This window comes from Magnolia sinica, chromosome 3 (genome assembly GCF_029962835.1).
Source record: "Magnolia sinica isolate HGM2019 chromosome 3, MsV1, whole genome shotgun sequence".
Classification (NCBI taxonomy): Eukaryota; Viridiplantae; Streptophyta; class Magnoliopsida; order Magnoliales; family Magnoliaceae; genus Magnolia; species Magnolia sinica.
Window position 1 is genome coordinate 85,408,810 of NC_080575.1, and position 72,089 is coordinate 85,480,898.

The 72,089-nt window shown below is 39.0% G+C and overlaps 3 protein-coding genes and 1 long non-coding RNA gene across 4 annotated transcripts in view; 1 reads left to right on the top strand and 3 right to left on the bottom strand.

Annotated features, from left to right (window-relative positions):
- Positions 1-32,616: 32,616 nt before the first annotated feature.
- On the bottom strand, positions 32,617-36,636 carry LOC131238606 (ABC transporter B family member 10-like). Its single transcript, XM_058236255.1, has 3 exons — positions 34,968-36,636; positions 34,120-34,320; positions 32,617-32,892 (listed from the first exon to the last, which is right to left on the bottom strand). Exons 1-3 carry the CDS (start codon positions 34,986-34,988, stop codon positions 32,650-32,652), a joined length of 465 nt encoding a protein of 154 aa, XP_058092238.1. The 5' UTR covers positions 34,989-36,636; the 3' UTR covers positions 32,617-32,649.
- A 1,805-nt stretch (positions 36,637-38,441) lies between these two features.
- LOC131238607 (uncharacterized) lies at positions 38,442-40,771 on the bottom strand. The gene is made up of 4 exons (XM_058236256.1): positions 40,613-40,771; positions 40,139-40,207; positions 39,298-39,420; positions 38,442-38,663 (listed from the first exon to the last, which is right to left on the bottom strand). The coding sequence occupies exons 1-4, from the start codon at positions 40,754-40,756 to the stop codon at positions 38,457-38,459; spliced, it is 543 nt and encodes a 180-aa protein (XP_058092239.1). The 5' UTR covers positions 40,757-40,771; the 3' UTR covers positions 38,442-38,456.
- A 1,315-nt stretch (positions 40,772-42,086) lies between these two features.
- LOC131238608 (agamous-like MADS-box protein AGL61) lies at positions 42,087-44,800 on the bottom strand. Its single transcript, XM_058236257.1, has 2 exons — positions 43,838-44,800; positions 42,087-42,303 (listed from the first exon to the last, which is right to left on the bottom strand). Exon 1 carries the CDS (start codon positions 44,747-44,749, stop codon positions 43,850-43,852), a length of 900 nt encoding a protein of 299 aa, XP_058092240.1. The 5' UTR covers positions 44,750-44,800; the 3' UTR covers positions 42,087-42,303; positions 43,838-43,849.
- Positions 44,801-69,652: 24,852 nt separating this feature from the next.
- The window catches only part of LOC131240113 (uncharacterized), an 11,178-nt gene continuing 8,741 nt past the window's right edge, over positions 69,653-72,089 (top strand). The window contains exon 1 of the long non-coding RNA XR_009168624.1: positions 69,653-70,536. This is a non-coding gene — a long non-coding RNA (uncharacterized LOC131240113). The remainder of the gene's footprint in view (positions 70,537-72,089) is intronic.

Sequence of the window (72,089 nt, forward strand, 5' to 3'; positions counted from 1 at the left end):
TTGCTGTGACTCAGTGCTTGAGATTGGCCGGCTCATTCTCATGCTTGACCCGCTCATTTTCATGCTTGCCCCGCTCATTTTCATGCTTGCCTCGCTGATTTTCTAGTTTGCCCCGCTGATGTTCATGTTTCCCCCGCTGATTTTCATGTTTCCCCCGCTCATTTTCATGTTTTCCCCGCTGATTTTTCTGTTTGCCCCGCTGATTTTCTAGTTTGCCCCGCTGGTTTTACAGTTTCCCCGCTGATTTTGTTGTTTGCCCCGCTGTTTTTGTAGTGTCCCCCGCTGATATTCTAGCTTGCCCCGCTGATTTTAGGGCCCGTTTGGCCGGATGGTTTGGAAGGGATTGAACGGTATTACGGTGGATGGCATGGATTTCTAGGTAATGATGGTGTTGGCAGTTGATTGTCTTAAGATCCATGGGATTGCTATATCCCTGGATTGCTACATCCAGTCTGTTTGGCACGCCCGGCCAATCCTGGGATTAATCCTTCCCATCCCTTCCAATCCCTCGAACCAAGCACGTCCCTGGAAAATTTTAACGGATTAGGATGGATTGGATGGGATTTAAAGGCAATGATGATGTTGTCAGTGGATTGTCTTAAGATCGATGGGATTGGGATCAGATCACCGACTCTGTTTGGCACGCCCGGCCAATCCCAGGATTTAACTTCCAATCCCTTCCAATCCGACTGGCCAAACGGGATTTAACTTCCAATCCCTTCCAATACCATCCAGTCCCTTCCAATTCGACTGGCCAAATGGGCCCTTATAGTTGCCCCGCTGATTTTAGGGCCCGTTTGGCCGGGTGGTTTGGAAGGGATTGAATGGTATTACGATGGATGGCATGGATTTCTAGGTAATGATGGTGTTGGCAGTGGATTGTCTTGAGACCCATGGGATTGCTATATCCCTGGATTGCTACATCCAGTCTATTTGGCACGCCCGGCCAATCCCGGGATTAAACCTTCCCATCCCTTCCAATCCCTCGAACCAAACCCCAGGTTGAAGCATTTAATCGGGTTTTCTCTTTCCAAATATCTGTAAAAATACTATACATATGTTATATTTGAGGGTTATAAAAATATGCAGTACATCACGAGAGTGCCAGGCTAGCACATCACGAGATTGCTGTTTCAAATGATAAAGAAGGATTTTTAACTTCTGAACAAGGTTTTAAATAATGCTGTAACTGTATCAGCCAGTCCCTAAAATGATACGATACTAGGCGTATCAGACTATAGGATCCATATCGGCCGAAATTGTCTCTTTACACACACACACATCAAATTAGCACCATGGATCTCCGATTTGGGAGATTTTTGAGCAATTCGGTCCCAGATTGTACTAATCAGATTAGCACCATGGGTCACCAAACAATGGGGCCCATTTGTACAGACTTGTACATCAGGAAACAAGGTTCACGTCATGATGCATTAAGCCCCCATATGCATCTTTAACATTAGCCATTTGTATCATATATCCACTTAATAAAAAAAAAATTCACATCTTGAAGTACCTTTATTTCTTAACATGGTAACTTACTGATGAAGCTGAACATGAAATTATGAGCAATGGGCTGAGCAAACGTTGGTGCAACCCCAACCATGAACTAGAAAACCAAGCTAATACATTCAACGTTATAGGCAATGTTGTCAGATCGCAGAAGTGATTATGTGCACTCCATCATGTGTGATTGCATAATCGGCAAATGTGATCTCACATCTTCTAATTTTTTTTTTAATTATAAAAATAAAAAATTGAAATAAAGGGAAAAATCTGTAAATGTTGTAGAAAAGACTATAACCTCCAAATTGGTACAGCCATCTTACTGTATTTCTACACCCACCAAAACTGTATTTCTGTGTGTAGGGCCCATTAAAATTATCAAATGTTGTAAGAAATGTGGGACCCACTAAAATTTTTACAAAAAAAAGAGAGGGGGGCGGGCGACACTACCGCTTGGACCTCCAGACAGCGGCGGCACTACCGCCGGTCCGGCGGTAGTGGACCGACGGTAGTGCCGCCTGTCCCCTTTTTTAAAAAAATTTTAAGTGGGTCCCACATGACATGATGTATTTAACTCCCCACACGCCCAAACCCTCCCATTCCATACCCCTTTCCTCAAATTCCTTCACACAAACCCTCTCTTCTTCTTAATATCTCAACTTCTCTAAACCTTTCTTCATCTCCATTCCCCTTTCTTCATCTTCCTTCACCCTCCTTTTTTTTTTCAATCCTTCTACCATCTCTTCAAGTTCCAAACTCCCTCTTCACATCTTCCACAATCTCCATTTCCATCATTCAAACTCTCTCAACTTCCAAACCCATTATCCACACCTTCCACAATCTCCATTTCCATCTTTCAAACCTTAAACCTTTCTTCATCTCCACTCCCTTTCTTTATCTTCCTTCACTTTTTTTTTTCTAATCCTTTTACCATCTCCTCAATTTCAAAACCCCATTTCCACATCTTCCACAATCATCTCTTCATCTTTCTAACACCTTTCTAAACCCATCATTCTCATGGGGAAGAAGAGAGTTGTTCAAGCAAGTCCATCATCTCCGTCTCAACAAAGAAGCACAAGGCGAGCTCCTGCGGCTGTTGCGACTCCATCATCACCACCTAAGAGTGGAAATGTAGGGACGGTCAATGTTGGTGCAACGAGTTCTGGACCGGCTCATCGTGAAAGGAGGTCAAAGAGGGGCCATGACCGAAACTTCCGGACATTGGATGCGGGCCACTATCACGATAGGGAAGTGGTTTTTGAAATCACGGTGGGGGACCGACTGTTTGCCGAAAATGACGTGCTAGATCGGCTCTTGCATCAAGGTTGGGGACCTATTTTTGAAGGTAATTTTTCAGCCAATGAGCATGATGTACGGTTTTTCTATTCTCGAATTATTAATGCAAGTGTCAACCCACTCGGATTTGACATTTCATTTGGAGACGTGCTGATTCCGATCAGGGTAGAAAATATCGCGAACACACTTGGCGTGTCACTGGGGACGGTTCATCTCCCTATAGACACTAGGAACTTGAACACATCGCAGCACAGGAGTGAGCTGAGTAGGAGATTGTGTGGCCACCTCGTAGAGTGGAGAAGAGATAGTAGCTTCAGAAACAAAGAAATGATTCCAATTTACAGACTATTGCACTACATCTTCACATATAATTTATATCCGAGAAAGGGAAACAGTACGGAGGTTTCTGTCTACCATGTAGAAATAATGTACCAGATAGGGCGTGGGGAGAATGTGTGCCTGCCCTCCATTATCCTTTACCATATAGTGAAGTCTGTGAAGAGTAAAAGATGTAATCTCTCCCTCCCATTTGGCCACCTAATTTGCAAGCTAGCCCGAGGAAATGGGTTTAGGGCATCCATCGGCCCTTCACATCCAGAAAGAGTGATAACCGAAGACACCTTAAATCGCATGCAATGTGGCCCTAAACAAGAGGCAAGGCAGTTGGAAGAAATGGGTGACGAGATAGCTGAAGATGAAGAAGAAGATGAAGAAGGTAGCGAAGAGGATGAGGCTGAAGAAGAAGGAGAGGGTGATGATACAGGTAAAGTGCCCAATGCATGTCAAGGTTTAGATGAGCGTGTAGGGGCGATCGAGGCGAAACTATCTGAGATTAAGAAGGACCAGGACTATCTGAAGCGTAAGATGAAGAGTATGCAGCGAACGATAAAGGCGGTGTTGTGTTGTGTACAAAAGGAGGGAGTGCCCCCTCCCTCGCCGAACTCGGTATCACAGTAGGGAGTTGTGATGCATATGGACTCCTTCACTTCTGTTTAGCCGTGTTAGTAGTTATGTGCTTTGTGTTTAATGTGTAGTAAGAAGTGGATCATTTCCACCTAGTACTGTAATAGTTAGTAGTTGGCATCATTTACGTTTTTTTCATGGATAGTTATGTATGGGAACATTGTACTAACTCAGATTATATATGAAAGTGTTTCCGCTTTGGTTTATGATGTGCAGTAGTGTATGGATGTTCTCATTTTATTACTCTCAATCTCCTTCATCATGCATCTCAGATTGATTCTGTCATTTCTCATCCCAAGCATGAAATTGAGTTAGGCAAACATGAAAATGAGCGGGGCAAACTAGAAAATTTGCCCGGCAAACTGAAATATGAGATGGGCAAACTAAAAAATCAGCGGGGGAAACTAGAAAATAAGCAGGGTGATCTAGAAAATCAGCGGAGCAAACTGAAATACGAGCGGGGCAAACTACAAAATCAGCGGGGCAAACTGAAATACGAGATAGACAAACTACAAAATCAGCTGAGGATACTAGAAAATAAGTGGGGCGAACTAGAAAATCAGCGGGGCAAACTAGAATATCAGTGGGACAAACTGAAATATGAGCAGGCCAAACTAGAAAAACGGCGGGGCAAAATAAAATGCAATATGAGCAGGGCAAACTAAATTTTGAGCAGGGCAAACTAGAAAAACAACGGGGTAAATTAACATATGAGCGAGGCAAACATGAAAATGAGTGGGCCAAGGGATTTCCCTTCTATGCCTGTGAAGTTCTTGTCTATCAGGCATGTTTTTACTTTTACTCATTCTAGTATCTGCGCAATTGCCTTGCAATGATTTCCATGAGCATTTTCCTTTTTGACAAGCATAGCGGGACAAACTGAAAACACTGTGGGACAAGGTAGAGAGTTTATTCAACATCCACCAAGTTTACAAAGTATGTTATACATCAAAACACTATAAAAATTACAGAGTATACTATTTTTCGGGTATGGGAAACTTGCACTTCCGACGATTATGCCCAGTTTGTTTGCATCGCCCACACTTTATTGTTTTCGATTACTCTCCAAGCGATGGAATTCTCAGCTTTTTAAGTCTTCCAACTGACCTTCTTTGTCCTGGAGGTTTGATTTGTGCACAGTACTCCTTAAAGCCCACCGAAATTTCTTCCCACTCACTCTTGTCACGTACTGGGTAGACCAATTCACTATACGTAGCTATGTAATTTTGCACCGTGTAGAATGGGGAGCAATATGAGTAATGAGGGAGATTGTAGTTTATACATGCTGACAGGACATGTATACAAGGGTACCCCTTCACGCCAAACTCGCGACATGTACACGAAAACTCACTGAGCTTGACTGTATCATTATAATCTCCCACAACATAGTACTCATCTCGAGAAATAGGATGACAGCGAACATCTCGCGCCTTCTGCACAAGATCCTTTAACTGCTGCTCCGCCCATGCTGTCAATGGCCCTATAAACGATGCCGCAGATTCTCTTCTCTTATAAAACAATTCTTGTATCTTCAATCTAACCCCTTCTATCAATTTCGTAATGGGGTATTCGCGTGCTTCTTTGAAGAGGGCATTGACACACTTGGAAATGTTTGTAGTAACCAAGTTGAATCTTTTTCCTGAAAAGTGTGAAGATGCCCATCTCTCGTATCCGATTTCTGTCAGCCATGCATGTACTGCGTGGTTGGCCATTTCGATATCATGCATTAATTTTTCAAATTTAGCCACCCTACATGTCTTCACTGCCCGCCAAAAGTACATCTCCAATGACTTGTCTTTAAAGGTGTCCACCAAGTTTCTGTAGATATGATATGCGCAGTAGCCATGAATTGCACGTGGGAAGACATGGGGTACCTCTTTCAGTAAACCTTTATGTCTATCGGATATAATCACAAGATCATCCAGAGACCCTATCGCATCGCTAAGGTAAGTAAGGAACCAATTCCAACTGCTACCGTTCTCCGATTCCCCGATGCCAAACGCAACTGGAAATATATGATTATCCCCATCTAAGGCCGTGGCGATGAATAGAACACCCTTGTATTTTCCCTTTAAGTGTGTCCCGTCAATGGCTAATACCCTCCGCAATGATTTTTGAAAATTTCTAACGCATTGTCCAAGCGCAACAAAACATCTTTCGAACTTGAAAGTCTCTTTGTTAACATGTAGGGCAGTCACTGTCCCTGGGTTGACCGTCCTCAATTCATGTAAATATAAGGGGAGTTGATTGTAGGAGTCTTCATAAGACCCCATCACCTGATTGATTGCAAGTTCCTTAGCTACCCATGCCTTCCTATAACTGATAACAATATTATACCTCTCTTGCATGGCGAAGATAATATCACGTGGCCTCAACCCTAGGCGTTGCTCTATGCGGCTAACAACCAAATCACATGCTAACTTACTGCTTGCTTGCCGGTGATCGCTCCTCATCCATGACATGCCACACGTGTGATTTGGCCTATAAGTCCGTATCTTGAAAATTCCTGAATCACCCACGCGTGATGCATGAACCCTCCATTTGCATCTTTCTTCGAAGCATACAACCGTAAATCTCCTAGAATTTGAGTACAGTACCCTGTACTGAAATTTATTTTGAAGGGCAAATTGGCTCAAAACATGCTGGCACCGACACTTGTCCTTAAATGTTTGCTCAACGGCTATCTCGATCGATTCACTCAACGAATCCGTATATTCCAGCATTGCTGCATTAGTGAATGCAGCATCATCAAACGGCACAGGAACTTGACGGGTGTTGAAGTTTGATATTTCAGGAAGGTCTGGATGCGGGATGTTGCTTTCAAGATTGATGTATCTTTGGGCTGTGGATGATGATGGCAGATCTGCTGTTATTGCTAGAGGCGGTGCCATGTAATCACAAATGAGGTCAAGGTCACGTGCACCGCAGACTTGGTTACTCACAAATTTTGATGTTTGGGGCGGCTCGGACAGTTGATCATTTGTTCCTACTACTTGTAATGGATTTAGCTTATATTCAAATTCCACACCATGCTCTTCTACCACACTGTCAACGTGTGTTGTCATATTAATGTGTTGGATTGTCTCGATGACTAAAGGGATGAACTTTTTCGAATGCTCCAACTGTGTTGCCAGGAACACTTTGACATCATCGTCGTCCTCAAGAACGGTAGGAGGGATTGATTTATTAGAGCAGGGATACAAAACTTTCATCTGAATATCACAATCTATTCGTGTTCTCTTAATAATCCTGTACATTCTGGATAGAAGTTCCTCATACGTAGTATCTACATCTAGCGAAATAGTTTTCGTACTTCCACTCGTGTACGTCCATTGCTTGTTTTCACATTCTAACTCCCCGCCGTAGCAACAAATGATTCTCGTAGCCACTATCTATAAAATTCAATATAATGACAAATTATCAATAAATCGTTAAACAACGGAAGCTTCCCATAAGGCAAAACTCAATTAAATAATAGAAGACCGAAAACTCGCTTTCCCTTGTAGATGAGAATGATACAAAGATTAAGGAAATAAAGAGTAAGCAACACGTTAAATTTTCACATAAACAACCAGAGCTTATATGGATTAGGCCTTCTACGAATGATTTCGTATCCTATTTTATTAAATTGAGTAAGGCAATCTAACATGACATTGAGCGGGACAAACTAGAAAAATGAGCGAGACAACGTACAAATTTAGCAGGGCAAATATGAAATTCAGCGAGGGGGGTAAGCATGAGATTCAGCAGGGCAAACATGAAATTGAGCGAAATGGAATTCAACGAGCATAGCATGGAATTAAGTGGGGCAAACTATAAATTAAGCCATGCAAGCAAACATTAAATCGAGTGTATGTAATCCCCATCAACACATAAAATTCAATAAGCCTAACGCATGAAATTGATTAAGCCTATCACATGCGCATCAACTTGGATTAAATTGACCATAGCTAGCATCAAATAAGTCCATCAATAAATTCATTGACCTAGCATCAAATAAACAACCAGAGCTCATACATTGAGAATATGAGCGGAGCAAACTAGAAATTGATCTGGGAAAACATGGAATTGAGCAGGGCAAACATGAAACTCAACGGGGTAAACTAGAAAATCAGCAGGGCAAACATGAAAATTGAGCAGGACAAACTAGAAATTGAGTGGGGCAAACTACAAAATTCAACAGGAAAATCCAAAAAATCAGCCGAGCAAACTAGAAATTGAACAGGGCAAACAAAAATTTGAGCGGGACAAACTATAAATTCAGCTATGCAAGCAAACATTAAATCGAGGGAGCATAGTATGAATAAATGGTCAAATGATATTTCCAATGAGCATAGCATGATATTGAGCATGATATTGAGCTGGGCAAACACTAAATCGAGCGAGCATAGTATGATATTCAGTGGGGCAAACATTAAATCGAGTGAGCATAACATCATATTCAGCGGGGCAAACATTAAATCGAGCCGGCATAGCATGATATTGAGTGGGGCAAAAATTAAATCGAGCGAGCATAGCATGATATTGAGCTAGGCAAACATTAAATTGAGCAATCCTAGCATGAAATTTACCGAGGCAAACATTAAATTGACCTTATCTATCATGAAATTGAGCTGGGCAAATATTAAATTGAGCGATGCTAGCATGAAATTTATCGAGGCAAACATTAAATTGAACTTATCTTATCTACCATGAAATTAAGCTGGGCAAACATTAAATTGAGTGATCCTGGCATGAAATTTATCGAGGCAAACATTAAATTGACCTTATCTTATCTACCATGAAATTAAGTTGGGCAAACATTAAATTGAGCGATCCTAGCATGAAATTCAGCAGGGTAAACATAAAATTCAGCGAGCATAGCATGAGATCGAGTGAGCTCTAACATGGAATTGAGTGAGCTTCAAATGGAATTGAGTGAGTTCCACATGGATTGGACCGATCAACACATAAAATTAACTAAGCCTAACACATGAAATTGAGTAAGCCTAATTCATGGAATTGACCGAACTTCGCATGCAATGCAATTGTACGAGCCAAGCATTTTTTAAAAACATCTGTACCACCGACTACCGTAATACAGGTCAAATGTAAGTTGAAGAGAGGTGCTTTGGAGTGAGGAAATATTTTCAACCTTTTCAAGGATTGCAAATGTAGCCACTTTGTGGGATTTCACGTAACCTTAGCCAAGAAAGAAAATGGCAAATGTAGAATGATGATATCTACATGATTCACTAAGATTCGATGAGGAAAATGAGAAGAATAACCTCCGTGCATCGGTTTATCGTTGAAAAGGAGTGAAAGACTGTTATTTTGAGAAGGGAGTGAAAGCGACAGGTGTGAAAGAATGGAGTAAGATATTAAGGAAAGGAAACGAATTGGCTACTCACCCTGCCACCACCCAATGGCTGTGGTCGGTGGTCTGTGAGCCCCACCATGATGTATGTGTTTCATCCATTCTGTTCATCCATTTTTTCAGTTCATTTTAGTCTTTCTTCCAAAAAATGAGAGGGATATAAATCTCAGGTGAACCACACAACAAGAAGATAATATTGATTGGATATTGACAATTAAATTTCTCCTAAGGAACAATAAACTGTTTAATTGACATCTAATCTGTTGATTAGTTCAGACAGAAATACATGAAGGAAAAAAAAAAAATCAAGTTCATACAAAATTTTTATTGCCCTCTAATGGTTTCTAGTGGTTGACGCTCATTCAACACTGTTTCCTGTAACGTGGTACACTTGAGATTTGGATGTACCTCATTTTTGGTCTCATACCATAAAATGATGTGGAAAAATATATGGACGGCATGGATGAAAAGCATACATCATGGTGGGGCTCACGGAACACCGACCGTACGCCATTCGCTGGCGGCAGCGGGAGTACCGAATCCGTTTCCGTAAGGAGGGGTATTTTCGTCCCGATATTCCGACTCCGTACGAGGAGGTCCAACTGCGTATTCTATTGCTTCAGAAAAACCGCTGGATAAAAGGTGGGGTCCACAGTCGTTAATTTCTCAAAAGGTAATTAAGCTCGTCCCATGGTAGCAAGGAACAGTCCCTGCCATGGGTAATAATGATGTTTTTTGAATCCCATCCCACCCATTACTGTGGGATCGGTCCGGCCAAACACGCCCTTAGAGAACCACTGAATGGAGTTGGTTGAGGAAGATACGGTAACTGAGACTTATGTGATGGGTTATACATGAATCGCGGTGTTACGGAAGGAGTGCCAGATTTTTCGAACGTGGGAGAAGTTGTAACCATGACGAGTTACGAACCGGATCTGAAATGGAACTTAGGTGGGCTCCACCATGAAGTCTGATGGGAATCAAAGTCGTTCGTGAGGTTTGCAACATCTCGATATAATGTGCTCAAAAGTGAGGCAAATCCGTTGATCAGGTGGATCGCACCAGAGGTTTTGGAGAAAAGGATTGAAACATATGGAGTTTTATGGGATTCCGATTTGAATGGACGGTCCAGATTTAGAAGGTGGGCCCATATGATGGATGGTCCTGGACTCAAATGGGTGTGGGGTGTCTCTGTGTGAAACCGAATAGGAGAAAGAAGAGGGAAAAAAAAAAGTCAGGGCAGTTGCCTCGAGTGGTGACGTGTCGAGGCACGTCACTTAACTCACAAAATCCTGCTGTAAAGCACTCTAAGGCTCTGTGGGGCCACAGGTTGTATGGGTAAAAACCATTCCGTTAGTCAGGTTTTATCGTTGAGACTATGGGCATGGGTTACCGACCATAGGTTTTTACGTGGTTGGAGATTGTTTTATTTTTATTTTTAAATCTGGCTGATCTTCTACACCTACGGTTCTAATAGGGTTTCACACCTGATGGACGGAGTGGATTTACACATACAGGACAGTGGGCCGGATAGAGCTCGGGTATCTGTAACTGCTGCGTAAAACAGGCGTTGTAGAATATCCCCGTTCAGATCAAGGTGGCAGACTCATCAAATGACTTTGGACTGCCGTACTTCTTTGTCAGGAGCAGATTGCCTTTGGCACCACGTGGCCCAAGTTCTGTGGGACTCGGCTTGATGTATTCGTTTTATCCAGGCCGTCCATCCATTTTTCCTCATTTAAGGTCTTGAGCCTAAAAATGATGTAGATTCAAAGCTCAAGTGGACCACTAACAAAGTTTTTTTAATGATTATTTTACCAATAAATAAGTATCCACCTATCAGAGTTTACGATTATTTCACCAGTCTAATTTTTGGGTCAGAATTTAGTGGCAGTAATTTTTACAATTTAGTTGGTTTACATTACATTAATACATGCAAATTATAACATCTCTAAGTACCTGTGCATCAAGCATCAAGTGCCGCCAGAGTATCAAATAACTCTCTTCATGTTTCCCATGCCAGGTCAGCATAGCTATGTTGAAGCCAGTACGACTGCCCAGATTCATAAAGAGTCCACGGTGGATCCCAACAAATAGATGGATCGTATCTTTTATTGTAAGGTAGATATCATGCACGTGCACATTGATTCACAACGTATATATTCCAATTCCATTGGCGATAAAGGAGAATTGATTTTCAACTTGAAAATTTCAAGAAGATTTTATTATATATTCATAATGATAATTAAATAAAATGAAAAAATAAAACGAAAAAAAAATAAAAAATCCCCAACGTAAAAAATTCTTCGTCTCCTATCCAAATGCTCTTCTCGGCACGTGAAATCCCTGCATCCTTTTCAGTGTTTCTTCGTCCAACGGCCTACTTGGAAAAAGAATTTTGATACTCAGTCATAGTGATGGATGATACACAGGCGCTTAAAATTTATAGTTGGAATACAAGTAATTAAGGTAGAACCGTACAAATCATGTTTACTAGCTTATATTTATGGTTAACCAAATTAATCTTAAATTACGGTTCTAGACATCAATCACACTCCCTATATTTTTTTAGACTGTCCATTTAATGACTATCAGATGGGAGGACATTATTGGAAGGTCAAAAATGAAAATATCCAGTGGTATTATTTCAATAAACAAGTGTCCATGAATCAGAGGGTAGAATTGTTCGACCAATATGATTTTAGGGACAGAATTTAGCGGCAGTGCTTTTCACAGGTACTTGGAATTTCTAAGTACGTGTGTATGAAGCATCATACGCAGCCAGACTATTAAATAACTGGAATCCGATTGCCTGGTGTACCACACACCACCGAACTGGCTGGTGTGTTCGTCACCAAATTCTGTGGGCCCCACCACGAGGAATGTGTTATATCCAAACCATTGAAACCCTTATGGTTGGTATCCAGACATTCATATAAACGGGTCCATAATGAATGGACGATGCGTGGAAAATTTTACTAATTTGATGATTAATAAACACCGACTCACCAAAACTAATATTTACCTTTAACAAAGATGGAAAAATCATATGAACGGTCTGGATCACCAGATATGGGCCTCAATTGTACAAAAAAATTTGATGATGTGTCAAGTGAGTATTCATGGTTTGATGCATCCGTACCATATAATGCCTAATATCCTCCATAATTTCACTCGTTATATTAGTTTTCACCGTCCATTTAATGGACAAATACTCTATGAATAAAACAATCAATCGGTTGGATTTATTTTACCAATAGGTGGCGTTTGCTAGGGATTATAAAATGGACGGTTGGGATCAACTATAACATTCACCTTAGACATCAAACGCACGAGAAAGAGTGACCTGCTAGAGTGAATATCAACGCAACACGTGGTCATCACTTTTAAAGAACGAAGAGCAGACCTGCCAAAGGACGCGGATGCAAGGCTGTGATGTTTGTGAGAAATCCACACCGTCCGTCTATTTTGCCAGTTGATTTTAGGACATTCCACAAAAACATGGCCCCCACTTTGGCTGTTTTGCTTTCTCTCACAAGGTAGATATCAAGCACAAGCAGGCGAATCCAGTCCATTCATATTACAAATTCATTAGATGGAAGGAGAATCGATTTGAATTTTTCAAGAGCGTTTGATTAGATATTAGCAGTAATAACAAAACAATAAATCAAAGTAATGAAATTAATGCACCTTTAAATAAAAAATTAAAAAAATAAAATTAAAAATTAAAAAAATAAAATAGGAAAATTGCCATCGCATGTTTTACACCAAAAAAATCTTTCTCCGATCTTAATGTTATTCCCAGACTTCTCTTCCAAACACAGCTTACGCCAAAACCCAACCTCCTCTTCCAAATGCATCCAATCCGTCCATATAACAAATTCGTGGCTGAAAAGAGAATTGATTTGAACTTTCAATTCACAGTTATAATAAAATAATAAAACAAAAATTAGGAAATTAAATAATTCACTTGTACATTAAAAAAATAAAAGAAGAAAATCGTCGTTGGACGTTTTACACCAAAAAATCTTCATCTCCGATTCGAATGATTTTCTCGACACCGGAAAACACAGCCTCATCTTTGAGACGCTGCTTACCCCAAAACCCAACTTCCTCCTCCAACCGCATCTTACTCGAGAACCCAACCTCCTCTTCTAATCCTTGCTTACGTGAAGAAGACTTCATGTAACGTGAAACTACTTCCCAAAGTCCAACCTCCTTCTTCTCCAAACCTTCATCACGCGAAGAAGCCTCCATCGCACGTGACACAACAACCTCCCTGAATTTCTCTAATTCTAACAGATACATCTCTAGCTGGCCCACATCAAGACCCCTCAATATCCAAATCCCACCATCCATGGCTAGGGTTTCCTCCTTTCAGTGGACGATTCTTCTCCACTGTTTCGTCAAGCTGATTCTAGACGTCGAAAAGTCGTTGATTCAGATTGTCAAGATGGACAACAGATTGGGATGATTCAATGGTTGAGAAGGAAGAAGGAGATGGAATGTTGTTGTTGCTACTGCTCCATTGTCCGACGTACTGATCGATGACGGAATCGAAGGACGGATGGCTGAAGGAGAAGGGTTTAACTAGTAGGAAAGAAAATTCTTAAAAAGCCCCTATCGTCGTTTTGAGAAAGAAACTAAAAGCGACGATTTATTTGCGATTTTTTTAATTGGAATTTTCCTTCTCTCTCTCTCTCTCTCTCTCTCTCTCTCTCTCTCTCTCTCTCTCTCTCGTCTGTTTAAGGGTTTTCTGATTTTGTTGAAAGTAAGTGAAGAGTGGGAGGAGTGAAGAAGTTTCCATTTTATCTAACACGGCCTTGCTTAAACGCTTCGGTAATTCTGTAGAACGCGGATTGCGTACTGTGTAAGTCACTACGCTCTAGTGTACTGAGTATACTCCGTGGGGTCCTCCATGGTGTATGTATCTTATCCATGCCGTCCATCCGTTTTCCTAGATCATTTTATGTCATGATCTTAAATTTGAGCGTATCCAAATCTCAAATGGACCACACCACAGGAAACCACGAGAATTGAAGGCTTACCGTTGAAAACTTCTTGAGGGTTAAGAAAGTTTTAGATCAAGCTGGTATTTGTATTTTCATTCATCCATGTCTGTGTGACATTATGAACATGTTAGATGACATGCAAATAAGAATTACCCTAGGCCCTAGCTGGGAAAACGGATGGACAGCGTAGATAAGACAATTAGTAGGCTATAGCGTACCGACTATCGAAATGTAGAAAAAATTAGCACCATAGACGCCTACCTTTTATGTGTAAATTTTTTTTGAACGGTCAACAACTTATGAAAGTAGATTTTTTAAGTATGGAAATATGGTTTTGGACAAAAATACTCTTAATTTTCAGGTAAAAGCAGCTAAAAAAGTAAGAGTATTTTCGTTTTTATTGGTTTGTTTGTACGGATAAAAGTCTAGATTAGTAAGTTAGGTTTATTTGGATGAAAAAAATAAAAGTGGATGGAAGGTCGCAGGTATAGTTAAAAAATTACCCCGAAATGTATTGCGATCAAACGTGCGCATTGCCAGCTATCCTCGCTGTTTGTCAGGTGGTGCTCACCGTATACTGAAAATGAAATGGCGGGGACCCTTGCAACCCCATTCTACGCAGGGGGTAAAACACTCAAGCTCTGTGGGGCCCACCTTAGTGTATGTATTTTATCCCACCGTCCATCCATTTTGCTAGTTCATTGTAAGTCATGCATATCCAAAGCTCAAGTGGACCACTAATTGGAGTTTATGTTTATGATTATTTCACCAATAAACAAGTATCCACCAATCAGAATTTCTGATTTATTATTTCACTAATCTGATTTTTAGAGTAGAATTTAGTGACAGCAATTTTTACAATTTAGATGGTTTACATTAAGTTAATATATGCAAATTATATTATCTCTTAGTTCTTATGCATCAAGCATCATATGTCGTCAGAGTATCATATAAGTCTCCTCATGTTTCTCACACCATATCAGCATAGCCCTGGTTCACCCCCATCATCATCAGATGGTTATAATGCGAATATTTATTGTTTTATTCATTTTCATTGCACGTATGTATAGTCCTAACAAATAGAAGGATCATATCTTTTATTGGATTTATTTATGTGTAAATGATGATCTTAACCACTCATAATATTTGTCAGATGCGTGTGATATTCACATGATAACCCTCCGATTATGGGATTAGACCAAGTGCATGCACCTACGTTCGATAGATATGGTACACATGACACTGATTTATACCGTATATATTTTAAATCCATTGGAGGGAAAAGGAGAATCTATTTCAACAACATTTTATTATATATTCAAAATACTAATAATAATAAAATAAAATAAAATAATCAAATTAAATAATTTTAAAAAAAAAAAAAAAAAAGAAAAAGAAAATCCCCACGCAAACCATACCACTCCTCTCTTTGTTCCGCTAATTATGAAGTATTGGATCCTTTTCAGTACATCCGTCCAATAATTGTCCATAAATCCTCCATTCGAATGATCAAATCGGTGTATATATAGAAACCATCTCTGGAATGTTTTATAGTTTGGACAGTTCAATATGTGTTAACTATATGAGTTCTAATGCGATGGTAAGATATCAAAAAATTTTAATTGATAGAAGTTTCATTGCAGAATCTTCAACTGTCAATTAGGTTAGCAAAGAACAGTTTTCGTTATAACGGGAGATGATACCGTCATGCGGGAATAAGTGGACCATGTACGCCATCTTTTAGGATACACGTGCAATGAAAATGTACAAATCGTGACCGTTCATCTAATGGGTACTGCCTCTAAAGTGGGCCCCGCCTTTTCTACACAAACACAATCCCATCTTTAGCTTCTCGTGCTTTCTTTCAAACCCTACATATTGTACACGTGTGTGTTACAATTCATTTGGATGAAGAGGAAAATTTCTTATTCTCCGAAAACCCAATTACTTCCTCCTCCAAACCGTCGTGACACGAAGATGCCTATGTATCACGTGGCACCACATTCCAAATCCCAACCTCCTTCACCTCCAAACTTTCCTCACGTGAACAAGCCTTCACTGCACGTGACACCACAACCTCCATCAATTTCTCCAATTTGGACAGAAATATCTCCAGCCGGCAAACATCGGTACCCTCAATATCCAAATCCCGCCATCAACAGCTAGCGTTTCCTTCTTTTGGTCGACGATTCTTCTTCACCTCTTCCTCGAGCAGCTGCTGGACATCAGCAAGATGCTGATTTAGATCATCGAGATGGACATCGGAATGGGGCGATCCAACGGCTGAGGAAGAAGAAGAAGAAGAGGAGTCGTTGCTGCTTCAGCTGCTGCATTTTCTCAAGTACCGATCGAGTGCCCATGTGGTGAGGGTGTGTATGGATGGATGGATGATGCGTAGAACATTTTACAGATTTGACGATTAATAAACACGGACTCATGATGCTGGAATTGAACGGTGAGGAAAAGATTATACTACCGGTTCAAACTAATATTTACCCCTAACAAACAATGGAAAAATCATATGGACGGTCTGGATCACCAGATATGGGCCTCAATTATACAAAAAAATGGATGATGCATAAAGAGATTATTTATGGTCTAATTCATCGGGACAAGATAATGCTTAATATCTTCCATAATTTCACTCCCTATATTAGTTTACACCGTCCATTTAATAGACAAATACTCCAGGAATAAAACGATCGGTTTGATTTTATTATTTATGTTTTCACCAATAAGTGGTGTTTTCTAGGGATTACAAAATGGACAGTGGGATCAACTATAACATTTCCTCACTCACATCAGTCACATAAGACAGCAACAGCTGATGGAGTGTATATCAACACAACCCGTGTTGGAATATTTGGTTGAATTAAATAGACTATTAAAAAAATTGAGAATAAAAAAGCAAATAAATTTTGAGAAAGAGTACTTATTGACTTCAGTCAAGGCGTGATATAAGTTACTCGGCTTGAAATTGAATTTGCTCCCCTTAGACAGCGTCCCAAGTACAACAGGTTTTCAGAGCAATTAACCTCCAGGATACAACGACTATGACCCAGTCCCAGCGGTGCACTCACTGTACACGAGCTCGAACCACTTGTAGTTTAACCAGAAAGTGCTGAGTTGACTCAACAACAAACTCGGCAAAAATTCTTAAACCAAAACCAAAAAAATAGAGAGAGTTTTATAAGACGAGAGAAAAAAGGATTTGTTCGTACTTTAGAAACAGGAACGGAAGTCCTTTTATAAACTCCGAAGTGGTGCATTAAGCACCCTTTAGAAAGGGTTAGGTCTGTTGGGTTTAAACCCAACAGGCGTGACCAACCGAAAGGAATACGTCTCTCTGTTTTAAAACGAAAAGGTGCAATTGCGAGTACACTCTCGCAAATAAAGTCTCGCGAGTACCCATACACACACCCACGTGAGTACACTCGCACTCGCACCCGCATCTGCACCTGTACCCGTGCTCATGCCCAGCCCAACCCAGCCCATCCCGTCATGTCGCGCACATGGACACGGACTCGGGCTCGGCTCGACTTGGCTCGGCGTGCCGGGCATGTGTGGTCAATTGTATAGATTATAGCTATTGACATAGCCCCCCACATGACCAAATTCACATGCCCCGTGAATGGGGCTTAAGCCCCAATGCAAAAAGCATATCTTATATATAAGATGTTTTTCTGATTTTAAATGTGGAGGAAAATCGAAATATTTGAAATTCTGATTTTAATATTAATTTTGAAACAAAATACAACAATCCCCCACATGTTTCAAAATTTTTAAAAAAAATCGGGTGAAAGCATAATAGTTGTGCAATGGTTCTGATGTCACCATATACTTGAACTGATATTAAGTAAGCAAGACAGGTCTACAGGAATCAGGTGACACCATAATCTTTAACTTGAATCCTTTTAGTATAAATCGCAAGTACATGTCACTCGCACAATTCTTCCTCAGTAAGTGATTCTACGGTTCGGTGCTTTTCGGTCATACATCATTATCTGGATTTCATGAGTGCTTTAGAGAATTCTCCTTTTTCATAGGAAGCAGCCTCCACCTCTACACCCATATAGGTGAATTCCATCAAGTGTATGCAGCAACTGTACACACCACCAAATATATGACTATGGATTCATTAAGAGTTTTAAACGACTCATCCTTCTACGTTGCTACTCGCACTGTACACCATAGAAAGGGCTTATATATATATTAGTGCAATCGTCTACCTCGTGACTTATTTTTTACCCATTGAACCTATCTCATGGAATCTCCACTTGTATAGGCTGGGTTGCCGACACCGACAGCTCATATATTAAACTTAGCCTCATTCCCTTCGATGTATCATTGACTAATCTTTTAAATAATCCTTTAGTCAGAGGATCTGTCAAATTCTTTTCTAACCTCACAAAGTCAATAGATATAACTCTATCACGCGACATGTGTTTCACTATATTGTGTCTGAGTCTAATATGCTTGTTCTTTCCATTATATATTTTACTCTTTACTTTTGCTATAGCTGCTTGACAATCATAATGAATAGACACGACTGATACAGGCTTTGACCACAATGGTATATCAACTAAGAGATTTTTAAGTCACTCGGCTTCTGATCCAGTCATTTCTAAGGCAATAAACTCGGATTCCATAGTTGACTGAGCGATATAGGTCTGCTTGGTAGACTTCAAAGAGACTGCTCCTCCACCCAAAGTGAAGACATATCCACTGGTGAATTTTGTCTCATCTGAATCACCGATCTAGTTAGCATCACCGTATCCTTCTAATACAACGAGATAACTATTATAATGTAAACCATAGGTCATACTGCCTTTTAGGTATTTCAAAATCCTAGACAAAACATTCCAATGTTCTTTTCCAGGGTTATGTGTATATCTACTTAGCCTTGCTACTATAAAAGCTATGTCTGGTCTAGTGCAGTTTGTTAGATACATGAGGCTACCAATTATTCTGAAATACTCGAAATGAGACGTACTGCTACCTGTATTCTTCATGAGAGTCATACTTTAATCATAAGGTATACTGACAGATAAACAATCAAAATGTTTAAACTTTCTTAGTAACTTCTCAACATAACAAGATTGTAGTAATATAATAACACTATCTTTCCTGATTACTTCAATATCCAAGATTACATTAGTCTCTTCTAAGTCTTTCATGTCAAATTTAAATGACAAGAATTTCTTAGTCTTAATAACTAATTTAATATTAGTTTAAAAAATAAGCATGCCATCAACATAAAGGCATATAATAACACAATCATTTCCAGAAATTTTACTATATACACATCTATCTATATAATTTATATAATAATAATTTGATTTCAAAACACCATCAAATTTTTCATATCATTGTTTAGGAGTCTATTTTAGACTATATAGTGATTTAATTAGTCTATATATTTTATTTTCTTTACCTGATATCTTATAACTGTCAAGTTGCTTTATATATATTTCTTCTTCTAAATCTCTATTTAGGAAAGTTGCCTTAACGTTCATCTGGTGTACAACCAGTTTATATATGGGGGTTATCGTTATTAAGACCTTGATAGTTGTAATCCTAGTTGTAGGAGAATATGTATCTAAATAATTTATTCCTTCTTTTTGTTTAAAGTATTTTGCTACCAACCTAACCTTAAACTTATTAATAGTTCCATCTGGTCTTAGTTTCTTTCTAAACACCCATTTACAACTTATTGGTTTATTTCCAAGTGGTAGGTCTACAAGTTCTCAAGTGCTATTAGCTATAATAGATTTTAACTCATCATTTATTGCTTCCTTTTAAAAGGTTACATCTTGAGAGCTAATTGCTTCAGTATAGGTTGTAAGATTGTCTTCTACTAAGAAGGTGAAAAAACCATCTCCTGGGTTAGTTTCTCTTCTAACTCTAGTACTTTTTCTCAATTGTATCTCTTCTACTACTTTCTCGTAAGCACTTTTACTAGTAGATGCGATATCTGATATATTAACTTCCTCTATTCCTATAGATTTAGATTTTATAGGGAATACATTTTCAAAGAACTCTACATCCCTAGCTTCTATAATTGTATTAAAATCTAAAACATTATCTTTAGTCTTTAAAACTAGAAACCTGTAGGCTACACTGTTTTGTGCATACCATATAAATATACAATCGGTCGTTTTAGGGCCTAATTTTTATTTTTTTTTTATTCTTAGTTTCAGAAAATCCTACTTTAGCAAAACACCCCCACACTTTTATATATTTATAACTAGGAATATGGTTCTTTCAAAGTTCATAAGATGTTTGTTCAAAAAAGTTAGAAGGAATCTTATTTAAGATATAACAAGCAGACAGAACATATAAATATACAATCAGTCGTTTTAGGGCCTAATTTTTTTTAATTCTTAGTTTCAGGTAATCTTACTTTAGCAAGACACCTCCACACTTTAATATATTTATAACTAGGAATATGGTTCTTCCAAAGTTCATAAGGTGTTTGTTCAAAAGAGTTAGAAGGAATCCTATTTAAGATATAACAAGCAGACAGAATTGCTTCTCCCCACATATTTAAGGATAAGCCTGAACTATTTAGCATATCATTCATCATCTCCTTATGAGTTTTATTCATACGTTCTGTTATTTCATTCTGTTCTGGTGTATAAGGAACTGTAGTTTCGTGAACTATTTCACTCTTTTCACATAATTCTCTAAATTGAGAAGATTGATACTCACCTCTTTTATCTGTTCTAAGTCTTTTAATTTTTATATTTAACTAATTTTCAACTTCAATTTTGTACTTAGAAAAAACATCTAAAGTTTCATATTTGTTTCTTAACAGATAAACTCTAGTGAACCTAGAGTAATCATCTATAAAAGTAATGTAATATCTTTTACCACCTCTAGACACGTGATTTTTAAAATCACCTAAGTCACTATATATCAACTCTAATAGAACAGAGTATCATTTTATTAGTTTGAAGGGTTTTCTAATGAATTTTGATTATACAAATGTTTCACATTTATCGAACACTTCATTAGATATTTAGGTAATAAACCTAATCTTTTCATTTTCTTCAAAGATACTACATTCACATGACCTAATCTATTATGCCACAGATAAATGGTTCAACAATATAAACAGAATTGAATGTCTTCTTATTATTATCATTAGATATATTTGTAATGAATAAACCATCACTACAGTATCCCTTACCAATAAAAGTTTCATTCTTAATCATTATGAGTTTATCTGAATCAAATACTAACTTGACACCAGCCTTATTGAGGAGCGAACTAAAGACCAAGTTTCTTCTAATGTCAGACACATGTAGGACATCATTCAATAGAAGAGTCTTTCCAGAAGTAAGTTTCAGAAGTATTTTCCATTTTCCTACAACTGGAGATGTTCTAGCATTACCAATGAACACCTGTTCATCATCTCCTGATACTTGGTAGGAGGTAAACATGCTACGATCCTTATACACGTGCTTAGTTGCACTAGTGTCTAACACCCACTCCAAGTTGTTTATAAAGAAGACTTCTGACACCACAGCTACTACCATGTCAGACTCATTGCCTAATTTCTGTAAGATTAGTATGCGGCTTATTTTTATTTTTCTTAAGCATGCAAGTTTTAATGTGATGCCCAGGCTTTCCACAGTTATAGCAATTTCTTTTTTTCTTGAATTGATTCTTTACATTCTTCTTTTTGAGCATGCATTCATTTGCATAATATCTAGGTTTGCCACAGTTAAAACATTTTTCCTTTTTCTTATTGTTTTTTCGACTTAATTTCACAAGCTTCGCCTTTGAATTTATCTTATTTCCATTTTCTTTTTGGTCTCTGTTTTTATTGGCCTCCTCTATTCGTATGTGTATGATAGTAGTTTCTAATGAAATATCATTCTTTTTATGTTTTATTCTATTCTTATATTCTTTTGAGGAGGGTGGTAACTTTTCTATTAGTGCTCATGACAGAAACGCTTCATTCAACTTAATTCCTTCTGATAATAGTTCATGAACTAGATTTTGAAAATCATGAATCTGATTTGTGACAAGTTTATCATTTGTCATTTCATAGTGAAGGAAATTAGCAATTGCATGTTTCTTAGCATATGCATATTTCAATATGTACTTCTTTTCTAAAGCAGTCCATATGTCTTTAGTAAACTCGTAAGAAGCATACACGTCATATAGTTCGTTGGACAAAGAGTTTAGAATATAATTTTTACAATTATTTTCATCTACTACTTTGGTTTGATTTGCTGGATATATAGTAAATGATTCAAACAGACTGTATGAAACTTTAAGGGCGGTCAGTGTGAACATTAGTTTCTGTTTCTACCGTTTAAAGTATTGTTCAGCGAATGTTTCGATTTTGGCTTACTTGGTAGATGCATTAACTGTTACGGTAGACATAGTTAATTTAACACTTCGATTTCAAGATTATTGGAATATTTGGTTGAATTAAATAGATTATTAAAAAATCGAGAACCAAAAAAGAAAATAAAATTTGATAAAGAGGACTTATTGAATTGAGTCGAGGTGTGATGTGAGTCACTCGGCTTGAAATCGAATTTGCTCCCTTTGGACAGCGTCCCAAGTGCAACAGGTTTCCAAAGCAATCGACCTCCAGGATACAATGACCATGACCTGGTCCCAATGGTGCACTCACTGTTCGCGGGCTCAAGCCACTTGTAGTTTAACCCGAAAGTGCTGAGTTGACTCAGCAAAAATTCTTAAACCAAAACCAAAAGAACAGAGATATTTTTATAAGAGGACAAGAGAAAGGATTTGTTCGTACTTTAGAAACAAGAACGAAAGTCCTTTTATAGACTCTGAAATGGTGCATTAAGCACCCTTTAGAAAGGGTTAGGTCCATTGGGTTTAAACCCAACAGGCGCGACCAACCGAAAGGTGTAATCATGTATGTAGAAACCAACTCCATTATGTTCCACAAATTGGACGGTCCAAAATATCTTAATTATAAGCCATGCATACAAATTTATAACGCCTACATATCAATTATAGCATCCTGGTAGAGTTTTAAAGTTTCCTCGTACAATAACCATCTGTGAATCTTCCGAACGCAGTTTGGTTAATGCCCAGCTGTCCAGAGTTCAGGACTGGCTGAGGCTCTGACGGCCACTATGATGTATGTGTTTCATTTACACTATCCATTCATTTTTTCATATCATTTTAGGTTATAAGCCCAAAAATTAAGTAGATCCAACGCCCAAGTGGACCACCCGAAGGAAGCAACAGTGATAATGATGCCCACCATGAAAACCTTCTTGGGCACCACCGTAATGTTCCTTAGGTGAAAACACAAATTTCAGCTTATCCAAGACTTCCGTAGCCCCGCTATGTTTTTAATGGATGGAGTTTAATCCCCACTGTGTGGTCCACTTGAGCATTATATCTGACTCATTGTTGGGATCATACCATAAAATGACCTTTAACAAAATGGATGAACGACATGGATAAAACCCTACATCACGGTGGGCCCCACAGATCCTCTCCTTGAATTGATTTTATCCAGGTGGGGGCGAAAACGAGGATGACCGGAACCCCTGCAACGATGTTCAATGCAAGGCGTAAAACACTGGATCTTTGTGGGGCGCACATGTTGTATGTGTGAAATCCATTCCATTCATCATGTTTTATTGTTGAGTCTGTGAACTGGGGCCAAAAATCCTCTAGATCCACAACTCGATCGATGTAGAATGATGGGGATGGGATGCTGACCGTAGGTTTGTGCGTGGTGTCAGTATTGTGTTCGTCCATGATTAACTCAATGAATCAGGTGAATCTCGCTGCTGCCACGAAGTGAAGGTACAAAAATCATCCTGGTTTTAAGGTTTTGGTAAAAGCATTATGTTGTACTCATTTGTGTATCCCACTGGAAGTTTTTTATTTTATATTTTGGCTGATCTTCTGCATGTTTGGTTCTAACAGGGTTTCATAATGGACGGACTGGATTAATTTAATTTACACGTATAGTATGGAGGACCAGATAGAGTTTGTGTATCAACCCAACCTCAAGATGAGTTTGCCCACTCCCAAACCAACTCAAGCCCAACACAAATCAAGTTGCATGCCTTTTTTTTTTTTTTTTTTTTCCCCAAACCATCCTTTATTTTCTTTTGCTTAGGATTGAAATTTGTTTCAAAATTTCTTTTCATATTTGGTATAAGCAAAAAAGAATCAACCCAGGACCCTTTGCCAACCTCCTTTCTTCCCATAATGTTTCTTTTGAAACACCCAAATTTTCACTTTCCTTCCCAAAATGGGAATTTCGGCATTGCTATACCGTGAAACCATTGAATTAAAAGAAAAAGGAAACCCTACCACCACTTGGGAGACCCTTCCTTGATGATAAAACCATGGGCAAAAGGTGAATTAGAGAGTCGGGGTTAACTTTGGATTTTTTGTGGGGCCCAATTAACCCAACCTCAAGATGAGTTTGCCCACTCCCAAACCAACTCTCATAATCATTAGTAATGCCTTTTTCTTTCTTTTTTTCCCGTTGAAAGATATAATTAAGGTCAATGATCTCTTTGTTGCCAATGTTGCCATTGTTTCCAAGGGAAACCTTTTATATTTGGTGATTTGGCTAAAGCTCAACCCCTTTCCAATCCTTTTTTATAAGTGTATGCTTTTGAAAGCTCCCCTATAGGATTTTCTGACTTTTCTTCCCGAAATGGCCTTCGGACACGCAAGCCTGGAAACCAGACTTGAATTAAAAGAAAGGGTGAAATCCGCTACCGGACCTTCTTGGGTATTACCCATTAACCAAAATTAATGATAAAACCTGGGCAATTGAATTGATAGATCGGGGTTCAACTCGGTTATTAGTTTTGTGAGGGTCACTCAAACCAATCAGACCCAAGAGACTGAGTTTCCCATAAAAAAAGAAAAAAAAGTTGCATGCCTTTTTTTTTTTTTTTTTACACCATCTACGGCTAACATACCTTGGTTAATATCAATGATCTCCTTGTTGCCAATGATTGCCATTGTTTCCAAGGGACTGGTTTCTTCTGTCGATATTTGGTGAGCTGTGTAGCAGTAAAAGACATCAGCCCCAGACCCTTTGCCAATCCTCCTTTCTTCCCATAAGTGTATGTCTTTTGAAGAGCATCCCTATAGGATTTTACAGCTTTCTCTTCCCCAGCAAATGCCTGGACAGTTCAGACGAAACCAGCACTTGAATTAAAAGAAAGCTGAAATCCGTCTACCCGGACCATTCTTGGGTATTGCAACCCATTAACAAATCTAGATAGATAAAACCATGGGCACATGGTGAATTGAGTAGAGTCGGGGTTCAACTGGTTGGATTAGTTTTTGTCGAGGGTCTACTCAAACTCAACCCAACCTCAAGATGAGTTTGCCCACTCCCAAACCAACTCAAGCCCAACACAAATCAAGTTGCATGCCTTTTTCTTTTCTTTTTTTTACACCAGTCTAAGCAGCTAACATACCTTGGTTAATATCAATGATCTCCTTGTTGCCAATGATTGCCATTGTTTCCAAGGGACTGGTTTCTTCTGTCGATATTTGGTGAGCTGTGTAGCAGTAAAAGACATCAGCCCCAGACCCTTTGCCAATCCTCCTTTCTTCCCATAAGTGTATGTCTTTTGAAGAGCATCCCTATAGGATTTTACAGCTTTCTCTTCCCCAGCAAATGCCTGGACAGTTCATAGCCTGTGAAACCAGCACTTGAATTAAAAGAAAGCTGAAATCCGTCTACCCGGACCATTCTTGGGTATTGCAACCCATTAACAAATCTAGATAGATAAAACCATGGGCATGGTGAATTGAGTAGAGTCGGGGTTCAACTGGTTGGATTAGTTTTTGTCGAGGGTCTACTCAAACTCAACCCAACCTCAAGATGAGTTTGCCCACTCCCAAACCAACTCAAGCCCAACACAAATCAAGTTGCATGCCTTTTTTTTTTTTTTTTTTTACACCAGTCTAAGCAGCTAACATACCTTGGTTAATATCAATGATCTCCTTGTTGCCAATGATTGCCATTGTTTCCAAGGGACTGGTTTCTTCTGTTGAGCAGTAAAAGACATCAGCCCCAGACCCTTTGCCAATCCTCCTTTCTTCCCATAAGTGTATGTCTTTTGAAGAGCATCCCTATAGGATTTTACAGCTTTCTCTTCCCCAGCAAACGCCTGGACAGTTCGGACATTCGCTATAGCCTGTGAAACCAGCACTTGAATTAAAAGAAAGCTGAAATCCGTCTACCCGGACCATTCTTGGGTATTGCAACCCATTAACCAATCTAGATAGATAAAACCATGGGCACATGGTGAATTGAGTAGAGTCAGGGTTCAACTGGTTGGATTAGTTTTTGTCGAGGGTCTACTCAAACTCAACCCAACCTCAAGATGAGTTTGCCCACTCCCAAACCAACTCAAGCCCAACACAAATCAAGTTGCATGCCTTTTTTTTTTTTTTTTTTACACCAGTCTAAGCAGCTAACATACCTTGGTTAATATCAATTATCTCCTTGTTGCCAATGATTGCCATTGTTTCCAAGGGACTGGTTTCTTCTGTCGATATTTGGTGAGCTGTAGCAGTAAAAGACATCAACCCCAGACCCTTTGCCAATCCTCCTTTCTTCCCATAAGTGTATGTCTTTTGAAGAGCATCCCTATAGGATTTTACAGCTTTCTCTTCCCCAGCAAATGCCTGGACAGTTCGGACATTCGCTATAGCCTGTGAAACCAGCACTTGAATTAAAAGAAAGCTGAAATCCGTCTACCCAGACCATTCTTGGGTATTGCAACCCATTAACCAATCTAGATAGATAAAACCATGGGCACATGGTGAATTGAGTAGAGTCGGGGTTCAACTCGATTGGATTAGTTTTTGTCGAGGGTCTACTCAAACTCAACCCAACCTCAAGATGAGTTTGCCCACTCCCAAACCAACTCAAGCCCAACACAAATCAAGTTGCATGCCTTTTTCTTTTCTTTTTTTTACACCAGTCTAAGCAGCTAACATACCTTGGTTAATATCAATGATCTCCTTGTTGCCAATGATTGCCATTGTTTCCAAGGGACTGGTTTCTTCTGTCGATATTTGGTGAGCAGTAAAAGACATCAGCCCCAGACCCTTTGCCAATCCTCCTTTCTTCCCATAAGTGTATGTCTTTTGAAGAGCATCCCTATAGGATTTTACAGCTTTCTCTTCCCCAGCAAATGCCTGGACAGTTCGGACATTCGCTATAGCCTGTGAAACCAGCACTTGAATTAAAAGAAAGCTGAAATCCGTCTACCCGGACCATTCTTGGGTATTGCAACCCATTAACAAATCTAGATAGATAAAACCATGGGCACATGGTGAATTGAGTAGAGTCGGGGTTCAACTGGTTGGATTAGTTTTTGTCGAGGGTCTACTCAAACTCAACCCAACCTCAAGATGAGTTTGCCCACTCCCAAACCAACTCAAGCCCAACACAAATCAAGTTGCATGCCTTTTTTTTTTTTTTTTTTACACCAGTCTAAGCAGCTAACATACCTTGGTTAATATCAATGATCTCCTTGTTGCCAATGATTGCCATTGTTTCCAAGGGACTGGTTTCTTCTGTCGATATTTGGTGAGGTGAAGCAGTAAAAGACATCAGCCCCAGACCCTTTGCCAATCCTCCTTTCTTCCCATAAGTGTATGTCTTTTGAAGAGCATCCCTATAGGATTTTACAGCTTTCTCTTCCCCAGCAAATGCATGGACAGTTCGGACATTCGCCATAGCCTGTGAAACCAGCACTTGAATTAAAAGAAAGCTGAAATACGTCTACCCCGACCATTCTTGGGAAATGCAACCCATTAACCAACCTAGATAGATAAAACTATGGGCACATGGTGAATTGAGTAGAGTCGGGGTTCAACTCGGTTGGATTAGTTTTTGTCGAGGGTCTACTCAAACTCAACCCAACCTCAAGATGAGTTTGCCCACTCCCAAACCAACTCAAGCCCAACACAAATCAAGTTGCATGCCTTTTTCTTATCTTTTTTTTACACCAGTCTAAGCAGCTAACATACCTTGGTTAATATCAATGATCTCCTTGTTGCCAATGATTGCCATTGTTTCCAAGGGACTGGTTTCTTCTGTCGATATTTGTTGAGTAAAAGACATCAGCCCCAGACCCTTTGCCAATCCTCCTTTCTTCCCATAAGTGTATGTCTTTTGAAGAGCATCCCTATAGGATTTTACAGCTTTCTCTTCCCCAGAAAACGCCTGGACAGTTCGGACATTCGCTATAGCCTGTGAAACCAGCACTTGAATTAAAAGAAAGCTGAAATCCATCTACCCGGACCATTCTTGGGTATTGCAACCCATTAACCAATCTAGATAGATAAAACCATGGGCACATGGTGAATTGAGTAGAGTCAGGGTTCAACTGGTTGGATTAGTTTTTGTCGAGGGTCTACTCAAACTCAACCCAACCTCAAGATGAGTTTGCCCACTCCCAAACCAACTCAAGCCCAACACAAATCAAGTTGCATGCCTAACCAGTTTTTTTTTTACACCAGTCTAAGCAGCTAACATACCTTGGTTAATATCAATGATCTCCTTGTTGCCAATGATTGCCATTGTTTCCAAGGGACTGGTTTCTTCTGTCGATATTTGGTGAGCTGTAGCAGTAAAAGACATCAACCCCAGACCCTTTGCCAATCCTCCTTTCTTCCCATAAGTGTATGTCTTTTGAAGAGCATCCCTATAGGATTTTACAGCTTTCTCTTCCCCAGCAAATGCCTGGACAGTTCGGACATTCGCTATAGCCTGTGATAACCAGCTATACTGGAAATGGACAATCTAAGTGCACCACTTTCCTTTCTCAACCCATTAACCAATCTAGATAGATAAAACCATGGGCACATGGTGAATTGAGTAGAGTCGGGGTTCAACTCGATTGGATTAGTTTTTGTCGAGGGTCTACTCAAACTCAACCCAACCTCAAGATGAGTTTGCCCACTCCCAAACCAACTCAAGCCCAACACAAATCAAGTTGCATGCCTTTTTTTTTTTTTTTTTTACACCAGTCTAAGCAGCTAACATACCTTGGTTAATATCAATGATCTCCTTGTTGCCAATGATTGCCATTGTTTCCAAGGGACTGGTTTCTTCTGTTGAGGAGTAAAAGACATCAGCCCCAGACCCTTTGCCAATCCTCCTTTCTTCCCATAAGTGTATGTCTTTTGAAGAGCATCCCTATAGGATTTTACAGCTTTCTCTTCCCCAGCAAATGCCTGGACAGTTCGGACATTCGCTATAGCCTGTGAAACCAGCACTTGAATTAAAAGAAAGCTGAAATCCGTCTACCCGGACCATTCTTGGGTATTGCAACCCATTAACAAATCTAGATAGATAAAACCATGGGCACATGGTGAATTGAGTAGAGTCGGGGTTCAACTGGTTGGATTAGTTTTTGTCGAGGGTCTACTCAAACTCAACCCAACCTCAAGATGAGTTTGCCCACTCCCAAACCAACTCAAGCCCAACACAAATCAAGTTGCATGCCTTTTTTATTTTTTTTTTTTTTTTTTTTTTTTTTTTTTTTTTTTTTTTTTTTTTTTTTCCCCCCCCCCCCCCCCCCCCCCCATCCCTAGTGGGAATTTCACCAGCAAATGCCTGGACAGTTCGGACATTCGCTATAGCCTGTGAAACCAGCACTTGAATTAAAAGAAAGCTGAAATCCGTCTACCCGGACCATTCTTGGGTATTGCAACCCATTAACCAATCTAGATAGATAAAACCATGGGCATGGTGAATTGAGTAGAGTCGGGGTTCAACTCGGTTGGATTAGTTTTTGTCGAGGGTCTACTCAAACTCAACCCAACCTCAAGATGAGTTTGCCCACTCCCAAACCAACTCAAGCCCAACACAAATCAAGTTGCATGCCTTTTTCTTCTTTTTTTTACACCAGTCTAAGCAGCTAACATACCTTGGTTAATATCAATGATCTCCTTGTTGCCAATGATTGCCATTGTTTCCAAGGGACTGGTTTCTTCTGTCGATATTTGGTGAGCTGTGTAGCAGTAAAAGACATCAGCCCCAGACCCTTTGCCAATCCTCCTTTCTTCCCATAAGTGTATGTCTTTTGAAGAGCATCCCTATAGGATTTTACAGCTTTCTCTTCCCCAGCAAATGCCTGGACAGTTCGGACATTCGCTATAGCCTGTGAAACCAGCACTTGAATTAAAAGAAAGCTGAAATCCGTCTACCCGGACCATTCTTGGGTATTGCAACCCATTAACCAATCTAGATAGATAAAACCATGGGCACATGGTGAATTGAGTAGAGTCGGGGTTCAACTGGTTGGATTAGTTTTTGTCGAGGGTCTACTCAAACTCAACCCAACCTCAAGATGAGTTTGCCCACTCCCAAACCAACTCAAGCCCAACACAAATCAAGTTGCATGCCTTTTTTTTTTTTTTTTTTTACACCAGTCTAAGCAGCTAACATACCTTGGTTAATATCAATGATCTCCTTGTTGCCAATGATTGCCATTGTTTCCAAGGGACTGGTTTCTTCTGTCGATATTTGGTGAGGTGAAGCAGTAAAAGACATCAGCCCCAGACCCTTTGCCAATCCTCCTTTCTTCCCATAAGTGTATGTCTTTTGAAGAGCATCCCTATAGGATTTTACAGCTTTCTCTTCCCCAGCAAATGCCTGGACAGTTCGGACATTCGCTATAGCCTGTGAAACCAGCACTTGAATTAAAAGAAAGCTGAAATCCGTCTACCCGGACCATTCTTGGGTATTGCAACCCATTAACCAATCTAGATAGATAAAACCATGGGCATGGTGAATTGAGTAGAGTCGGGGTTCAACTCGGTTGGATTAGTTTTTGTCGAGGGTCTACTCAAACTCAACCCAACCTCAAGATGAGTTTGCCCACTCCCAAACCAACTCAAGCCCAACACAAATCAAGTTGCATGCCTTTTTTTTTTTTTTTTTTACACCAGTCTAAGCAGCTAACATACCTTGGTTAATATCAATGATCTCCTTGTTGCCAATGATTGCCATTGTTTCCAAGGGACTGGTTTCTTCTGTCGATATTTGGTGAGCTGTAGCAGTAAAAGACATCAGCCCCAGACCCTTTGCCAATCCTCCTTTCTTCCCATAAGTGTATGTCTTTTGAAGAGCATCCCTATAGGATTTTACAGCTTTCTCTTCCCCAGCAAATGCCTGGACAGTTCGGACATTCGCTATAGCCTGTGAAACCAGCACTTGAATTAAAAGAAAGCTGAAATCCGTCTACCCGGACCATTCTTGGGTATTGCAACCCATTAACCAATCTAGATAGATAAAACCATGGGCACATGGTGAATTGAGTAGAGTCGGGGTTCAACTGGTTGGATTAGTTTTTGTCGAGGGTCTACTCAAACTCAACCCAACCTCAAGATGAGTTTGCCCACTCCCAAACCAACTCAAGCCCAACACAAATCAAGTTGCATGCCTTTTTCTTTTCTTTTTTTTACACCAGTCTAAGCAGCTAACATACCTTGGTTAATATCAATGATCTCCTTGTTGCCAATGATTGCCATTGTTTCCAAGGGACTGGTTTCTTCTGTCGATATTTGGTGAGCTGTGTAGCAGTAAAAGACATCAGCCCCAGACCCTTTGCCAATCCTCCTTTCTTCCCATAAGTGTATGTCTTTTGAAGAGCATCCCTATAGGATTTTACAGCTTTCTCTTCCCCAGCAAATGCCTGGACAGTTCGGACATTCGCTATAGCCTGTGAAACCAGCACTTGAATTAAAAGAAAGCTGAAATCCGTCTACCCGGACCATTCTTGGGTATTGCAACCCATTAACAAATCTAGATAGATAAAACCATGGGCACATGGTGAATTGAGTAGAGTCGGGGTTCAACTGGTTGGATTAGTTTTTGTCGAGGGTCTACTCAAACTCAACCCAACCTCAAGATGAGTTTGCCCACTCCCAAACCAACTCAAGCCCAACACAAATAAAGTTGCATGCCTTTTTCTTATCTTTTTTTTACACCAGTCTAAGCAGCTAACATACCTTGGTTAATATCAATGATCTCCTTGTTGCCAATGATTGCCATTGTTTCCAAGGGACTGGTTTCTTCTGTGTAGCAGTAAAAGACATCAGCCCCAGACCCTTTGCCAATCCTCCTTTCTTCCCATAAGTGTATGTCTTTTGAAGAGCATCCCTATAGGATTTTACAGCTTTCTCTTCCCCAGCAAATGCCTGGACAGTTCGGACATTCGCTATAGCCTGTGAAACCAGCACTTGAATTAAAAGAAAGCTGAAATCCGTCTACCCAGACCATTCTTGGGTATTGCAACCCATTAACCAATCTAGATAGATAAAACCATGGGCACATGGTGAATTGAGTAGAGTCGGGGTTCAACTCGATTGGATTAGTTTTTGTCGAGGGTCTACTCAAACTCAACCCAACCTCAAGATGAGTTTGCCCACTCCCAAACCAACTCAAGCCCAACACAAATCAAGTTGCATGCCTTTTTCTTTTTTTTTTTACACCAGTCTAAGCAGCTAACATACCTTGGTTAATATCAATGATCTCCTTGTTGCCAATGATTGCCATTGTTTCCAAGGGACTGGTTTCTTCTGTCGATATTTGGTGAGCTGTGTAGCAGTAAAAGACATCAGCCCCAGACCCTTTGCCAATCCTCCTTTCTTCCCATAAGTGTATGTCTTTTGAAGAGCATCCCTATAGGATTTTACAGCTTTCTCTTCCCCAGCAAACGCCTGGACAGTTCGGACATTCGCTATAGCCTGTGAAACCAGCACTTGAATTAAAAGAAAGCTGAAATCCGTCTACCCGGACCATTCTTGGGTATTGCAACCCATTAACCAATCTAGAAGATAAAACCATGGGCACATGGTGAATTGAGTAGGGTCGGGGTTCAACTCGATTGGATTAGTTTTTGTCGAGGGTCTACTCAAACTCAACCCAACCTCAAGATGAGTTTGCCCACTCTCAAACCAACTCAAGCCCAACACAAATCAAGTTGCATGCCTTTTTTTTTTTTTTAACACCAGTCTAAGCAGCTAACATACCTTGGTTAATATCAATGATCTCCTTGTTGCCAATGATTGCCATTGTTTCCAAGGGACTGGTTTCTTCTGTCGATATTTGGTGAGCTGTGTAGCAGTAAAAGACATCAGCCCCAGACCCTTTGCCAATCCTCCTTTCTTCCCATAAGTGTGTGTCTTTTGAAGAGCATCCCTATAGGATTTTACAGCTTTCTCTTCCCCAGCAAACGCCTGGACAGTTCGGACATTCGCCATAGCCTGTGAAACCAGCACTTGAATTAAAAGAAAGCTGAAATCCGTCTACCCGGACCCCTCTTGGGTATTGCAACCCATTAACCAATCTAGATAGATAAAACCATGGGCACATGGTGAATTGAGTAGAGTCGGGGTTCAACTCGGTTGGATTAGTTTTTGTCGAGGGTCTACTCAAACTCAACCCAACCTCAAGATGAGTTTGCCCACTCCCAAACCCAACTCAAGCCCAACACAATTCAAGTTGCATGCCTAACCAGGTTAGCACTAACAATAAGTAATTAATATATAAATTCAAATATTCAACAATGAAATAACATTTAAGGTTTATTAAAATAACACCTCTTAACTATCAAAATAACATCAACAAAATAAAATCTACAAGATCACCGCTAATGACTTATGAAATCACCATTCAAATGGACCAGTAGTGAACATGTGGACCCCAGGTTAGTTTTGATTATGAACCCTGTGTAGCATAGTATCCATGGCATGGGCAATTTTGAATCATGAACGCCATTTTTCCATATAGCTTATGATACATTTCTCTTATTTATGTTAGTCATAACTCATTTGTTTATGAATTCAATTTGTATGATACATTGATACTGCTAGAAGCTGGCAGTTAGGATACAAGGTTCCAAGCACTGAAATATCAGGCCCAAACATAGCTCATGCAGTGGAAGGAAATGTAAAAGGGAATGTGGGTAGGACCTCTTCTGCGATTTCTCGCACCTTCACATAGGATTTCTGTACTCTTGCAATCAGGCCAGTGGCAATGTATGCATATATTCCACCTGCAATCGCAATCAAGGGGACTATCGATAATGTCACCAAGCTAATTTGCCAAATGCGAATGAATCCGATTGTAAAGCCCGCCAAAAATCGGCTTATATAGTGCATGAAGTTCCCAACCTGCAAATTTGAAAAACTGAATTTCAGATATCCTTTCAAGTATGGTGTTTGGAAGAAAAACTACATTGTTTTGTTTTGTTTTGTTTTAGGATCCGTTTGAATACCACCAAATAAGTTACTTTTTCTATTTACAGCAGTCGATAAGTACTTTATTTGATATAAGTAAGTTTGGTTTTAAATTAATGATCTGTGAGGCCCACTATATATGTTTTATCCAAGCCGTCCATCCATTTTAAAAGATCATTTTAGGGCAAGAGCCCAAAAAGGAAACAGATCTGCTCGAGTGGACCTGAAGGTATGTCCTCCACGGTGGAAACCTTCTTAGGGCGCACCGTGATGTTTAGTCTGTTCATAAGGTCGATTTATAAACACGATTGTGGATTCTGAGTTTGCTGAATGTTCACAGAACATCAACTGCTGAATACAACAGCATCCTACGCTAACTATGATGTTTAAATTTCTCCCTAGACTTAAGTTGCTTGGATGCATAAACAGAAGAATAGCTCCTTGTGCCAACAACCCAGCAATTTCGGGTGATCAATAATGTAGACAGAACAGGCTAACATGCTTATGCATACACTCCCATGTTATACAGTCAGACCTACGACATTGATACTATAATTTGGAACTTTGGATTTAGAATCTACCTTAATCTTCTGCGATATCATAGCAAACAGTGAGCTGATCAAAGGTGAATTACCTGTTCTTAACCTTGCTCTTCTTTCTGTAAAACTAAAACACTCCTAAAGAAAGAAAGAAATGTATTGAAAACCAAAACAGTTGATTGAGTTATTCTGGATGCGTGGCTTTGCTCCAATGGATGTACATGATTTGGAGGGATGTTACTGCAATCCCTTCCATTGATCAAGGCAAAAGCTCTGCCTTCCCATGAGAGATGTGCTCATCCATGCGGAGCTTTCTTTTTTTGGATGATGTCTCACTTAGCTCATTCCCACTCACTGAAAATTCCACAAAGACATGCCATGATTTGCAAACTATACACAAGCACCTAGAAAGAAACAAAAATATAATATAATGCTTACTGCAGGAAAATACACAAAAAGAAAAGACCGCATTATTCTGATCTAGCTGTCTACACAAGTAAATTTGCCTGTATTGTACTACGGGCTGTCCACTTCTTTACAAAATTGATAAGCAGATTATTTACACATATGGAGAGTTATAAGAAGCATTTATCAAGAGAAGCTCGAAAGAAGAAGAAGCAGATGAAGAAGAAAAGTCCTGAACTTTGATTACTGCCAACATATGTGCAAAGAATTAGAAGTATTTCCAACGCTACACATTTATCAGTTCTCTTGGAAGAAACTAAGCCAGAGGACTGCATCAGGTGTAGCATGAAATGTAAAACCAAAATATCCACAATAAAAAACACATCTCAAAGACTTCTAACAAATTTTGTACTTTTTCTAAGAAAATGCATCCTCCATAAAGTCCAGTTTCAAAGTGAAGAAAAAAGACTCTAATAGCCACATATCCTCTCTTTTATATGGGATTTGCAGTTTTATTCCACAAAGCGACAATGTTAAATATAACAATATGAAGGCCATTTCTTACCTGTTCCACTTTACTACCATTTTCACACCTGGCTCCAGCCATGACTATTTCTGCTGCATCAACATCCGCCTTTCATATTGTGCACGAGATGGCAAACCTCGTATAAAAAAAAAATGCCAATTACCAAAAATCCAAAAACAGAATGTAATATACACTATTACTCACTGTCATTGGACCATGCCCAAAAATGGTTACAGTCTCTCAATCTGGAAGAGCCTGGCTCATCCTCAATCTGCAATGGATCCCACAAGATCAATATTGTGGATCAATGATAATGAGCCCCCCGTGTACGAAATGGGTACATCAGGATACTAACTACCATTTTAAATTCTAGTGCATTGGGACTATCCTCCAATTTCTCACTTCCCATGAAGGATAATATGTTAAAATTTATAAAGAAATGACAAATGGGACACACGTACCAATAGAAGAACCATCACATTACAGATTTGATTAAATCATGGATAAAACTGAGTTGGATACATTTAAGCCATCAAGCAAACACGTTAAATGCAGTAACCAAGGCCTACTATTGCAAAGTTATACAGAAATCGTGATCACTGTATACCTCTAGAAGATCAATCCAATCCCTTAGACGGAAAACTAGAAGATTATGGCCAGAAATCAAAACAAATCAAATCGAAGTCCCTGGTGCCTCTAAAATCCTTAGGCCAAGACAAGAAGAAATTGGTACATCAAACTGGCTCTTTGATGGAATCTTTATATGCAAACAAAACTCTAAAGAAAGATTTTTTTTTTTTTTTTTTTTTTTTTGAAGTCAGAAAAAAAAGGTAAACAATACCTGCGCAAGGAAATCAAACCCTAAGCCCAATACCTGCACAAGGAAATCAATACCCAAGCAATCTTCAAACCAACAAAGTAACAAAATACGTCAAACTCAAAGAAACCCAAAAAAATTGCACCAACAAATCGGCGAAGATGCAGACCAAACCTGTCATGAGACCAATACCAAAAGACAAAATGCACCACCTGGGCCAATACAAAAATGGAAGATATCCAACCAACTCTGCATAATAACTTGCAACTTAACCTGCTGGGAACCGTCATGCACCATAATGTCTTACGGCAAAGCGGGTTCTGAGGAGTTACAAGTTGGTCATCTAGGAAAGTATATAAATGAAGCAACAAAATATAAATTAAGCATACCAAATTCAATATCAAATCTATTAAATTAAATGTCTTCATAGGTATAAGCATAAAATAAGACTAATAAAAAAAAAAAAACAAAAAACAATGCGTCTCTCTTTTAGACTCAATGGGCAGATCTGGTAGTTCAACGCTAAGACCCTTGGGTCAACGTGAAAGCGAGCTCCAAAGGAGCTACTGCTCAGAGAGCACGGCTAGAGGTGTTACCTTTTCTACCAAACGGGCTGTTGTTCTAAAGAAATTTAAACTAAATCATTAGCGCATTGTTTAGGGTCTCAAGCTTGAGCTGATTCATGGAACCGTATGGCATCATTAGCGCATTGTTTTAAGGTACTTGGACAATAACAATTTATTAACCAAATCAATTGAAAACAATGGAAGCTTATTTTACTTGTTAATTTTTTATGGACTACTCGACTTTTCTTCTTAAGACTAAGAGAAAAGCCAACTATCCATTAAGACAATGGATATCTGTTGTCAATTACAAGAGATGGTTTAGACACTCCATCTTTAGCAAGAGAATCAGCTATAAAATTTACAGATCTTGTAACAGTGTGAAAAAATGGCAGGCCAAGTCTCAGCCATAGTATTTATCAAATATTTTATTGCAGACACTTAAAATGTGCTTCTTTATGCTGTCGAGACCACTAAACATGTTTGTCATAATGGAAATTAGAATTCTTTGGAAGAAGAGATTATAAGATTTCTAGGATTGGGGGCTTCTTTATTCTAACTAGAAAGTCAAATGATAGGAGTCCTAAAAGGGTCATTAAAGGCCGATTCGGCAGATGACTTCTTCTTGGTGTATTCTGAAAATTTCAGAAACAATGGAATGGCTGGATCACATTTATCCACATATAGCCATGTGATAAATGTAATTGCTGGTAAAGGGCTATCAGAAATTTCTAGGAAGACAGGAAAAAGAAGAAGAAGAAGAAGAAGAAGAAGAAAAGAATTGGGACTCAAGGACTGCAGAACTGTTCTACATGGCTGGGTTTGGTTCGGCCAAGCATAAGCTCGTACCCAGTCCAGTTATTAATCAGGCTCAAATTAAAACCAAACCTACACCCACACTCATTCAGCTATAGCCATACTCAGGCTGAGCTTGGGTCCCTGTTGGGTCTACCTGGTCCATTGCCACCCCTATGTGGCCAGCATCTTTGCAATGCATACAGTGGGACACAACGGACTGATGGTCTGTACTTATCCAGAATGTTATTATGTGTTTATAAATATCATACTTGATTGTATCACTCATCAGGCTAAATAAACACGGCAAAAAAATTTGAAACTGTGGAAAGATTCAAAACACTACTCCTGCACGTTTGATGTGATTTACAGGATATGCTCCATCTACAATAGGACCCACAATTTGGACATCTATAGATACCGATTTATGCCATTTGTATGCCCGATAAGAAGCCACTGTCAATGAAATGGAGTGTCACGGTGCTTACATTGAATTCCATATAAGAAGCACGCTTCGCAAGCCATTGAGCATCCATCATCTGAAATGACACACAGTAGAGGTTATTGAATGCCATTTCATCCTCTCCAAGCAGCTCTAGAAAGCGAACCCCTGCCAATGAAGTTGGCCTGCCCTGCAAGAAAGTTCCAATCATACGTTTATTTTCGTTTTCAATGAACATAGTCACAAGAACACTAAGGCCCTGTTTGTAGGGCTGTCAATGGTACCAGGAACTGTGGGTTGTCAATGGTACCAGGAACTGTGGGTACCCAATCAACCCGACCCGATTTTAATGGGTCCGGATCCAATTTGTTGGACCCATTAAGGAATCAGGCCAGGTTTGGGTCTCAACTTTTTGGATCCAGTTAAAAATCGGTCTAGTCAGGTTTTGGGTTGGGTCCAGGCAGTTTTAATAGTAAAACTACATATTTTTACACATTCAATCTGATGGGCCCCACTTTGGATGGGTTACACCCCAAAAATCTACTATCATATGCTCTTTTGATCTTTGGCCTTTCCTCGTTGAATGCATACTGTTACTGTATTTTTCTTTTCTTTTCTTAATATCTACTTGTAAGCTACCAATCATAGAGATAGGATCTTCCTATCTGAAAGATTTTTGGGCCATCCCATATCCATAGTGGCCCCCAAAATCCAGATTCATTGAACCGTGGAGCCCACGAACTGGGAACCTCATCAAATACTGTACATATGTTGAGACTCGTGACCCAATTAATCATCAGCTTCCAAAATTGAGAACCCTGTACTGATTGCAAGTCCAACATTTGTGCCAGCATAAAAGAAATATTTATTCCAGCTATGGCAAAGGGATTTCCCATTCTGCCCTTCTCCCTTCTTGCTTGTGCAACAGCCTCTGGAATGAATCCTGCCTTAAAAAATCACATTTTCATGGTTGCTAGTGTGTTAGATCTAATGGTGTGTTTGGATGAATATTGGATAAAAATGAATACTGCCCTTGTTGGGACATAAATGGTATCTAATCAGGCTTGAACTGGTTTCTATATCAATGGAGGAAATCTGTTGATTTGTCCACAATATCATGGCCTCCAAACATCCCACAGAACCCAATAAGTTAAAAAACAAAAACCAAGTTCATGATTTTATTGCAATAAAGGTTGCATCCAAGAGGGCTACAATCCACAACCATGTTGGATAAGAACCCAGTGTAGATGCACATGAACCAAGAATAATCATGATCGGATAATCACAACCATACAATTGAGGGCAGGCAAAATGGATGGTAAGAACAGAACTGGCCTTAATTACCATCAATTTTCTCGGCCCTTATTTGGGTCTCTGATTATCTAATCAGGGTGTGCTTATTGGGGCCATGTGCAATCCATGCCGGACCCTCAGTCCAACAACCTTTGTTGATCATGGGTGGGCTCATTTGGGCCCAATGTGTGTGTGTGTGCGTGTGTGTGTGTATATATATATATATATATATATATATATATATATATATATATATAGAAAGGCCAAATGGCCCGTAATGGTGTGGTCGTTACTATCACCATTTCCTTTGTTGAATAACAATGCATACAACATGGTATAGAAGTCAGTGAAAAGTTTAGGAAGATGGCTTACTTGATGCTCTAGACGAGTACCATCAAAAGGAACCTCCAGCCTCTGCTGCAGATTCCTCAATCTTTCTTCCTACATGGTAAATCATTTATTAGTAAAAAGTAAAGTTACAGAGCCAAAATTTCAATGGAGAAAAAGCATGGGAGCTGAAGTGACAGTGAATGAGAAGGCAACAGAGCAACTTTTTCAGCAAGTTCAATTCTGACTACCAGAAGAACATTTTGGTGCATGACTCACCCAGCGACCACAATACAAAAACATACACATTTAGGGGTGTTGATTCTGTATCAACCGAGTTTGATCCTGCTACTGGTTCGGAAAGCACCCACGAAGAAAACATTCAAAATTTTAAAATACTTGTAAAATCCATATGGCTTGCTTCAGTTTCTTGATGTAACCTATCTATTCATAATCTCATCCAAGGAACAAATGAAGTGCTTCACCCAAAGAATAGAAAAAGCCATGTATGACACTTACCTGTAATGGGCTAAGAGAAAGTGGAATGTTCTTCGTATCACTTCCTTTTTTACCAATCAAAGGAAGAGATAAAAGCCTTCCAAGGAGCGATCCTGATCCAATGACAATGTTTGCTGAGAAGAAAATTGAAATTATCAAGAACATCAAACACCAACTCCCAGCTCGTCCCTAAGATGAGTAACATCACATTGTAAAGAGAAAAACAAATAAGAAGATAAATAATAAAGCATTAGTCCTTATTTCACAAGCCGCATAGATATATAGAGTTGGTGTGCCATAACAGACGTTATGTTAAGGTAATGGTGATAACCATTACACGTTACGGGTCGTAACAGCGATTATGGGAAAAATGAACTACAACTACTAACTACCGTTATGGCCTACTACGCCCCATAAAGGACCCATAATAGTCTGTTATGGGGTAGATACTAGTTTTTTGGGGTTTTTGTTTTCAATTAAAGAATATATATATATATATATATATATATATATATATAAAAGACCATAAAGGCCATTACGACCCATACAGTAAAGGTAATGGTGGTGGCTGTTACAGCTATCGTTACCATTACGGAATACCTTGAGGTAGATCCAATGAGGAAGTACATGATCCTCAACTTGAAGATATGCATAGGATCCTCGAACCCCTAGTTTGCACAACTGCAGTCCATGGTTGGGTGATTCAGACCATTGACCGGATGGGCTCCCCAATGAATGACATTGCCCTAAAAATCTCCTCGATGTGAAAAAACTAAACCTTGATTGGTAAAAATTAATGTCGATGGGTCCGCTAGGGGAAATCCGCAGCCCTCGGGTGGGGAAGAGTATATAGAGGGAAGGATGGTGAGTTCTTGTTTGTGTTTTCCAGCAGTTTTGGGCTGGGTATGAATGACTGAGCTGAAGTTAAAGCCATTGTGGAGGGTATCTCCTCTGCGCTGCCAGGGGCTTCTCTAAGGTGATAGTAGAGAGTGACTCGAAGACTGTGGTTCATATTCTTAATAAGGACCACACGGCGAGCTCGAATATATGGTACTAGTGGGCCCAGGTAGCCACCCTTGTGAGAAATGTCAATGTCACCATCTCTTTTGCGCCTAGGGAGGTGAATGGGGTCGCAGACAGCCTGGCTCGCTCAGGTAGTGAGTCCCAATCGAGTAGGCATTTCCAGTCTCCTAGCAAGCTTCCTCGAGCTACCCGAGGTATCCTTTTCTTGATCGCTATGGCCTGGTGAACATCGGAGAGAAGTGAAGCCCAGTTGTCCTGTTGTTTTTTCCTTTTGTGTGCTCGTTTGAGCCTTCCAATATGATAGGCTGCCCATGGCAGCTTTTTGTGTTTTCAGGCTGCCCGAATGTATCATTTGGGAGTGCTTGCGCTTTACTTTTGATTAATAAAGAGTAGCATTTATGTTGGAGAAAAAAAATGGTTGGCATCCACATCCCAACCCTTCCCTATGGTGTGGTATACCTGAATTTCGGGCCAACATAATTTTTTTATTTTCAAGGTGAGCATAAGGTAGTGTACCTGATGAATGTTGTGGAACTCATTCACATTATCCAGTCCTGCATGTCTCTACATGAATTACCCTAGCTCGGACCAAATAGAATGAGATTGTCATCCATACCTTGGACAGGCTTCTTTCAATTTAGAGATTGGAAACATAAGCTATCCTGTGCCCATCCTCCTCTTGCTACTTTCTGCATGTTTGAACAATTAGCAGACATTGACTGATAATGAAATCTTTAAACATCGATTATAAAATTTTGTGCACGCTCATCCTTGATTGTTGTACCTGCCACAAGGATAGATGACTGGATGAGCATTTTGTGCATGGTAGCGGCCCACTAATGAGAATTTTCATCCTTGCTATAGAAAATAGGATTTCAAAAATGGAATTGACTGTTATAATAATTAAGATGTTACCCAAGATAGACTTGGCAGACCTGCTCGAGACAGCAGCTCCACCTTGACATCTTCAATGCTCTATAGACTGATCAAATACTATCTTAGCCTGATTGCTAACCCATCACCACCCCTAATGTCTAATTCAAAAAGTGCATGTCAACCCTAAAAAGGGTTTCGACAATGCAAATCCCTAATTAGGAATTTGTTATACAAATCCCTAATTACGGATTCAACAATGCATGTTCCTAATCAGGTATTCTAAATTGCAGAAAGCAACAACAAGAGGGGAAAAGCCTTACATCATACCTAAGAATCCGAGATTCACGAGCAGCTGAAGGTTGAACTGCAACAGAGGGCCGAGGAGAGAGAGAGAGAGAGAGAGAGAGAGAGAGAGAGAGTGAGAGGGAGAGGGAGGGAGAGAGCGAGCGGAGAGGGAAAGGGAGAGGGAGAGGGAGAGGCAGAGAGAGGGAGGGAGAGCGAGCAGCGCCTTTTGAGAGAGGGTTAGGGCTTTGTTTTTTTTTTTTTAATATATATACATATGTAACCCCTTGCTGGCGGCCGTTAAAACTAGCCGCCAACAACGGCTATCCGCATCGGTCAGCTATGGCCCATTTTCTTGTAGTGATCTTTGCCTAACCCCTACTTTTTGGGAGAATCTCTGGTACTCATGCTTGGTGATAGAAGATATGCAGGTACTTAGAAATTGCATACGTGGCTATAAATAATCCAGGTGAAACCTATATATAAGGGGTACTAGCTTAAATGTATGAATGGTCCTTTTAAGTACAAAACATATTTCATAGGCTACTACACAAATATCATCCTGATCAGATGATCCAATACATCCATGATTTTTGCATTGTCTTTTTAAGGTTATTAATGGATGGGATGGCTTTGATTTCTTGACAATTATTCATGGTGGGTCCTAACAAATAGATGGATCAAATTGTTGATTGGATTTATTCTTGTAAATTATCTTAACCACCGATATTAAAAACCATTGATCGAATGGTTTATATTCATTGGATAGGTGTGATCTGTGCTGAAACTGGTGATCAACGGTTTAGATGAATGAATTTGACTACGTGTCCCAATTCAACACAAGTAGCCCTACAGGTAGATATGGTGTATGAACTCTGATTCAGACCCTACACATAATAAATTTATTAGAGGAAAAGGTGAACTCATTTGAACTTTTGATAGACATTTTATTATATATTCACAGTAATAATAAAACAATAAAACAATAAAACAAGGTGATGAAATAAAATAATCCACCTCCAAATAAAAAAATAAAAAATAAAAAAAATAAAAGAAGAAAATCACCTTGACACCCTTTTAGAATAAAAATTCTTCATCTCCAATCCAAATGCTGTTCTTGGAACTCCCAAACCCAGCCTTCTCTTCCAGACCCTGTTTATCCCAAAACCCAGCCTCCTCCTTCAAACACTGCTTACCCCAAAACCCAACCTCTTCTTCTAAATCCTTCTTGCTCGAAGAAGCCTTCATGTCACGTGAAACCATATCCCAAAACCATACCTCCTCCTCCTCCTCCAAACCCTCAGAAGCCTTCATGTCACGTGAAACCATATTCGAAAACCCTACCTCCTCTTTCTCCAAACCTTCAGAAGCCTTCATGTCACGTGAAACCATATTCGAAAACCCTACCTCCTCCTCCTCTAAACCCTCAGAAGCCTTCATGTCACGTGCAACTTTCTTCTTCTCCAAAACCTCCTTAGAAACAGTCTCCACAACGCGTGATGCCACAACTTCCCTGAATTTTTGCAATTCTGATAGAAACGTCTCCAGTTGGCCCACATCTAGATCCTCGACATCCAAATCCCACCATCCCCATTTAGGGTTTCCTTCCTTCAGTCGACGATTCTTCTCCACATTTTCATCGAGCTGCCTCTGGATGTCGAAAAGACGTTGATTTAAACCGTCGAGATAGGCAATAGAATGAGATGATCCAAGTGCCGATGAGGAAGAAGGAGAGGGAAAGTGGCCGTTGCTGCCGCTGCATTGTTCGACGTACCGATCGATGACGGAATCGAAGGATGGATGACCGAAGGTGAAGGGATTACCGGCTGGAGAGAAAGCGAGAATGGCAATGTGGGAGCCTGTGAGAGAGCATAGGTCAAAAGCTTTCTTGAAAAGACCCTGTCTTCTTTTCGAGAAAGAAACGAGAAGAGAGGATTTCTTTTCGATTTTTGCCATTGGAAATTTTCTCTTCCCCATCTCTCTTTCAATCTTTCAATCTTCCTTTTTCTGGTTTTCTTGGAAGGAAAGATGAAAAGAGAAGAGAAGAGAGGAAGAGCGAGTGAGTGCTGAAGTTTCCACTTTCGCACGTATAGTCGTACTTATACGTAGGTGATTCCGTGAGGATCCGAAACGTGTTGGAATACGCGTACGGCACACGTGTCAGATGTATCTATGCAGAAAACAATCAGGTTCTGTGGGGCCCACATATCGGGCCCTACGAAGCCTACGGTCAGCTCATCAGTTAAATGTCTGGGATTTGGACTGCTATACTACTTTATCTAACGGCGTACTTTTCGAGAATATATATATATATATATATATATATATATATATATATATATATATATATATATATATATATATATATATACTCAGCATAATGATGAATGATATGCAGGCACTTAAAATTGGAGACTTGGAATACAAGTCATTCAAGTAGACCGCGCAGATTATGATTGCGAGCTTAGATGTGTGGTTAACAAAACATTAATCTTATGGAACAGTTTTAGACATCAATCACAATCCCTATAAGTCTTGGACCGTCTATTTTATGGACAAATTCCTTATGAATAGGTCAATCGATTAGATTTTATTTTTACCAAATACGTGATTTTTGATGGAGATTACAAGATGGACAGTTTGGATCAACCATACCACTCTTCTCTCGTCTTATTAATTGTTATTTTTCAGTACATCCGTTTATTAATTTTCCATAAATCGTGCATTCCTGTGATGAAATTGACGTAACATTCTATGAAGAAAACATCTCAAGCATGTTCCACAATTTCAACAGTTCAATATATGTTAAATGCATGCCATGTAAATCAATTTCTAGTGCCAGTGTATGGATTATAATACCAAGTCAGAATATCATTTTTTTTCTTTAACTGAACTTTAGATCTATTTCATTCTCTCTGTAACGCCATGAAACTATCTCTACAAACGGTTGGACGGCATCGATGCAGCACATGCATTATGATGTGGTCCACAGAGCTTGGTGACGCCACCTCAGTAGCCATCCCATCACGTGGGAATAACGGGAATATATAGGCTATCTTCTAAGGGTACACTTGAAATGAGCATGTGTGTAAATCGTGACTGTTCATCTAAGTGGGTACTGCTATCGGATGACTATAACTGTTTAGAAAGTGGCCTTGAAAGATATGGTAGCTTAGGAAATATATCAATGGTCAAAAATTAAGTTCGGATGAGTGAATAAACTGACAGAGATGATTGACTATTTAGTGTCTTTTCCCAAGCATTGACTATCGATTATGAGGCCCACTAGATGGAGAGTTCTGATTGACATATCACAGTTCCATTTGTTATGTGAAGAGACTGATGTATAATACTCTCATTCCCCCGGTTACTACACTAGTAGAACATTTATTTATCACTTGATGTCTGGTAGACGGAGAGGAATGTTACCTGCGGTCTGTACAGTTGGTGAGATAGCCATCAGGCTTGAGCTTAAAAATAAGACGTATTAAAAAATCAAGAGGACCACGCTATAAAAGGTAGCGGAGGATTGAACGCCTGCCATTGAAGCCCTTGGGTCACATAAAAATATGAATTAATATGATATTTGTTTTTTTTAATCATCCATGCCTGTGTAACTTTGTGAAGGGATTAGATGAAAATTAAACATTAATGTAAGCACCACTAATATTTTAATGGTGAGAATCATTGTACCAATATTATTTGTGGTGTGGTCCACTTGAGCCTCGAAAATTACTCATTTTTACTACTAAAATCTAGAATGAGCAAATAGACTGGTCGACCGCATCATGACATATACAGTACATGCTCACCATCCGCAGATGTGAAACCCATTCACCGAAAGCTACAAATAAGATTCCTAAACTCTTATGTGTACTCCATTTTCAAAACCAATGTCCATCCTCAGTTCAAAATCGATCCATTGTAACAGTTCAAATACATCACACTAATTACATCAATCAAACTCCTTCCCAACCGTCAAAATAATCAATGAAACAACACCAAATTCACAATCATACAATCACACAGAGTTATAGGATATAAACCAATCCCAATCAAATGGAAACGCTGTTTGGAATCCCCTTCGCTGTGATTCCCTTTGTAGGGCCCACCTTCGAGGTATCCGGGTACAAGAGCATGTAAGGAATCCTAGCTGGGCCCAACCTGTTCTTAAGACTAGCACTCCTGTTCCTCTCCATAAAACACATACACCAAACGTTGCAATATGGCCCCACATGCACAAATTTTAAACCAATGCAAACAATAGATTTGTTGTGGCCTCTAGCTCAAAGTGGGCCCCACCTCGGATTACCCATGAAGCAAACATCTCTTTTCTCGGGTGATCCTAACTGCCTGATTGATAGAATTTTCTGGGCAACGCCCATTACGTTTTCTGATTGCCCATTGCTTGATCGGATGGTTTAGGATGGTCTGATTGGAATGAGGATTGAGCCATGGGAAACCCAGATTAAGGCCCACAAATGCAACGGTCCATAAGCACACATGTTACTCACCAGTGGCTTATCAGTTGATGGTGACCAGAGTCATTAACGGCTACATGGGCCTTAGCGAGCTGCCACGGTGCCCTCTCCATTCCCTCAGGAGCAGGAACGAAAGCTCTACTGATCTCACCATCCTCACCGTCGGATGCTGGCAGGCTCAGTTCGATGGCCAACGGCTTCAACGTGCAGTTGTCCCTAGAAACAAAAGCATCCGTGATGCATAGATGCACACACCCTGACCGTTGATCCGGTCCAAGAATGGCATAAGATAGTCATGGTGATGGAGAATGAATATCCTCCACTGATTCATTGCCTGCATGCAAAGTGAAATTTAAATCAACGTGTACCTTCATCGCCATTTCAATAACATTTTCAGAGTTTTTAAATTGACATGCAGGATGGACAATCGTTGATCCTGACCGTCCATTCATTCATACTACTAACCACTATTAGCAGGCCATGTTGCAAAATTAGGTCCACTGGACCTAAGTTGTTGGTTATACATAATTGCCTATGTGTCATGTGTGTATGACATCCAACCCATCCAACAGGTTTTTCCTGGTGTACCTATCACCTATTGCAAAAATTAGATGGATCCATCCGTTGGATTTCCCACATGTGAAATTTAGATAGGATCAAAGGATATAAATTGTTTGCTTTGGTCTGGACCACACGATCAACAGGTCAGTATGATTTTTTGCATCAACAGGTCTTCATGGCAGGTGGACGTTTCAAATGGGTTGGATATCGTATATACTTGACACGTAGGCACTAGTTGGAGGATAAAATATCATCCTAGTAGCTGGAAAATGAGGCCAACGGTCAGGATCAGGCCAAGTTGGGTTAAGCCTGAGACAGACCCAATTAAGATTTGGGTATAAAATTTCGGCCTATCCCTGCATGCAGGCCTGAGATCAAGCCCAGGTCGAGCCACTGAAGATGTGAGCTGGCTCAGGTTCGGGCTTCTTTGGCTGGTCCACGAATTGTAAATATAGTATAAAATTTGAGCCGTTAATTTTTGGGACCCAAATCATAACCTGATTCTGTCCTACCCAGCCTGAAAAATGAAACCCAAGACCAGATTACGGTGGACATGACCAGAGAGTTCAGTGGTCCATTCCAAAGTATTTATATATACTTGCACCTGTGGGCAGCCGTGATGGAACTTCTCTTCCCACTTTTGCTTTCCGGTGGAAACGACTGCATTGTAAAAGGAGATATGGGTTAACATCGTGAGGTCGAAGTGTGGGGCCACTTTTATGTAAGACACATATCTAATCCGTCCTAAAGGTGAATCCCTTCAAATTCTCCCCACATCCCAAAAAAGAGCCTGATCCAAAACAGAGATAGGTCCCACCACAGGGATGGAGCGGATAACACAACAAGAAAGCAGGGCAAAGCCTTTGCTGGTGGTAACTGAAGCCGGGCTCCGGCAAATTCTTGCTATAAAATAATAATAATAATAATAATAATAATAAAAACCCCTATCCCATGTCATTCGGCCTTTCCCTCTCCCCATATCCGACTCCCTATCTCTCCCCTCTTTCTCTCTCACGGCTGCTTTGGGATCTCTCCAACCGGAGCAACTTAATAACCCATCAGGTATTTAAATCCGCTACTTTCTTGTTTCCTAGGGTTTTGGATATATTTTCTACACTTTGCAAAGGTTTTTTGACTAGTTATGGTGGGCATTTACTAGATCTATAGTTAGGGTTTGGATTTCAGAAAATTGAAGTGAGAAGATGCTTTTTCTTTTTCCAATTTTCATTTGTGGATTTCTTGTGTATTTTTCAAGACTTTCTCCTCTCGTGAGTTAAGAGAGAGTAAAAAGACAAATCCGGACCTCATTCCACGCTCTTCTATCTCCGATTTCAGGTACTGCCCTTTTCCAACTCACTCACTCATTTCAAAACCCTAGATTTCAACTCCTATTTCTCCAAATTTCTTCCCATATCCCGACTTCCTGACGAGATTCGATGATGTTGCTTTGGATTTTGGTTTCACTTTCCAAATTCCTGCAACTCTCCCCTTGATCTGATTTTTCAGTAAACCTGTGTTTGCAACTGAATGGTTTTCAGTAGCAGTGGATCTAGCTCGGTGATCCATGCCGTTTATCCGATGGGCCGCACTCTTGGATGTGGATGCCTGGAAAGCTCTTGGATTGGAAGATCCTAACCTTTTAATCGTTGTAATGATCGATGTAATGTTTTTTGTTGGATGTGGACTGTTGTTGTACTCTCTGCTTCACATTTAAAGGTCATTTGTTAGAGGTTTAGAATTTCTTCAAATCTAGCGGATTCTCGTTTCTCAAGAGTTTGCTTTTTTGCATCAGGGCCCTCCATATAGTGGGTTGGATTTGTCGGACTGTGGGCCCGATACTTGGGTTTGTCTGTGAAATAATTGTTGGAATATTTAGTTGAATTAAATAGACTATTAAAAATCTTAAACAAAAAAAATTGAGAAAGAAGACTTATTGAATTGAGTCGAGGTGTGACGTGAGTCACTCGATTTGAAATCGAATTTGCTCCTCTTGGACAACGTCCCAAGTGCAATAAGTTTCCAGAGCAATCGACCTCCAAGATACAACGAATATGATCCGGTCCCAGCAATGCACTCACTGTACACGGGCTCAAACCACTTGTAGTTTAACCCGAAAGTGCTAAGTTGACTCAGCAACAAATTTAGCAAAATTCTTAAATTAAAATACAGAGAGAATTTTATAAGAGGAGAGGAGAAAGGATTTTTTGTATGTTCGAATCGGAAGTCTTTATATAGACTCCGAAGTGGTGCATAAGCATCCTTTTAAAAAGGTTAAGTCTATCGGGTTTAAACCCAACAGGTGTGACTAACCGGAACGAACATATCTCTCTATTTTAAAATGAAAATGCGCAAGTGCGAGTACACTCTCACAAATAAAGTCCCACGAGTACCCATACACACACCCATGCAAGTACACTCGGACTCGGACTCGGCTTGGCATGGCACGACATGACTCGGCTCGCTGCATGCGTGCGCGTGTGTGGTCAATGGCATAAATTAGAGCCCCCACCCCCCCGAGGACTAAATTCACATGCCCCCTAAATGGGGCTCAAGCCCCAAGGCAAAAAGCCTATCTTATATACAAGAAGATTTTCTTTGAAAAATCTGATGTGGGACAAAACGCACAACCCAAAAGCACCAAAATTTCAAATGTGGAGGAAAATCGAAAAAATTGAAAATCAAATTTTAATGTTTATTTTGAAACAAAATACAACAATCCCCCACATATTTCAAAATAAAAAATCTTTTAGGTTAAAGCGTAATAGTTGTGCAATGGTAACGGTGTCACCATAGACTTGAACCGACATTAGAGTAAACGAGACAGGTCTACAGGAATCAGGTGACAGCATAGTTTTGAACCTGAATCCTTTTAATGTAAATCACAAATACATGCCACTTACACAACTCTTCCTCTGCAAGTGATTCTGCAGTTCGGTGTTTTTCGGTTATACACCATTACATGGATTTCATGAGTGCTCTAGAAAATTCGATTAAATTCTCATAAGAAGGGGCTTCCGCCTCCACACCATGTAGGTGAATTCCATCAACTGTATGCAGCAACTGTATACACCACCAAATATATGACTATGGATTCATTAAGAGTTCTAAAAAACTCATCCTTCTGCATTGTTGGTCACATTGTACACCATAGAAGGGGCTCATATAACTCAGTGCAATTGTCTACCTCGTGTCTTGTTGTTTACCCATTTAACCTATCTCATGGGATCTCCACTTGTATAGGTTGGGTTGCCGACAGTGGTAGCTCATATATTAGGCTTAGCCCCATTCCCTTCGATGTATCATTGACTAATCTTATAGATAGTCCTTTGGTTAGAGGATCTGCCAGATTCTTTTCTAACCTCACAAAGTCAATAAATATGGCTTCATCATTGCAACATACGTTTTAGTATGTTGTGTCTGAGTCTAATATGCTTGGTCTTCCCATTATATATTTTTACTCTTTATTTTTGTTGTAGCTGCTTGACAATCACAATGAATAGATATGACTGATACAGGCTTTGGCAACAATAGTATATCAGCTAAGAGATTTCTAAGCCACTTGGCTTCTGATCTACTCTTTTCTAAGACAATAAACTCGAATTACATAGTTGACTGACCGATACATATCTGCTTGGGAGACTTCTAAGAGACTGCTCCTCCACCCAAAGTGAATATGTATCCACTAGTAAATTTTATCTCGTCTGAATCATTCATCCAGTTAGCATCATTGTATCCTTCTAATAGAGCAGGATAATCATTATAATGTAAACCATATGCCATACTGCCTTTTAGGTATTTCAAAATCCTAGATAAAGCATTCCAATACTCTTTTCCAGGGTTATGTGTATATCTACTTAGCCTTCCTACTGCAAAAGCTATGTCTAGTCTAGTGCAGTTTGAAAACGCCTAGCTATATGTCCTGGAGGGGGGGGGGGGGGGTTGAATAGGACTATGCCAAATTAAAACTTTAATAGCGGAATTTAAATGAATAAAGGAAATATAGTACTTTAAACAAATCACAATATGGAAATGTAAAGCAACCTCAAATACTAGAATAGAGAGGATGATACCAATGTTGTTCTAAGGACAACCTTGCACCATAAAAACCAAGGGTTTATGGCAGGACAACCTTACTAGAACAATTTGAATATCAAAAACTCAAACTGAAAGAAAATAAAGGAAATAACAAGAAATAAATTTTAAACTATTACAACATTCCTCACAATGCTTGAAATATAAATATTACAACATTCACATCCACACATACATCCCACAACTTGAATGATAAAAGATATAGAAAATAAATCACATATCCACAAACACAAAGAGTTATAGTGGTTCGCCTGTGTGTCCACCAACTGTTAAACAATAGCCACACAGCTTTCTACTCCACTCCTAATATCCTCACATAGGGGATATTAGCGTTCACTATGAAAATAAGTTTTTCCGGGTTCATCCAAAACCTTCACAATTGTGTCTTTTAAATGGTCTTACACAATTAAAAAACCCCATACTCTGAGTTTTCTGGCTCTCCTCAGATAACCAATACAATGAGATTTTTCTGGCTCAATTTCAAAAGAAGCCAAAATAACACAAATGTAAAATACCTGAATTTCTCCTTTTGTAACAGCCCGGAAGAACCAAATCGGAGTAGAAGTTCGAATATAGAAATTCAATATCTAATACTCACTTAAGAAATGGTTATAAGTTCTAATTGATTTTAAATTAAATCAAATTAGCGCTAACTCTATTTGATTTTGATTCCAAGAAGTAGAATATCCCAATTTCTCTTTCAAATTATATTGGAATGCAGAAACAAAATCAAATAAGAAAAGCTAACAAAAGAGAATATTAAATATGCACAATGTAGCTTAAAAAGAACACTAAGTTATCTTTTAGAGTAATGCCTTGATTATACTTGAATTGAATTATCAAACTCTAAAAAACGTGTTCTATTTATAATTGCAGAAATCGCGTCTACGATTGGTCCTGTGGACACTAAGACTGGTCGTAGAACCAACAACATTTTGAAATTTTGAGCGCGATCGGATAAAACCGTTCCACGATTGGTCGTAAGCTGTCCACAACTGGTCGTGAGTCCTCCATGACTGGTTGTGCACTGCTCACGACTGGTCGTGTGAAGCCTGATTTAGTCACTGGAGTTTGAGTCGTAGCTGCAGGACTGATCGTGAACGAGTCGACATTGTTCATACGATCGGTCGAGCAGACTCCAGGACTGGTCGTAGCTCAACCAAAAAATTTTAAAAATTTGTAACAACTTAGGACTGGTCTTGAAACTTCTTAGACTGGTCGAGCTAGTTCTAGGACTAGTCGAAAAAGGTCCAGGACTAGTCTTAGAACAGACCAAACATCTATAAAATGATTCAATTTGAATTATGTATACAAAATGACCTACCCTAAGGTCAATCTAAGGTCATTCATACCTTAAATGTGAAGTATGGACATTGAGTCTTCATTTCTTCAGATGATGGTTGACCTTTGAAGATTATGAAGCTTGAGATCTCTATAAGATGTAGCTTGAGCTTGAGATCTTCTAAAACTTGGATTTGTCATTCTTGAGTTTTCCTTCATCTTGAGTTGAACATTATCTTGAGTCTTGAACAAGCACTCATCTTTTCGATGTAGCTTTAAAAACTCTGAACATTGAAGCTTACAGAAGCGGACAAAGTACTTGACCTTGCATTTTTTGAAGTAGATCACCGTTCTTAACATGAAGCATTTTAATGCAATGTCTTGAACATATAAATCAACATGCTACACAAGACACAGATTGTGTTTTTGGCACCACAAAATTTGACAACTAAAGGAGCAATCAACCATAGCACTTACAATCTCCCCCTTTGTCAATTTTGTGACAAAACACACTCAATAAAATAATCAGTATGCACATAAAGAACCAGCATCAGTTATAAAAAGAAACTAATTTCAGTCTGGTTAAAGAATCATGCACCAATTATCATCAACTAGCACATAGCAATATGAACCAGATACATGAACTAGTTACAACACCTCCTTATTTACTCCCCCTGAGTAACACACATATATCAACAAAAAATGCTACTATTATCCACAATCCATCCATATCCATTTCACCATAAGCAAACATAATAATATTCTCCCCCTTTTTGTCACAATATGACAAAGGAAGCAAATAAGAAATGGAAGATGAGAACGAACACGAGATTAATAAAAGAGATGACAGTCAAGATATGAAAGAAAGACAAGCAAATTCCAAGTTCACACATCAATAACCAGCGTAAACAAAAGTCAGTCTTACAAACTAAAGTACACACCAATAAAAGCAAAATAGTATTAGAGTTAATACAGACCACAGGATAAAAACTTAATCAGATCCTGAAGAAGGAGCAGGTATGGTAGGATCCATCTTGATGAAGGCCCTTGTTTAAGCGCCTAAGATACTTACGCATATATTTAAATTGTAAATCATGGGTAACATTCATGTTCTCAACCTTCTCCTCAAGTCATGTAGTCGAGCATCAAAATCAGATGGCTCATAATCAGGATCATTTGTAGATTCTTATTCAAGTTCATCAAAAATGTCATCCATATTAATATCATCAGGAGGAAGATCACCGGCCTCATCTACATTCCCTACTTCAGCTCCACCACCACTAACATCCACTTGGCCAAGAGCCAATTCCAATTTCTTCTTATTTATATTAGAATTGTTAAAAATAAGATGATGAATAGGGGCTTCTCCAACAGGCATAACAACTTGCATGTGATTACCTAACACAGTCATAAGATAGGCAAATGGAATATCACTGTGTCCTGGATGGAGACGAAACTGAATGATGGAATGATATATTAAAGAAGGAAGACAAACTTTAATACCGGAGATGACAGAATGCAAAACCCAAACCATAAAGGAAGTCAGTTTATTACCAGAACACGGATACAGATTTGAAACAAAGATTCTGTGTAGAACTCTGTATCTGGGTAACAAGTACTTTGAGGGGAGCACATCCCCTTTATGAGTCCATTGCACATCCATATTGCATAGTGCTCTAGTGAGCATGCATTTTTCTGATTCTGAGGGTTTCTCAACTAGAGTATGAATAGGAATACCCTCGTCATTAACAGGTAAATCCATAAGGCCAAAAATTAGGTGACGATCAACTAGAAATACCCCTTCTCTAGTAGCAATTGAAAAAGTTAAATTCTCAAAAGAAAATTCAGAAATACATGTACACATAGCCTGCGCAATAGACTGGTATGCAGGCCCACCTCAATGTAAGATGTTAGCCCATCCTACAGCTTGGAGAAGTGGAAGGAAACCAAAAGAAGCAATTTGGTTAAGATCAACAGGTCGTTCAACAATAATATTGCACATTCACAAATCTTACACATATGAGGGATCATCTTCGGGTGATCGAAGATGGCGCCGAGTGATAGGAGTTGATTTAGAAGATGATGGACCACGGGAAGTTTTCTTTTTTTCTCTAGCATCCATTTGCAATAAGAGAACAAAGAAACAAGGAGCTTCAAAAGATGTGGAGTGGGGTTTTGCTAGATCAGATTTTTCAAAAGAAAACCCCAAAATCGCAATGAATCACAAAATAAATTGCTCAAAGAGTGAAAATGAAGTAATATTGACAAGAATCTACAAGAAAAATGCAAATGATGCACTAACCTTGAAGATATAGGAAGGTGGGTACGATTGGTGGGGTGTCGGCTCGTTGGAGAGAAAAGTTGAAAAGAAAAAGGAGTTTTTCTCAAATTTTAAAAGTTCCACCGCACTACACGACTGGTCGAGTATGTCCTCGACTGATCGTGTACCGACTAAAATATGTATTTTTCATATAATTTTAAAATTTAAATAAATAAATTAACAAGTATATATGCTATAATACAGAAATGCATGAATAATCAACTTAAATTGTACATACCAAGATCAAATTTCAATTTATTAAACCTGCTTTTGTCGAGCGGTTTAGTGAAAATGTCAGCATGTTGAGTCTCGGTCAGAATGTAATCCAAAGAGATAGTCTTTTCTTCCACTAATTCACGAATGTAGTGATATCTAATGTCAATGTGCTTGGTACGAGAATGCTGGATTGGATTTTTAGATATATTTATCGCACTGAAATTATCACAATATAAAACTATTGAATCCTGTGCAATTCCGTCATCACTTAACATTCTATTCATCCATACAAGCTGAGTACATGAATTTTCAGCTGCGATGTGTTCAGCCTCAGCAGTTGAGAGCGATACAGAACTTTACTTCTTGCTAAACTAAGAAACTAAATAATTTCTAATATAGAAACAACCACCACTGGTTGATTTCCTATCATCGATATTACCAGCCCAATCAGCATCAGTGTATCCTGCAACTAAACACTAGTATCATATGGATACCAAAGACCCAAATTAGCTAAACTTGCGACATATCGCATAATCCGCTTAACAGCAGTTCGATGTGACTCTTTAGGATCAGATTGTTATCTAGCGCAAATATCAACACTAAAAGCAATATCAGGTCTACTTGCAGTTAAATAAAGTAAACTGCCAATCATACTACGATATAATTTAGGATCCACATTTTTACCTGTAGAATCTTTTGAGAGTCTTAATGTTGTACTCATAGGAGTATCAAAATTCTTACCATTCTCAAATCTGAACTTTTTAATCAAGTTCAGAGCATATTTGGTCTAAGAAATGAAAATACCATCAGGTTGTTGTTTTACTTGCAACCCTAGAAAATAATTCAATTCCCCAACCATGCTTATTTCGAACTTAGATTTCATTAAATCTGTAAACTCAACAGTCATGTTAGTATAGGTAGATCCATAAATAATATCATCAACATAGATCTGCACTATTAAGATATGATCGTTATGTTTCTTAACAAACAAAGTTTTATCAACACTTCTCATTAGAAAATTATGACTTAGTAAAAACTTAGTCGATTTTTCATACCATACCCTGGGAGCTTGTTTCAACCCGTAGAGAGCCTTTTTAAGGCGATAGACATGATCAGTGTTCTTAAGGTCTTCAAAACCCATTGGTTGTTCCACATAGACTTTTTCATGTAGATTACCATTTAAAAAGGCACTCTTTACATCCATTTGATAAATTTTAAAATTTCTAAAACAAGCAATGGATATGAATAGTCTGATTGATTCAAGACGAGCTACTGGGGCAAAGGTTTCATCATAGTCGATGCCTTCAATTTGAGTGTACCCTTGTACAACCATTCTAGCCTTGTTTCAAATTACATCACCAAGTTCATCAGACTTATTTTTAAAAATCCACTTAGTTCCTATAATGTGTTTATCTTTAGGTCTAGGAACAAGATACCAAACATCATTTCTCACAAATGGTTAAGCTCTTCTTGCATTGCTACTATCCAGTTTTTGTCAATAAGAGCTTCTTTTACGTTAGCCGGTTCTATCTGGGATGTAAAGCACATGTAATTACATATATCTTCTAGTTGTCTACGAGTGCGCACACTAGTGAGAGGGTTTTCAAGAATTTGAGTGGTTGGATGATCTTTGACAGTCCTTAGTTCAGTGTTATTTTGAGTTGATGAAATATCTGGTTTGTCAATTAAAAGAACTTCATCATTATCTGAACTTGAGGTAGGTGTATTCAAGTGATCATCGATGACCACATTAATCAACTCTTGGATCACACCGGTCCTCTTGTTTAGTATTCGATATGCACGACTATTTAAAGAATACCCTAAAAAGATCCCTTCATCACTTTTAGTGTCAAACTTACCCAGATTTTCATGGTCACGTAAAATATAGCACTTGCTGTCAAAAACTCGAAAGTATTTGACAGTAGGCTTCTTATCGAACCACATTTCATAAGCCGTCTTATAATTAGACTTACAAGTATATACTCGGTTGATTATGTAACAGGCAGTATTTAAGGCTTCAGCCCAAAGATTTTTAGGGAGTTTCATACTATTCAATATTACATTGGCCATTTCTTGAAGCACTCTATTTTTCCTTTCAACAATTCCATTTTGTTGTGGTGTTTTGGGTGCAGAGAATTTATGCGATATTCCCTGATCGCAACAAAATTTCTCAAAACTGCTATTCTCAAATTCTGATCTATGATCACTACGAATCTTACAGACTTGAGAACCTTTTTCAGTTTAGATTCGTTTGAGAACTCGTTTTACCTTATCAAGGGTTTCTTATTTATATCTTAAGAAGGTTACCCAAGTGAATCTAGTATAATCATCCATGATCACTAGAATGTATTTTTTACCACATCGACTCTCCATCCTGGTTGGTCCTATAAGATCCATGTGGAGACGTTCGAGAGGTTTAGATGTGGCATTAGAGTTTACCTTTTTGTGAGCACTCCTAGTTTGTTTGCCAATCTGGCATTCGCCACATATTTTGTCTACTTTTTGTAGTTTAGGTAGACCTCTTATTAGTTCTCTTTTGCTCAATGTATATAGATTGCGGTAGTGTACATGTCCAAGGCGTTTATGTCATAACACAGTCTCATCGGCATGGACCATGTAACACATTTGATTAGATGAGCTAGAATCATTTACGATGTAGCAATTTTCAGAAGTTCTACGACCAGTTAATATTACTGAACCATCTTTGTTTAATATTTCACACCCTAGGTTAGAAAATTTAACACTATGATTTTTATCGCATATTTGAGAAATGCTTAACAAGTTATGTTTTAAACCTTAAACGTACAGAACATTCTCAAATAAGGGGAGGTTAGAAAGTTGAACAGTACCTTGACCAATAATCCTGCAGTTGCTACCATCACCAAATGTGACTGAACCATCAGTTATATCTTTAAGATTGGTGAATAGACCTTTATCACCAGTCATATGCCTTGAGCATCCACTGTCTAAATACCACTTTGATTGGCTTGAAGCTTTGAAAGCCGTGTGGGCAACCAAGCAAGCAACCTTAGGAACCCATTTCATAACTGTTTTGGGTTTAGGAGTATAGTTGGTCTTCTTATGTTTGTAGTTGTTGTAAGAATGACCCACTAAGTTAGATTTTAAGAGCTCCTTAAGTAAATCAATTATTTTCTTAGCTAAAGGGTTTCGGTTCTGATTTTTATAGTTGATATGGTTACTTTTAGGTTTATAATATTGAAACATTTTAACATTTTTAGAAAACTTTTGATTGGAACTTTTCTCTTTTGAGTTTGAGGATTCTCATTTTACAAACTTAGGAGAAGTATTCTTCTGTTTAGGATGAACACTTTTATCATAGCCCAAACCAGATCGATTGCCACATTTTCTTGATCTAGATAAATTTTTTTCTAATTTTGGATTACCTTAGGTATACCTCCATGTATCCTTTAAACTCAAAAGTGAAGAGATTTCAAGTTTAAGTTTTTCATTTTCAGATTTCAGATTTTCAATCTGGGAGGTTTTGAATTCTAAATCGCATTTGCATTTTTCAAAATAATATGAAATATGTAACTTTTCTAAAATAAGAGAATTAAAATTTTCTTTAAATTTTGAAAACCTTTCCTTTTGAAGCTTTAGTTTTACCGCAATCTTACAACTTTCCTTGTATAGGGCATTGTAAGTATATTAAAGATCTTCTTCATTTTCATGATCACTATTCATATTTTCTTCACTAGTAGAATCATCATGATCTGAAAAAGTGAACTTGGCTAGAGTTATAAGAGCTTTGACTTCATTGCCCGACTCGGTTTCAGAATCTTCTGATTCAGAAGAAGTTTCAGAACTGAAAGATTCATCCCAAGTAGCCGATATACTATTCTTTTTGGGTTTATCCCTTTTAGGACACTTGTTTACCAAATGCCCATATTCTTGGTAGTTGTAACATTGACTATCTTTTAATGATTTTCAAGTTTTAGTTTTAGATCTTTTCTTATCATTTGATTTTTGAAAATCAACCCTCTTTTTACTTTTGAAAATTTTGTAAAACTTTTTCGCTAGAAGGGCCATATCATCTTCTGAGTTTTCTAAATTACAATTAGTATTATTTTCTTGAGAAATATTTTTAGAAGACTTAAGGATAATAGATTTACCTTTAGGAGCTTTAAAATTTAACTCGTAGATTTGTGAAGACCCAACTAATTCTTCTACCCTCATATTATCCGTATCACGAAGTTCCTGGATCGCAGTCACCCTTGAGTTGAACCGTTCAGGTATTGAGCATAGTATCTTTGCACACACTTTACTTTCTGGAATTTTATCACCAAGACCCCACATTAAATTCACAATGTCATTCAAATTTGGTTGTGAGGATTTGGACTTTAGATTTCTTGACAAATGATGTACCCTCGTGTGTCATTTCTAAAATATCTCAAGCTTACTTTGTAGTATCACAGGATATAATTCTTTTGAATTCATCCGGTGATAGTGCGCAAGTGATTGCATTTACTGCTTTTGCATTGGCACTACTCTCACTTTTTTGAAGTGTGGTCCAGGTAAAATAAGGTGAGACTTTCATTGATTTTGATCCGTCGATACCAGTTATTTCAGTGGTAGGAGGGATCCATTCACTCATTATGGCTTGCCACATGCTCTCGTCCATGGATTTAAGGAAAATTCTCATCATTGCTTTCCAATAGGCATAATTGGAGCCATTAAATGGTGGAGGCCTAGTGACTGAAAGACTATCAAAATTTGACATCTTATAAATAACTTAGATCGATTAGCACAGGAAATAAATCCAAAAATATAACAATTAAAATGAGCTATTAGGCTCTGGTACCGCTTGAAAAGGGTTAGCTATATGTCACGCCCCAAACTCGAAAACCGGGCTCACAAAATTCACAATTGTTGAATCCGGCACCGACAGCCTCCGTAGTACCCCATTCTCGGCTCCCGACACCCATACACCAGATTCTGATCCTGGGATCCTACAAGGAGGATTTTAAACATGGTTTTGATTCTGTATAAGCATAACCATAGCATAACTCACGAACAATAACCACAAGAACACCATCACAAAATCTACTATAATAAAAAACTTTGAGTACAATGCGTATGAAAAGGAAATACAATATAATGAAAGTAACAGAAACTCCAGAAGTTCGGCTGCACACTCCAACTGCGACTTGGCTATGGTTGTGTCCTGGCGTCACATGCATGCATCAATTGTGTATAAGCTTATAGAAAGCTTAGAGGGTGGTGTAAGTGTGTGCGCAATATGAGCGTGCTCAGAATGCAAGGTCACAGTAATGCGAAATCATGCTGATGAGTACATGAATGCAAGCAGTCGTACAAAGGCTACGCAGTGCAAGATATGAATGTTATCGGCCATATCAAGGCCATGTGATGCGAGATGCAACACAAGCATGCCAATCCTCATTTAAATCCTCATACAGCTCATCAAATATCAGTACAGTTCTCATTCTGAATAATCACCGGAGTTTAGTACACTCCAAATGGCACTGCCCCTCTCCCAGCTGCACAGTCCAAGTGAGTGTAAGAAACCTCACTATCCGCCTGGCCAATAGTCTGCCAATACCAATCTGGCACGTCGATAGCAGACCGATTTACGAGCTAGTCAAACTCCGCCTAGTAATGCCCCCTACCCTCGGGCGAGTAAGGCCACACCCCTTTCCAACCGACCACAACACAGTGGGAGACGCGGCCTCCTGGTATTCGGCCCTTGTGCTCTCATATATCCACTCGATTTCGACGTTGGAGTCATCCTCTGGTACCATCGGGTTTAGAGATTTTCACCCAGGGACATCTATGACGCCCTTATGTTAGAAACAATATTTCTGGTATCCAATCCGGCCATCCAAGATGTGTTTGTGGAAGCAATGGCCTTGATGTCGCTAGGACATACAGTAATCATGTCATACAAACGCAAAGTGCATGAATCACACTACTAGTCATACAACAATCCCGCGCATACCGCGTGCTCATATAGGGCAACTTTACTTATCAGGGAGCCCATAAATAATCTGCCCGAAGGCATATACTATCATCAGTCACTCCTCATATTAAGCATACATATGATGCATATGAGCATGAATCATGGAACTATACTAAACATGTTATATAGTGATGGACTCTGTTCATAACGAAGATGGGCCTAGGCGGCCTACACACTACAAGTATGGGCTATCAATGGGTCCTAGGGAGAGTGACAATGCAGACATTTAACTAACATTATCCTTACAATGTGGACATCAAACCATCATTGCTCCCAAGACACGGCCTGCCATGAACATCATTACATAAACCATGGTGAAATCACACATTGCAATGGGCCTTATGTACATCCTGTTGGGCCTCAACCCATGGGGCTCTAATACATCAAGTGGGCCTCAACAACGTGCCACAAATATATCAAGATGGGCCTAATCACATGGGCCTCATATATATCAAAGTGGGCCTTAACAACGGGCCACAAATATATCAAGATAGGCCTAATCACATCCCAAAAAAATCATAATGAATGATCATTTGGACTATACCACAAATAGTAATGGAGATAATAATTTCCATGGTTAAATAAATCAAAGGGCCCACTATAAAGTTTATTTTCCAACCAATCAAATCATAAGGTCATAAAGACCTAGATTAAGAGGGAGAACAATTCTCCATTGATCCAGAACTTCCGTGACCCAAATGGGTTTCAATGATAGACGTTCAATCCTCCACTATTTCTGTGGTGTGGTCCACCTGATCAATGGATGATCACATCATAGTGTGGGCCACCATAATGTATTTGAGATCCAACCAATTCATAATTTTAACATAGTGATAGATGAAGTGGACACAAATATCAACCTAATAAGAAACTATTGTGGCCCTTGGAAATTTTGAATGGTGAATGCCACTATTTCCACTATTTTAAATGGTGGGGTCTACTTGAACTGGAGATCTAACTCAGTCTTTAGCTCATGCTATAAAATGAGCTTCCAAAATGGTTAGACGGTTTGGATGCAAGACATGCATCATGGTGGGTCCCATAAGGATGGACAGTGTGGAGAGAACACATACATCATTGTGAGGTCCCACCGTCCAGTGGTGTGGACGGTGTGGAAAGAACACATACATCATTGTGAGGTCCCATGTGGGGCCCACCAAAATGTCTATCTGCCATCCAATCCGCTGGTAAGGTCACACAGACCCTAGATGAAGAGGAAAACAAATTTCATAATGATCCAAAACTTCTAGACACCCAAAAGAGTTTCAATGGCAGACTTTCAATCCCTACTGTTTCCTGCCATGTGGGCCACCTAAGTTCCTCATATCGCTGATTTTAAGGGTGGCCCACAATCAGAAGGGGGCCCACCCAATTCATGGTGTGAATATACATCACATATCACGGTGGGGCCCACGGCTGGACCGTGGGTCGCTGCCTTTCTCGTACATGCATAGTCAGCGTTCTCTGGATGGCAGCAGCAGACGCTGCTGCTGCTATTGTTAATTTTTTTAAAAAAAATATGTTTTTCTGAGGAATTTCCTAGGTGGGGCCCACATCAGGGAAATCTGACCCGGCCATTGGTTTCCATGGCTCAATACAAACCTATCAAGCCCAATATTCAATGGGTTTTGGTGTACAACAACATCGGGGTGTATTTCAATGGTAAAATACTACTCTCTATGCTATGGCCCACCAGAAAGCTGGATTAGCATCATTTTTTGGCTCAACGCCTAAAATGAGTTGGGGAGCAGGATAGACGGCGTGGATTAAAGCCATACATCAAGGTGGGGCCTGCATGAGCAGCCCACCCCAAACTTAACTAGTTATTACACCCCAACGTCAGTTCACACATCATGGTGGAGCCACGTAACGCTGGACTGTTTAGATACCACACAAGTATCATGGTGGGTCCCACATGGACGTGGCCCACCATGCATGTATATATACATATTAATATATATTAATATAATATAAATATAATATACTATATATACTATATAGGTGGGGGATCTCCCCTGAAATGCGGTGGGCCACACCGTCTGATGGATGGAGTAGATTTAACACGAATCGATGGGGCCCACTTCACTCATGATAGATAGAGAGAGAGAGAAAGAGAGAGAGACGTGAAAGGGGAGGGACCCCGCCACTAATGGGCCCTCCCTTATACAATGCATACATCACGTGGGTCCCACAACAAGTGGCCCCCTTCAAATCGAAAACAACGGTAGATCACCCACCTATTAGCCTCCTTCTTAGTCCCTTAGCCTCCTTAGCTCATTGCCTTCACTTTTGATGGTGGTTGATGGAGTTTTGATGGTGAGGATGAGAGATGAGAGGGTGGGCCACACTTGGCTTGGGAGAGAGGAGCTTGGACGTGTGGTGTTTGGGTTGCTTGGAAGATTTTTGAGAAATGAGAGAAAGGGAGAAAATAATAGATAAAAGGATGGATGGAGTGGTGGGTGTAAGGAAAGGAGATGGGGAAGCATGGGCTTAGTTGAAAATGGTGTAAAAGAGGGACGGTGAGGGGAGAGAGAGTGTTGACTTATGGTAAAAGAAGGATTGGTCATGTGTACTTGTTGTTGGGTGAGGTGGTATTGAGGTAAGGTAGTGTACTTGACTTGATTTGATGGGACATGTTGTAGAGATTCTCTCGAAATTCGTAATGTGTGGCATTTCTTCGGAATGAACGTAGACCCACATCTCCTAGCCTGGGTATCGGTTCGGTGCACGAGTCGCGGTGTTAGAACTGCGGCGACGGTGTGGACGCTAAGGTACAAGTTTCGGGTCGAGCTGACTTCAGTGTGCAGGACTCGGCTTAGAGTCGCCCGCAAACGTCGGATACGAGTCGAGGGTTGCTGGAATTCGACCGGAAGGACTGCGGAAGCCTACAGAATGGTACGGATTATGATACGGGTTGTACACTATATGTCTTAAAGAGAAGGTGAATAGAACTATGCCAAATTAAAACTTTAACAGCGAAATTTAAATGAATAAAGGAAATATAGTACTTTAAACAAATCCCAATATGAAAATGTAAAGTAACCTCAAATACTAGAATAGAGAGGATGATACCAATGTTGTTCTAAGGACAACCTTGTACTATAAAAACCAAGGGTTTATGGCAGGACAACCTTACTAGAACAATTTGAATATCAAAAACTCAAACTGAAAGAAAATAAAGGAAATAGAAATAAATAAATTTTAAACTATTACAACATTCCCCACAATGCTTGAAATGTAAATATTGCAACATTCACATCCACACATACATCCCACAACTTGAATGATAAAAGATATAGAAAATAAATCACACATCCACAAAACACAAAGCGTTATAGTGGTTCGCCTGTGTGTTCACCAACTGTTAAACAACAGACACACAACTTGCTACTCCACTCCTAATATCCTCACACATGGGATATTAGCATTCACTATGAAAATAGGTTTTTCCGGGTTCACCCAAAACCTTCACAATTGTGTCTTTCAAATGGGCTTACACAATTCAAAAACCCCACACTCTGAGTTTTCTGGCTCTCCTCAGATAACCAACACAATGAGATTTTTCTGGTTCAATCTCAAAAGAAACCAAAATAAAGGAAATTTACAAAAATGTAAAATACTTGGATTTTTCCTTTTGTTGTAGCCCGGAAGAACCAAATTAGAGTAGAAGTTCGAATATAGAAGTTCAATGTCCAATACTCACTTAAGAAATGATTCTAAGTTCTAATTGATTTTAAATTAAATCAAGTTAGGGCTAGCTTTATTTGATTTTGATTCCAAGAAGTGGAATATCCCAATTCCTCTTTCAAATTAGATTGGAATGCAGAAACAAAATCAAATAAGAAAAGCTAACAAAAGAGAATATTAAATATACACAATGTAGCTTAAAAAGAACACTAACTTATCTCTCAGAGTAATGCCTTGATTATACTTGAATTGAATTATCAAACTCTGAAAAACGTGTTCTATTTATAATTGCAGAAATCGCGTCTATGATTGGTCTTGTGAACACTAAGACTGGTCGTAGGACCAACAACATTTAGAAATTTTAAGCGCGATTGGATAAAACCGTTCTACGACTGGTCGTAGGCTGTCCATGACTGGTCGTGCACTGCCCACGACTGGTCGTGTGGAGCTTGATTTAGTCGCTGGAGTTTGAGTCGTAGCTGAAGGACTGGTCGTGAACGAGTCAACACTGTTTACACGACCGGTCGAGCAGACTCCAGGAATGGTCGTAACTCAACCAAAAAATTCTGAAAATTTACAACAACTTAGGACTGGTCTTGAAATCTCTTGGACTGGTCGAGTCAGTTCTAGGACTAGTCGAACAAGGTCCAAGACTAGTCTTAGAACAGACCAAACATTTATAACATGATTCAATTTAAATTATGTATACAAAATGACCTACCTTAAGGTCAATTTAAGGTCATTCATACCTTAAATGTGAAGTATAGACATTGAGTCTTCATTTCTTCAGATGATTGTTGACCTTTGAAGATTATGAAGCTTGAGATCTTTACAACATGTAGCTTGAACTTGAGATCTTCTAAAGCTTAGATTTGTCATTCTTGAGTTGTACTTCATCTTGAGTTGAACATTATCTTGAGTCTTGAACAAGCACTCATCTTTTCAATGTAGCTTTAAAAACTTGACCTTGCTTGTTCAAAGTTTTTGACCTTGCATTTCTTGAAGTAGATCACCGTAATAGCCGTAATAGAAGTAGACACTGCATCAAAAACTTTGAACATTTCGATGCAAGGTCAAGACCCTAATAGTTGTAATCCTAGTTACAGGGGAATATGTATCAAAATAATCTATTCATTCCTTTTATTTAAAGTCTTTTGCTACCAGCCTAACCTTAAACTTATCAATAGTTCCATCTGATTTTAGTTTCTTTCTAAACACTCATTTACAACCTATTGGTTTGTTTTCAAGTAGTATGTGTACAAGTTCCCAAGTGTTATTAGCTATAATAGATTCTAACTTATCATTTATTGCTTCCTTACAAAAGGTTGCATCCGGAGAGTTAATCGCTTTTATATAAGTTGTAGGATCGTCTTCTACTAAGAAAGTGAAAAAATCATCACCTAGGTTAGTTTCTCTTCTAACTCTAGTACTTTTTCTTCGTTGTATCTCTTCTACTACCTACTCACAAGTACTTTTACTACTAGACGTGATATTTGATATATTAACTTCCTCTATTCCTATAGATTTAGTTTTCATAGGGAATATGTTCTTAAAGAACTCTACATCCTTAGCTTCTATACTTGTATTAGGATCTAAAATATTATCCTTAGTCTTTAAAATTAGAAACCTGTAGGCTGTACTATTTTGTACATACCCTATAAATATACAATGGGTCGTTTTAGGGCCTAATTTTCTTTTGTTAGTTTCAGGTAATCCTACTTTAGCAAAACACCCATACACTTTAATATATCTAAAACTAGGAATATGTTTCTTCCAAAGTTCGTAAGAGGTTTGTTCAGAAGATTTAGAAGGGATCCTATTTAGGATATAACAAGCAGATAGAATTGCTTCTCCCCATATATTTGAGGGTAAGCATGAACTATTTAATATAGTATTCATCATCTTCTTAAGAGTTCTATTCTTACGTTCTACTATTCCATTTTGTTCTAGTGTATAAGGAGCTGTAATTTCGTGAACTATTCCACTCTTTTTACATAATTTTCTAAATTGAGAAGATTCATACTCACCTCCTCTATCTGTTCTAAGTCTTTTAATTTTTATATTTAAATGATTTTCAACTTCAATTTTATACTTAAAAAGGCATATAAAGCTTCATCTTTGTTCCTTAACCGATAGACTCTAGCGAACCTAGAGTAGTCATCTACAAAAGTTATGTAATATCTTTTTTCACCTCTAGACATGTGATTTTTAAAATCACCTAAGCCACTATGTATCAACTCTAATAGAACAGAGGATCATTCTATTCGTTTAAAGGGTTTTCTAATAAATTTTGATTATATGCATGTTTCACATTTATCGAATTCGTTATTAGATATATTAGGTAATAAATCTAATCTTTTTATTTTCTTCAAAGATACTACATTCATATGACATAATCTATTATGCCATAGATAAAAGGATTCAACGATATAAACAGAACTGAATGTCTTATTATTATTATTATTGAATACATTTATAATGAATAAACCATCACTACAGTATCACTTACGAACAAAAGTTCCATTCTTAGTCATTATAAGCTTATCTGAATCAAATACTAACTTGACACCATACTTATTGAGGAGCGAACCAGAGACCAAGTTTCTTCTAATGTTAGGCACATGTAGGAAATCATTTAACATTAGAGTCTTTCTAGAAGTAAGTTTCAAAAGTATTTTCCCTTTTCCTACAATTGGAGATGTTTTAGCATTACCCATGAACACATGTTCATCATCTCCTAATACTTGGTAAGAGGTAAATATGCTACGATCTTTGCACACGTGCCTAGTTACATCAGTGTCTAATAACCACTCCAAGTTATTTATAAGGAAAACTTCTAACACCACAGCTATTACCATGCCAGACTCATTTGTTGTTTCTGTAAGATTAGCCGGCGGCTTATTTTTTTTTCTTAAGCCTACAGGTTTTAATGTGATGCCCAGGCTTTTCATAGTTGTAACAATTTCTCTTTTTTTTGAATTGATTGTTTGCATTCTTTTTTTTAGCCTACATTTATTTGTATAATATCTAGGTTTGTCACAGTTAGGACATTTGCCATTTTTCTTATTATTATTGTCCCGACTTGATTCCACAAGATTCGCCTTTAAATCTATCTCATTTCCATTTCCTTTTTGGTCCCTGATTCTATTGGCCTCCTTTATTCGTATGCGTACGATAGTAATTTCTAAAGAAACACCATTCTTTTTATGTTTCATTTTATTCTTATATTCTTTTCAGGAGGGCAGTAGCTTTTCTATTAGTGCTCCTAACAGAAACGCTTCATCCAACTTAATTCCTTCAGTCGACAGTTCATGAACTAGATTTTGAAAATCATAAATCTAATTTGTGATAGGTTTGTTGTCTGTCATTTCATAATGAAGGAAATTAATGATTGCATGTTTCTTAGCACCTGCATCTTCCAAAACTTATTTCTTTTCTAAAGCGGTCTATATGACTTTAGCAGATTCGTAAGAAACATACACGTCATATAATTCGTTGGATAAAAAATTTATAATATAATTTTTACAATTATTTTCATCTGTTACTTTAATTTGATTTGCTGGATTTATAGTAAATTATTCAGATAATATGTATGAAACTTTAAGGGTGGTCAGTGCGAACATCAGTTTCTGTTTCCATCGTTTAAAGCATTGTCCAGCGAACGGTTCGATTTTGACTAACTCAGCAGAAGCATTTACTATTATGGTAGCCATAATCTATGTAATTTAACAATTCGATTTTAAGATTGTTGGAATATTTGGTTGAATTAAATAGACTATTAAAAATCTAAAACTTTAAAAAAAAAAATTGAGAAAGAGGACTTATTAAATTTAGTCAAGGCGTGACGTGAGTCACTCGGCTTGAAATCAAATTTGCTCCTCTTGGACAGCGTCCCAAATGCAACAAGTTTCCAGAGCAATCGACCTCCAGGATACAACGACTATGACCCGGTTCCAGTGGTGCACTCATTGTACGCGGGCTCGAACCACTTGCAGTTTAACCCGAAAGTGATGAGTTAACTCAGCAACAAACTCAGCAAAATTCTTAAACCAAAATTCCTAAACCCGAAAGTGCTGAGTTGACTCAGCAACAAACTTTGTAATTCTACTGAGGGGCGGGCATCGACTACTGATTTGTTTGCGACATTTTTCTGGATACCTGTAATGACATCTTCATGATTCTAAGTTCTAGTAGTGGGACATCTGAATTATACATCAAATGGAGCTTACAATGCGGATAAACTGGCCTAAGTATTAGGCATATCAACTCATAAGGTCCACATTCAATACACACATGTGGCTAGCCCGATGAGCAGACGACCTCTTCTCTGGGCTAGTAGATTTTTGTGGTGGGACCCACATCACCCACGTGGCTGGAGCACAACTCGATATCCCACATGCATGTGCCCGTCTGTAACAGGTGCATGTGGGCATTGTATTTAGCAAAGCTCCTCATTTTTCATGCATATATGTATTTTGAATTAGAATGGTTGAGGGTTCATATATGTATTTGGATATATCATTTGTTTGCTGCATGTCCTATTGAATTTTGTGCTCTTCTTAAATAAAAGAAAGATAGAGAATTTTCAAATTCGAACAAAGAGCTGCAGAACTCTCTCTCTCTCTCTCTCTCTCTCTCTCTCTCTCTCTCTCAGTTTGAATTTCTTGTGTATTTCATCTGTGGAGGTCTATTTAATTCAATTTTCGAGTAGGTGCAAATGTTGCATAATTAAAATCATGTTCCTTTTACTCTCTTAGGGAGGAGGATGGTGCAACAATGTTACGACTTGCCTCTCATGAAAAGAAAACCATTTGGGTTCATCCAAGAAGATTGGGTTTGATGTCTACTTCTCCATAGCTAGGGGGAATGCCATTTTGCCTGCTATGGAAATGACCAAGTGCTTCGACATCAACTAGTAAGCCATTGTTAAGGTGTCTCTTGCTTGATTTTATACATTAAGGATCTGTTATCATATTCAATTTGTAAGATGCTCCAAGTGTACAAGTACAAGCTTGAGTAAAACCAAGTATAATTTCTATTCTTGATCTTATGAAAGGCGAATGTTGATGCAGTAGCAGTTAAAATAGTCATGGCTAGAGATGGATGTGAAAATGGCGGTAAAGTGAAACAGGTAAGAAATGGCCTTCATATTGTTATATTTAACATTGTTGCTTTGTGGATTAAAATTGTAATTTTTCATGTGTTCTTTCATTTTGTGTTTTCCCTTGTCGAACTCACAACCTTTCTCCACCCTCATATAATAGATGCAGTAGTTGTTGCATAGATCTTGAATGCTACTCTAGTAGTACCTCAACTGGATCACGATTCCTTACGGAAAGATGATATGTTAGTTGATTTCTATGGTTTATGTATTGTAGCAATCCTTGTCATCTTTTCTTATAGTTTATGATGAAGATGTTTCGATGCAGTGCATTTGTCAACATTCTTTTTTATGTCAAATGGTTCATTTCCTACCTTTCAAAGGATGTAACTATTGTCAAAAGAATCTCGGAATCCTGGATAACGTAATGAGATCAATGGAAAAACATCCGTATACCAGGCGTGTCCCAAGGAAGTCAACTCCTTTATTTGTGATTTCTATGATTTTATTATGCCTTTCTTTTAATAAAAGATGTTTGAGATCTTATTTGATCTTTGTAAGTTTATTTGCTGATTTGTTGTTTATGGATCTTGAACTGTGGTAATGCAGGGGCATTTTCACACTGAGCTTGAGTGGGGTAGCCCGTGGGATGCGAGGACACACTCGGGGTAGGTGACCCATGTCATTTGGGGCTCACGGGGGAGGTCTCGTGTTTGAGACTCCTCACCGGGGGTGATTAATGTACATTTCAAACTGGGCTTGAGTGGGGTAGCCCATGGGATGCGAGGACACACTCGGGATAGGCAGCCCATGTGATTTAGGGTCCACGACGGGGGTTCGACCAAGGTCCTAACCCATGAGATGTGGGGCCTAGGCTATGAGATAAATGTATTAATTCGCCATACTTTAACAGTTCGAGCTTTTAGAGCAAGTGGTTAATTGTCCTGCATCATGTGGTTAGTTTACCCATATTTATTGATTGAAATATCATTTGGTAAACAGATGATCCATTTAAAGAAGTGCACAGCCCGTAGTACATCACAGGCAAATTTACTTGTGTAGACAGCTAGTGTAAGACCCGTATCCTACCCCGTACTGTTCCGTAAGCTTCCGCGGTCCTCCCGGTCGAATTCTAGTAACCTGCGATCTGTTATTGGTATTCGCACGCAATCATAAGTCGTGTCCCATATATCAGAGTCAGCTCAACTCAAAACTTGTACCCTAGCGACCGCGCCGTCGTCGCGGTTCCGATGCTGCGTCTCACGCACCGGTTTGATACCCTGGCCAGGAGATATGGGCCCGCGTTCAGTTCGAGGAAAACGCTGTACGTGCGAATTCTGAGAGAATCTCTACGACATGTCCCATCAATCAAGTACACATCAATCACTTCACATATCAAGTACATATCCCATCACTCCATCACCCATCCCTTTCTCTCTCCTTACAACCACTCTCTCTCTTCTCCTTCATTCCCATTGCTAGCCATGGACATCCAAGCTCCCCAAGAGAGAAACCATGTGTGGCCCACCTTCCTACCACCCAATCCCACCATCCAAAGTCCATCTCAACCGTTGAAATTGTTC

Coding starts and splice junctions, on each gene's coding strand:
- LOC131238606 (XM_058236255.1), bottom strand. CDS start 34,988: ATGATATCGCAGAAGATTAAG. Junction 34,321..34,967: donor TGATATCGCAGAAGATTAAG/GTAGATTCTAAA, acceptor TCAAATTTGCAG/GTTGGGAACTTCATGCACTA. Junction 32,893..34,119: donor TGCGAGAAATCGCAGAAGAG/GTCCTACCCACA, acceptor CTGGTTTCACAG/GCTATAGCGAATGTCCGAAC.
- LOC131238608 (XM_058236257.1), bottom strand. CDS start 44,749: ATGGGGAAGAGAAAATTTCCAATGGCAAAAATCGAAAAGAAATCCTCT.
- LOC131238607 (XM_058236256.1), bottom strand. CDS start 40,756: ATGTTCTTGATAATTTCAATTTTCTTCTCAGCAAACATTGTCATTGGA. Junction 40,208..40,612: donor TTTCTCTTAGCCCATTACAG/GTAAGTGTCATA, acceptor TTTACCATGTAG/GAAGAAAGATTGAGGAATCT. Junction 39,421..40,138: donor GTACTCGTCTAGAGCATCAA/GTAAGCCATCTT, acceptor TGATTTTTTAAG/GCAGGATTCATTCCAGAGGC.